The 63,222-nt window shown below is 37.1% G+C and overlaps 1 protein-coding gene across 7 annotated transcripts; it reads right to left on the bottom strand.

Annotated features, from left to right (window-relative positions):
- Positions 1–5,631: 5,631 nt before the first annotated feature.
- On the bottom strand, positions 5,632–55,322 carry LNPK (lunapark, ER junction formation factor). Of its 7 annotated transcripts, none has more exons than XR_011337737.1 (13): positions 50,954–51,107; positions 49,706–49,750; positions 48,321–48,508; positions 44,921–44,979; positions 41,736–41,776; positions 34,775–34,855; positions 34,635–34,686; positions 27,673–27,888; positions 22,441–22,546; positions 21,679–21,749; positions 20,243–20,413; positions 12,826–13,085; positions 5,632–5,875 (listed from the first exon to the last, which is right to left on the bottom strand). XR_011337737.1 is itself a non-coding variant. In XM_069861077.1 (13 exons), exons 2-13 carry the CDS (start codon positions 50,978–50,980, stop codon positions 12,889–12,891), a joined length of 1,254 nt encoding a protein of 417 aa, XP_069717178.1. In that variant the 5' UTR covers positions 50,981–51,034; positions 55,249–55,322; the 3' UTR covers positions 12,132–12,888. The 7 variants fall into 7 exon arrangements, 5 of the variants coding, with proteins under 5 accessions (XP_069717178.1, XP_069717181.1, XP_069717179.1 ...); XR_011337738.1 differs by lacking the exon at positions 5,632–5,875 and adding an exon at positions 12,132–12,366; XM_069861077.1 differs by lacking the exon at positions 5,632–5,875 and adding an exon at positions 55,249–55,322 and having other exon boundaries at positions 12,132–13,085; positions 50,954–51,034.
- Positions 55,323–63,222: the final 7,900 nt, after the last annotated feature.

Below are 63,222 nucleotides of genomic sequence, written 5' to 3'. Positions count from 1 at the left end.
TGACAAAAAACACCTTACCCAACACTTTCAGTCAATGAAGAGAGATACGCTCAAGTCCTATTAGTCCAGTAAAACCCTTTTTTTGTTCAGATATTAAAATAAAATATCAGGTAATGTTGCAGAGTTGTATAACCTCAGAGGGAAGAGTTTAATAAATCATTATTAGTGTAAAGGCTAGAAAATAAAAACAAATGGGAGGGTTTGCCACTATTAAACACACAAATATTTACAAAATACGTGCATCTTGTACTCAGTGGACATATCACAGAACTTAGCCTGAGATGGAGGCCATAGACTGAGAATCCTTACAAAAATATCACTAAAGTTGGTTTTAACCAACTCTGTGGAGAACAGAAGTCTGAAGCACAAGAAGAGACTCTTGAAGACATACATTGCTCCAACGCAGTTGAAAGCCTACACCCTCGACAAGCCATGTTTTGGGAGATGTACAGGCACTTCCTTAGCCAGCCTTGGGAAACAGGGCATTAGTATCTCTGTGACATCAGGTTTCTTAACCCTGCTGCCCAGGGAATTTTTTTTCCATCTCAGCTTTTACATCCATGAAAGAAATTAGTGGCATCAGTATCTTTTCAGTGTGTTCACTTCTGTAAGCCACAAGACTCAGAGAAACTTCCCTTCATGCTCAGTGTGCCAGCCTTTGGCAGAACCTGCAGAAACAGCCAGCCAACACATTTATTTCCTTTATACCACCTGAGCACAGGTGCGTCACCTGTGGAAGGCTCCTACAGCCCTTAAGCTTAGTTTTCAGCGGGGCACTAATGGCTCAGAGAGAATTCTCAAGGCTTTAAAAACAAGATACACGATTCCAAAATGGTAGCTGGATGCCCCACTATCATTGTGACTGTTCAGCTATTTAACACCTCATAAACACATCTGTGTTTAGCAACTGAGTTTTTTGATATTTGATAATTTTAACAAGCTACCTTCTGAGCTCAGCAAAGATAATGGAGAATCAGCATTAGTTTCTTTGAGGGAAGGCAAAGGAGAGCAAGCCATATTCTTGTACATTTGTTATGCATATATTTGGGAGTTATACAACTTTAGTTTTGCAAAGCAATTTTCTAACTTGCACTGACAAACAAATCTGATCTGAAAAATCTTACATCAGCAGGGTTGGTTTGCAGATGTTATTTGCACCATTTATTTATCAAAAATAACTAGAAAATGTTTTTAAAACATCATTCCAGAATGTACAAATAGGAATGTGACATGGGCTGTCTGTTTTACTTATACTGTTTTACTGCTTCATATTCTGAGCAAACAGAGAGGCTATTTTCCCCAGGGGTTCAGGAGGGCATACTATTTCATTTCTTCAGAAAATTGTTTCTCTGGATTTCAATCTTTTTCGCTAGATATGACAAAATATAATATCAAGAACACTTATGTTTTTTATCAGCTCTATTTTCAAAGCATAAATAATAGATCAGTATACATTTAAGTCAGGTGACCAAGTCTTATTTCAGAAATCAAATAAGCATTTTGCAGTTTTTAAATGATGCTGTACATTTTCACTACAGTATCATTATGCCTTTAAAATGCTTTCAAAAGACCAATTTATAAGCACGGAGCAATTTTGGAGATATTTCACTAGCGTTAATAATACCTCACTCAGGTGGCATTCAATTTTCTCAATCCTTGGGTTAATGAGGCAAATAAATCAAAATTAAATTGACCTCAGGAAAAAAAAAATCAAACAAAATTGCATCTATCACACTATACATCCTGAGACTCCTTTAGTAGTGTTCACAATGGCTGACAATATTCCAGCTCTCAGAATCATTACACTTACTCATAACACAATCTGAAATCTTAAAATCAAAAAAAATCAAATAGATCAGACTTCGTGACTGGATGAACATAACACCTTATTACAACATAACAGGAGCACTCACAATAAGTTGTACACAGTCTTAGTTGAGTACTTTTCATTAAGCATCCCTGAATTTCAACTGCGCACTGTTTGTTCAATAATTCAAACTCCTTCTGCAAGGATTTCTCCATTGCAAACCAGTAAGTTTTAAGATAAGCCTTAAAAAGAAAATACATTCTGCAACCAGGCTATCACTCACCATCTTTTTTTAAAAAGCCCCAGCAACACACAGACATCACCAAATAGCTGAAATAAACAAAAATCTTAGCATTTTTTAAAATTACTTCTAGTCATATTGCTCTGGAAGGAACAGTGAAAAAATCACCTTCACTCCCTTCTCCAAAATACGAAAGGAAATATTTTCCAGATATTATAAAAGAGATTCTACTGTTGGGGAACACCAGTGTCGACAGTTCTTTTAAAAAAATGGTTGATACAATACAGAGAATAATGGTTGTACAATACAGAGGAGAACTAAAAATGCTAAGTTGTTACCAGATGTAATAAATTCAGCATGAGCAAATAAAAAAAATCAACAAGTACTGACATGCAATGACACAGCAGTTGCCTTTTTTTTTTTTGCTGTTGTTACTTGTAGCCCAGCCCTTCTCTACCCATGGAGTCACCTACTGGCAGCGTTTCACCATAAAGAACTTGACCACAAACAGAGTCCAGCTGAAAAACAAACTTCCACAGAGAGCTGTTGTTAACCACCTTCACCAGCCAAGTCAGCAGCATAGACTTAACATTTCCATATACACGCTATTTACATTTTTTAATGGAAAACACTTCACAGAAGCAGGCTGGGTACTTTTTCCATACTAAGTTAGTAATATTAACATTTACTATTTAACAAAAGAACGCAAAAAAGCTTGAGGACTTTTTTTATTTGGAAGTAGTTAAGGGCCCAAGCGTCCCTACACAGCACAGGTTGAAAGCCACAAGGAACCACACAGGAGTATGTTTGCACAATTTCCTGAGGTAGTGCCTTCCGTGTAGCTTTGCTAAACAGTGTATGTAGCCAAGAGCTTGATTAGGAGTCATTTACATAATGATCTGATGGATTTATTTTGCTTTTCTTCACAGAGAACAAACAACACATATAGTCAAGAATTTTCTAACTGTTGGTAGAAAAGTAGTGAGAAAATCTGCTAGAAAGACTCTTCCATTTTGATGGATCTTTCACTACAAGAATTTTTAGGTTCATTATCAGTCTACAACTAGTGTGTATGCACAGCAAATGAGTCCACAGCCAGGAGTTCAAGAAAGCTGCTCTAGAGAAACCACTCATTCCTCTGTTCATAGCAGATTTGGGAGAGATGGGCTCCATTAAGTCCCCAGACCACACCAGCAACTTGGGACATCTGTCTCCTGCACCAAGGTCCCAGTACAGCCAAACATTATTGGGGTCTACGGGTTCAGATTTTTAAGAGCTTAAAGAAAACCACTTCAAAAGGTGTTTTCAACTCAATATAAAACAAAATAAGCATTTTCCCAGACCCCGAATTAAAGTTCAGTGCTTAACTCCAGCACACCGACACTACTCGGTGCCCAGCTGCTGAGGAAGCAGATATTTTAGAGGAACAAGTTCTACTTCAAGTTATTCCTCTGAGGTTTGGTCATGACAGACAGCATTGATAGAAAGTCACCATTCAGTGGTTACTCAATTGCTTGCTCAGAATGACACAGTAATTTTATTCTGATTTTTAGTCCACAGAACAGAAGCCACAGCTGATACCCGTTCTCTCGAGGCTTTATGCTCTTTGGCAAGAAGTATGGATTTGTGTTTTTGTAGTGCCTACCACTTAGTGGTTGTGCATTACCCAAATAATTTATAACAAGAGGTGAGGAAGAAGGCTTGGAAACTAAACCAAACCTAAAACAGCCCTTTAAATCAGTATGTGGCGCAGGTCTGAGACTCTCATATGTTCTGAAAGGCATTTGAAAGCATGTAAACTTGCATTATCATCATGCATGTAACCAACTCTTACAAGTATTATCATGGGAACAAGAAACAGCAATACATCAACTGCTTGCAGGATTAGGCTTCAGCTATAAATCAGGAAATGAAACTTAAGATTACAGAACACAACAAAAAGGGTTAAAGAAACTCTCCCAGAAAAAGGTGCCATAAAAGAAGCAAATGGCACAAGACTTTATTCTAACACTGAATCAATATTAATTTAAAAGCCAACATTCATTTGAAAACATTCACCTGTAAATCAAAAAGTCCCCAAACATTAATTTCTGCATTTACACTGTTTGCAAAATATATTTAACTTAGCAGCATCCTTTTTTTTCTGAAATAATTGCTTACAAGATGAGAACTAAAACACAATCTCAAGTGTAGTAAAGGTAATTGCTGCACTTACTGCTCATGTCATGTTGATGTATTACTATGTATCAAAGGTCACAGTTCTGTACTCATACATTATCAAATTTGAAAGAGCAATATTCGATTGCGACCAACCTTTAAACTGACCAGAATGTGTGTGAAAATGGATGTCGGGCTAACTTAGGTTTTAAAAAAAATATTTTGGAAGCTGAGGGGTCAATCAAGCCAGACTGACAGGGTTAGGTGTCACTTCTGTGCATCTAATACTCTCTTAGATTATCAATGAGGTGCAGGACACTGATCACAAGCTAAAGCAGCTGTACTAATGAAAATGAAACAGTCTGAAAAAATTAGGTAATACAGGCCTGTGACACAGGGCAGTACCTTGTGGACAATAATGCAGGCATAAGGACATAAATCACCATTTAGATACAATAAAACTTGTAATACCCACCCCAAGGTATGTGTCTATGGAATCGCAGGCCAAAATCAGCATCTTCACAACTCCACAGTCCTCTCTGAAGTTACCACACAAGATTTTTATACTGATTCAAGGCAGGTTTTCCATGCCTCTACTTCAGTGCACACACAAAATTTCAGTTGTATGCCAGCCTGACCTTTGAGGGTGGGTAGCTGGGCGTTCGTGCCATGGTTCTTACAATTGATTGCAGCACAGATAAATGGGTCTTATCAGAACTTACTCAACCTTGAACAACTTTCTTTTCCTACACATACCAGTCCAACGGCAGGGCAGAGGCTGCACTGAAGAAGGTGAGGAACCCTCATTCCTCTTCTGGGAACATATGAGGTCCTTTAAAAACAATTATCTATGAAATCCAGGTTGATTGAATACAGCCAGCACAGAATGAATTACTGAACAGAATGAACACCTTAAAACTGTAAAACACTACTATGCAAAGAGCAGCCTCGTATCTCAGCCATCATCATAATCCAGATCAGATGAATATTCACTAGCTTTCTCAGAACCAGATTTTTCCTCAAGAAGTCACATACACAGCAAAGGCAGCAGATATTCAAACAAGCTATACGATTTAATTTGGTACTCTTAAAAATTTGCTTCATTTGGTAAAATAGTAAATTTCAAAAAGTGAGCACAAGTTTAAATATTTTTCTCAATTACAAGCAGAAAAGCTAAGACAGACATTTCATCAAGTCCATTAGACCCTAAGAATTCAAACTAATTAATGTCTTTGTCATTGATTTTAATCAAGGTGACACAACTACCCGTCAGGGCAACAGCTAGGATAAAATTATACCACTTATTAAAGATACTGTAATTTTTATAGTACATAAATACACATATCTTTTACTAACACAAACAGGTTATCACAACAATAAATATACAGGTTCTCCTGTTTAAATAAAAGCTTGATAAAAAAAGTTAAGTTCAACCATTCCTTAAGAAATATCAACTTTCATATTTCTTCTAAAACATCATTTAAAATAGTTTTCTCAAAATAAATTTTCTTGGTGGTTTTATAAAGTGTTTTTGTGTGCTGAACAAGTAAAAAATGAGTTTTGTCAACTGAGTAGAACTCCTTGAAGTGATGCAACGAATTAAGAGGGCAGACCATTTCAGGAGAGCTGGAAGGTCTTTGTTGCTTGAGTTTTCTACAAATCCAGCATCTCTATTTTCATTTAGGCAGCAAAATGGAAAGAGAAAGAGAGAAAGAATTATTATTTCAATGAGTTACAAATTTAGAGATTAATTTGAATTTACAAATTGAACACAAATCTGCAGATCTCCAGCACCTACACCCCTTGTTTTCTCCTGTATCTGATTTTTCCACAATTTTACTGCATGTATCTCCCTGGCAGTTGCAATCTCCCTTCTGCAAATTATTTTTGTCACACATTAAAAAGGTGACTACATGACTTCACAGTGGCAAAGGCTTATGAAGCCCTCCTGAAAGCATTAGTAATTGTTACTAGCAATATACCACCAGGTAGGTACAGAGGCAGTCCTGAAGTAGGTTTGTTCCCACAGTGACTACAGTGAGAAGTAAGGAGCATTATGAGAATTGGACAAAACCCTCCCTTCTATGTAAAAATTAAATCATGATTGAATTGATTTTATGCAACTTTGAAAGGGTTATATTATGATTCAGTGCTTTAGATTTTGCACTGTTGCCAAGTTAGATAACCTACCAAGAATCTCAGAAGTATTTGCTTTAATCCGAAAACCCCATGGTTTGGGAGCAAATCAATAATCAGTATAATCAATAGATTTCATTTTAAAACCCTTTGCTCTGCCCTGCCCATCATACACCCTTCTAGGTCTTACTCTTGCAGAGAAAAGATTGAATGTGACCTGACAGGAGCCCAGAGAGGTTCACAAACAAAAAGCAGTGGTGAAGAGAAGTCATATTCCTTGAGACTTATGATCTTAAGGGAAAACCCTTTTTTTTCTTTTTTTTTTTTTTTTTAAATCATATAAACATAAAATGGTTTGAGTTGGAAGGGACCTTAAAGATCTTCTAGTTCCAACCTTCTGCCATGGACAGGGACACCTCCCACTACACTAGGCTGCTCAAGGCCCAAGCCAGCCTGGCCTTGAACGCTTCCAGGGAGGGGACATCTACAGCTTCCCTGGGAAACCTGTGCCAGTGACTCACCACCCTTATCATGAAGAACTTTTTCCTAATGTCTACTTCTAATTTTCCCCCCCTCCAATTTATACCCACCACCCCTCATCCTATGGCTATATGCCCTTGTAAAAAGTTCTTCCTCAGCTTTCTGGTAGCCCTCTTCAGGTACTAGAAGGCCACTATAAGGTCTCCTTGGAGCATTCTCTTCTCCAGGCTGAACAAGCCCAACTTGCTCATCCTGTCCTTGTACAGGAGGTGCTTCAACCCCTCTGATTATCCAGGTAGCCCTCCTCTGGACCTGTTCCTTCAGTTCCATATCCTTCTTATGTTGAGGATTCCAGAACTGAAAGGCAGAAGTTCTTATTGTTAAACACTATTATAACTTATTCTATTTGTTGTGTAAGCAAATCCCAGTAGAGATCAAGCGCTAAGCAATTCACATCTACTCAGGACACCATCATTTTGCTACAAAGAGTCAGAATTCAGAGCATGAAGCACCCCTAATTTCAAACTAGCAGATACAATTTCAAATACGCCACGCTTCTGACAAAAGTCTACAGTTTGTCCTCTGTCAGAAGCAATGATCAGTTACTGCACACCAAGACCTAGAAGCCAATCAGTTCTATGGGAATATTAGCATGAAAAGAGTTGGTTGTAATTCCTCACCTTCATCACCCTCCACAAACTTGAGACCTGTGAATTCTGCCTAAAGATCACAGGCTGGAAGAGATGAGCACTGACACAGATAAGTACTTAACAGTTTCACAAATACTTTCCTTCCACTTAACCAAAATTTTTGGGTAACTGCCAAAAAACACTTCCACAAACTATCACACAGATCCTCTCACTTAACAGATTCTTAAATAAACAGGGAAAACACACCATTAGAACGAATCCATTGTTCAACAAACAATCTCCTATTGCCTCTCATTCTCAAGCTTCCTTTTAAACCCAAAGCCTCCTGCAAGGCTGTTTGTCCAAATCATTAGCAACTTTCAAACCTCCAGTCTGAGTTTATTGATGGAAAACTTACTTTCTTCCCAGTGTTTCTGCACTTGATGTATTTGTAGTCTTCTTATAAATGATTTTAGTAGGGATGCATCTTCTCTAGTCTCATGCATTACAAACATGAAACTTCAGAGGCTCCCTACACCAGATGTCTCGACAGGTTTGCATTTGTCAACACAAGAAAGTAACTGAATCACAAGATGCTAAGATCCAAGACACTAACTTTTAACCATATAACTAGGTACAAACAAACATTTTATACTAGGCAAAAAAAAATTAAGAAAAAACCCAAACAATCCACAAGACATGTAATGAACTGAGGACATAAATATTTCACCAGGAACCCTCAGTGAACTGGTCAAACAATGATTTGCCAAAGATGCAAAATGAGTCTTAAAGACTACTGTTACAGCAAAACATTCACAGAGAGGCCATTCTTTATCCTGCAGATAGTCTTCCTCATTGTGGAAGATCAAACCAACTTCACTCCAGAAGCAGCTCATTTAGAAGAGTTTTACATCCACTACTCTTCTACTGAAGTTGTTCAGACCTTATGAAGATTTAGACCTTTGCAGGTTTTAATAGCAGACTTAACTACTGACTAATGAGGCTTCCTCTGGCCTATTCACTTGTCCCTCACTACAGATCCATAAGTGCAGAAATACTGCTAAGTTCAGAACCATACACTCCAGAAGTGTTTCTCCTAGTCTTTGAAAGTTAATGTTATAAAAACTAATTACTGCTACAGTTTCACTAATCAGAGGTAGAAAAAAACTTCTAATTTTTTATGTTTAGATTAAAAAAAAGGCAACTTTGCTACCATCACCTCTAGTAACAGTCAGCGTTATTCTACCAAGTTGTTGCCCAACTTTGTTTCTAAAAAGCAAACACTTTGATATGATTGTCAATTGCATCCTTATTATTTCTGAATTAAGAACGTGGTATTAACCTGGGTATATATGGTCATGTAGTAGTAACCAAACCCTGCTACATTTTCTGAAAAAGTTTTTATCTCTTGATCAAGACCTTGTTCTGAGAGAAAACTACTCTTCCTTCCTGCCTCTCCGATCTATTTCACTCTGTTATTCTTTTCTTTAAATCTGTCCATTGGCTTCTACTCATGCACCCACATGAGGTTCAACCTTTTTCTTCTTGACTTCAAGACAAGCACATGTGCCCCTAGTTATTTGCTTTTGACAATTTATAGACTGGTGTAGAGGTTAAGCCAGCTTCCACATCATCTTGGTTTGTCTTTCCTTGCAAGCTTCTGCTTTTCTGGCATGTAGGTTGAACAGCTTTCTTGAAAAAAAAAAGATCTTCATATCAAGATTACATTAAATGGTCTATTTCTGTCAATACATCCAAAGGCAATTGCCTTCTCCTTTAGAATAAGTATTAGTTTGAAGTAGCATTCCTTCATCTCCCTGTTCTGCAGACTGCTTAGTAAAACTTAAATTTGACCAATTGACTCATTTCAATTTATTTTGAACTAGAACATTCATTTGTCTTTCATGGCAGGTTTTACATAGCCCAGACAATTCCTCCCTAATACATAAACTATGTTTGGATAAAAGCAGATCTCTGCAATTACTCACAATATTTCAAAAGCAATAAAAACATGGCACCAACAAGCTTGCCAAGTGTTACTTTACTACCCCACTCCATTTTGCTTTTCATCCAGGCCACGGGAAGAAAGGGGACATCTCAGGAATGTTTCCCAGAAATGAGATTTTCACAGGATCAGGCTTTTAAGTACTTTTGAAAACATAAGATTCAAGTACATACTAGGAAGTCAGAAGACAACAAAACATGGAACTATATGCATTTGTTATATTTCGCCTCTCCTATTTTCTTTCACCTCCTTATCTTTTGACAGTCAGTCCAGTCTGCAATTGGATTAAACACCACTGATAATTGTTGTATCTTTTGCTCTACATACGCCCACTCCCAAGCTTTTTGGGGTTATAAAGACATGACCAAGTGTGGACACTGCTGTTCACTGACAGTGGTTTTGGATTTCAATCCAATTCCTGTTGGACGGGCATCTTTTACTACCGCCACACCTGCAGCAAACAGAAGCCAAGGAGCAACTGCTGCAGAAACAGAATCCTCTTCTCACATTCTTATTAGGACTGCTGCACATATACTTGGCAGCAGTAACAAACAAATACTTACTCTAAATAGAGGAAAGCCCAGAGTCTATTACTATCAGGTATATCTCCCTAAGCCTGAATTAATTTACATATTAATTAACCATTTAACCTCATTTACTGCTTTAAAATCCTGCAAAATGAAGATCTTTCTGTACCAAAATACCAGGACATTCTCAACATCTTTTTCAAACCTTCTGAAGCAGTTAATGGAAACAACTGCTGGGACATTAAGTATGGAAGTCTTTCATGTGCTTATTCTCACTCATTCTCCTCCTCCTGAAAAATTCTAGATAGTCTCAGGTCTCAAAGCTAGGTTTTCACATTTTAACAAGTATTTGTTTTCACATCAGGTTAACAGCGTCTCTACTTGATCCTTCAGTGACATATTAAAGAGAAAGTATCAGTCATTCCTGTGGCAAGTTGCTAATGTCACATTTAAGAACGTTAGGAGAAATGTTTCCCTATCACCATACCAGATACTGAGACTCCCTTTTCAAAAAGAAAAAAAAAAAAAGATTCCCCCAACAACCTAGGAAGTATCAGAACACTTGAGAACACACACCTTCCAGGCCAGTTAAAAAAATTAATATATAGCTCCAATATCAACAGATTATTTTCTTAGTAAATTCAATAGACATTACATGCATTACAGCTCAGTGTTGCTTGTCATGGGAAGGACAAAATTACCCTACAAAAAAGCCTGACACCTAAGATACAAGGTTTTATAAGGACATAACACATGGACCTAGAATAACCTTCACTTCTGAATCAGTGGTAATTCATGCATTCATGTCCCATATGACGGATCATAACATCACATTTTACTTGGGTTTAGTACTTACATTATAAGTACATCAACAGCTCACTGCGCTGCATTACTTAGGTATTCTGTGATGTCTTGGTTTTTAATTTAAAAAAAAAAAATCAGCCTTTGAACAGATATATTCTTAAGGTACAAAAAGCAATGTCAAAATTAACATCTGAAAGTCTTAAAAAATAATAAGTAAGCTTTTTCCCCTTTCAGGCAAACTTATTTCTATTCTAAAGAAGTTGTGGAATATAAAATACATTCTCTTAAAATATTAAAAAATGCATTCCCCTACCACTTGGAACCCTGTACTTTTCTCATACTCTAAAACATGTTTGGAAAAGGGACTGTTTTTCTTTGCATTCCCAAACAAGACAGTCAGGCACAAGATGGTTACCTGTTTTTACTAACTGGTTTTTATATAAATACAGCCAAACACCTACAAGTAATCCTTTAATCACCTGTCTACATTGTCTGTTAAGACAACTAATTAAAATATGGATTGCAATTCAGTTAGTGAACCACAAAAAAAAAAAATCCTCATTTATCTAAATGCAAACTAAACTTGATTGTGATGTAACAGTTCAGCTTTCAAGCTAACCCCAAAGAATCAGAAAATAAAGCGTATATTTGGAAAAGAAAATTAATCAATCATTCCCGTTCATGTAATAATTATGTCTCATAAAGACTTGGATACTAACGTCACATTTAGAAGTATGTTTTTATTGTAGACAGCTTTTGCTGCCTTTACGCTGTAAGACCAGTTCAATTTGGAACCAAGACAATGAATAAATGAATGTTTTTGAAGTTTCTCCTTCCCTCCATATACTGAGGTACGTAAAAGTATCATTGTGTGATGCTCTCTGTAACAACTACCACTAAATCAATCAAGTCACACATGGTCAGCATCTATATCTAAAAAAAAAAACCGGTTGATTTAGGTACCTCACTTCCAGTCACCAGAAAATTCTAGTCTAGGTTCCCAACTGTTACATATTTTCAGTTAAATATAACGTGTCCTTAGCTTGAAAAGCTATACAATAAAGTACAGTTTCAGCAATCCACCAGCAAATATTCAGTGTAATTTTAACAATAAACAGCATCAATGGACTTTAGGCACAGTTAGGGAAGTTTTTTGGCAAAGGCACACATACTTCCCCTATTGATCAGAGTTCTATTTCTATTCTACCAAAGTCACCTTAGCTACATATAGATGAGCTCTTTATATAGCATCATATTCCTTCTGAACTTCTACAAACTAAGCATGGAATAGCTACATACAGCAGAACTGAAATGCTCTTCAGTTTTAGGAATCACAAAGCAAGTATTGCTGCTAGATGTCTTTATTTTTCTTTAACAAAACACACAAAGGCACAAAATTCACTTATATGTCATCATTATTGTACAGGTATAAATAGTGCTTTGTATTCAAGTACAATCAAGTGCAGAAACTCTCTATTTTATGTAAACACAAAACAGTTCTGTATGTATGTGCCTCTGGTTCATCTGCAACGCAAATACCAAAGGAGATGCCATTTATCCAAGTGCCGTTTAACTGAATTCTGTCAAAAAGTTAGACAATGAATAACATTAACAACACTGTAATGACACTTGCTGTATGCTTAAGTCAAATGTTGGATAACACTTTAGCTTGTAAACATCTGTGTATTTAAGATGTACTCAATTCATTTTAACAAGGCAGCATTAAAAAGTATCTTAAGTTCACTAGAACAAACTTGCTAGGTCAGTTGCTGCCAGTAATTGTTCTTAATGTGTGACAGCTAAAAAGGTATCAAACTATAGGTCACCTCTAGCAAAGCTCAGAACTAAATTTTTAAATACACAAACTTAATAGCTACAACTGTTAGACTTCAACCAACTATACATTCTGTGAGTTAACTTTAAGACACATGCTTAACTTAACAATACCCACTTTTACACATAGCTTTGACACACTGTGGCAGTTGAGACAGTTTAAGCTCAAGCGAGATTTTTAAGTTGTACCATTAAAAAAAGCTCACCTGAATAGTAACAACAGGCATGAACAAAGCTAAAAGCTAGCTACAGAAGGCACTTGAAGTACATTATTCTGTTTTCATTAAAGAGTCTTCACTTTGTTCAGCTGAAATAGACTCTGGAATAGAGTCTTTCGTTGTTGAAACATTTTCTGTTTCTTCTTTTTCAACTTCTTCGGCTTGGTTATCATTTAGCTGCTCAGGACTTGGTGCTTTATCATCCAGCTCTTTTGTCTCAATGACACGTGCCTTTTCTTCTTCAGATTCTGTGAAGTGAAAAAATTATGAAATAACCATTTCCAGAAATGAAGGGGTAGCAAACAAAGCAACATTTTGCAATCGTACACAGGTTTTGACTAGTCACTGCACAAAGTTCTCAACTATTTTATTTTTCTAAAAAGAGTGGCATGGGTAGAACCTGTAAAATTTAAGAAAAAAAGAAAATACCAGGGAAAAGAGTTCAGAACCCTCTATGAAAATATTGTGTTATTTGTATATATTCACTCTCAACAATCTTTCTAAGATTGTTCACTAATGTGAGAGTGTCAGAAATAAGACATGATGGCAATTCAGCTTCTTTCTGCTTCATAATGAGGTTTTACAAGTTTACAAGTTAGCTTCTTCTGCAGGATTTCAATCTGTACATAGAATCTAAATATTTTATTTGACAGAAATTACTTCAAACATAAGGAGCCAAATAACTAGAAAAACACAAAAAAACCCCCACAGAATAATCTAGGTCTCAACTTCCCTAAACAGCTAATTAAATATACCGTGCATTCTCAACCTTTCCCCAGGAAATGCAGGAAGGATACATATGAGTATTTTTTACTCTTAATCTGTCTCTAAAGTAGTAAATTCTAGCTTCACAACAGGCTTTCAGTAGCATATGAGAAATAAGATAGTCACATTTTGAAGCAAGCATAAGCACTGAAAAACAGAACTTTAAGTATTGCACTAAATGATACAAAAGTACTGTAGAATGATACTATTGATGGAGGTTTATTTATTGACTAGTCAATACTAGCCAGCATTAAGGCACACTGTGAAGGAAGACTGTTTGCAAGGCTGATGCAAAGTTACAGCTCAAAAACGTTAACTTTTGATAAATATGAAGTTACAGACATTTCATAAACACACTGGGTGTCTGAAAGTAGTCAGACTGCTTCAAACTGATATTCACAGAATTCAGAAGCAGGGCTGAAAGTTTTAAAACTGTTGCTCTGGCTTCACGGGTCACAACTGACAAAAGTAACTGCCGCACATCCTGGTCCAACAGACCTGGCAGAACTGCCACCTGCCACTAAGAACTTAAGACCTCTCTTCCCACACACAGCAGCATGTTCAATACCTTTCTCCTCATCCAATTATTTCAAGGCTCCACTTCAATCTGCTCAGTGCAGCCCAGGTTCACTTTTTCCTCTGATTCAATCCTCCAACTTAACAAGTCTGCAGCCAACTTATCTCCTGATTCAACTTCCTTCCCTGCTTTCTCAATCACAAGCTGCTCCACACCTGTCCTGGCTCCTTGTTTCACAATTTTGCTAGAGCCATCTATCAGATGCTCAACCCTCCTATTTCTGCCCAGGCAAATTAACGTCATAACCATTTCCGATTATTTCACTCTTCCTGCTCTTCAGTTTCCTTCTTGATCCCACTCCAGCCTGTGTTCAATCTTTATCTCCCAACTGTCAGTTTTCTTTCTATCTCATCTTTGCACTTTTTCTTCAGCCTGAAATTCTATGAATAAGTTTGTGCCTTTACTTGCTACAATCACTCCACTCTTGAGTTACATTCCTTCTTCATTGCTACTGTTCGGGCTCAAGTCAAAGAAAGCACAAGATGTGCGGAAGAGACAACCCTATGCCCTCTCAACTAACCTGTAGCACAGCCCAACCACTACTTGTTTACAGAGTTATGGTCTTGCAGTTCTAAACAAAATGATGCTTAGCACTCTACAGAGTAAAGAGACTACTCAGTCTGATCAGAGGGATACCCTTCATCTACATGTTTGAAGACAGATCCAGCAACAATCAGCTGCTACAAGAAGCAAGTAGAAGCTTCTAATGAAAAGAAGAAAACCTGAGTGAGTGCATATTCCAACTATCTATATTCAGAGAAAAAAGACACTGCTTTCATTTTTATATTCTACTGAAAAGTATGGAGAGCTTGCTTCTGTAAGAAAAGAATTTGGGGTATTACATCTTTTCTTTTCACCTTGCTCTCAATTAAACTCAGCAAAACTCTTGAAACTCTCCAGAATGTAAAGTTAAAACAAACGAACTCACATGTAAAATTTTGGTCTAATAATTAAGTCTGACAAAGTTATAAGGATCTATAGGTCATCTAAATGAGAAGCCAGAGTAGTAACAGTAAGTGATGCTACTACTCCAACTATAAACATGACCAACCTTCATTAAACATACCCAGTGATTCTATTTTAAATAAACCAATTAATGGGAAGCTTGCCTGAAGTCAACTTGATCTCAATATTACATGATTTAAGTTATTGTAAGAGCAGTAGCTAAGAAAAAGCTCTGACTGTAAACTTAATGACAAAAAAAAATCAGTATCCTTGATGATTAATACTTAATCAATGATTTAACTGAAGAATGTAGCTACACAAATACGATCTCAACACTAAGCAACCCTATGCTGGCCTGTAGCAAATTTAAGAGCCGTATTAACGTAACTTGAAAATTCTACTCCTGCCTACAAAAGTTCTTTCTCCTCAACATTTCTACTTAGTACTTAGAAAACACATGTACTTCAGACTGGAAATAGTCAGCCATACCTCCCCTCCTCTTGTTGCAGAGAATATTTCACTGCATAACCACTACAGTCACAACACTGCATCACTATTAAATTAAGTAGAAGACGCATGTCTGTTATGCAAGAACTCACAAAACCAATCAAAATAGAGCTACTTTACTTGAACTTAGTGTAGGAAAAACACAACCTTAGCACAACTAATGTCTGGAGGACATTAGACTTCCACACCATTTTCAAGACCTTTGGGACAAGCTTTCTCCCCACTAGGGTAGACTTGCAGAGTGCCATGCATCTGAAATATCTTTAAGGGAGATGTGTTTCACAGTAGTCTGCATTCATGGCTTTGAGATCACAGAAAGCTATCATGAAGCCTTTGAAAAAGAAGCCAAATAATGGCACAGCATTTGATTCCTGTGCTTTTGTCCCCTGCCAAAAAAAGGTAAGCTATGTTGTTCAGCAAAATGGAACTCTGGTAGACTGGAAACATACTAATTTTTAAACCAAAATAACTTTTTTACAAGTCACTAAAGTCAAGGTGAGCTGACCTATATCTGCTTGAGAAATCATTGAATTGTACACATATTAGCTGAACAAAAGGAAAGAGCACAGCAGGCAGAAACTCACATCTCTGAAAAGGAACAGTGGTTCATAAAAACTACAGCAGACTCATGCTATCCATGGAAACTGAGCATATGTGGTAAAAAGGCAAGCCAAACCTCTGAAACTGAAAATACCCCTGGTCCAGTTTGGCTTTAAAAATACAACAAACAACAACAAAAAAACCCCACTAAATTCAGACCATTCTGACCATAACAAATACTCAAACTTATTTTAGTCCTTTGTCCTCAACCACTTTTTTTTTTCCCAGATAAAGTTTCTGCTCCATCTATAGAACTCATCCAAAGCCAAGCTCTGCTTTTGGTAGAGCTCAAGTATGCACTTGAAGCAGCATTATTTCTGGAAAACAGCATTACTGTGAACCCCTCTGCTGAACAAAAAAAACCAAACTTTCAGCATTTGCCTTTTAAATGGAAGCGCTTATAAACATGTTAGCATTCACTATATTCCAAGAATCCTTAGAAGTAACAGAGCATTAAATAACCAAAAATATTCTGTCAAGATGATCAAGGAATTCCATAACAAACCAGAGAGAACACAGGAAGCTGTCTTAACAAAACGCTGATCGCTGTGGTGAAATCTGATGTTCAAAGGCATCTAATGAAGACCTCTGAACATCAGCAGTAGATACTCACCACAAAACACTGAAGCAGTCAAATTTTGCTTCAACCTTCAGAACACTGCTAAATGCTAAACCTGAATCAAGAATCCAGTGTAACAGCACCAAATATAGGCAAAGCAAAATTAATCAAGAGGATAAAAGTGCTGCTGGCACATTACATACTTCTAAGAGAAGTACATAAGAGAAAAGACTAGCCTTTGATGAAAAAAAAAAATAATCAAGACTAAGCCATTAAAGAGAAAGGTAAGAAAAGAACTGAAGTACATAACTTCATTTTAGTACTAAAATTTAGCAAGTTACTCTGCTGAACAGGGAAAGCATGATGCTTTTGCCAGTCATCTGCATTAGACCAATATGTCATGACTCCATACTTCCAGAGGTTTAAAAAAATCCAAGGTTTGGTGCCAACAGCACCCCCTATAACCATTCTTCAGATCTCTTATCCCCAGGAATTGCATGTAACATGCTTGTCACTGCATGAGCACACAGCTGAAGAGATTCAGCTTCATGCTCTGCTCATTAGTAAAAGTAGCCGACTGGTAAAAAAATATTTATAGCACTTCTGTATCACATTAGTTTGCAGTTTCTTCAAGCTACAGAGCTGTGGTTTAAATGAGTTACAGAGAAGAGCTGGATCTCCCTTTGTTGTCAACATTGTGGTGAAGCTGATCTACTGACGTTAATGCTCACTTATATCTAAGTGAAGACATTCTCTACTCTGGCTATAGCAGCAGTTCTATTACCTAAGCGAACAAAAGCCTTCCCCAGAGCTATACCTCAATGATAACTTCACACCTGAAACTTACAATCAAGGAATATGTTGATTTATTAATAAAGCCCAACTGCTTGTAAGCATTGTGTTGCAAATTAGAGTTCTGATTAAAAAAGTCACTTACTGAAAATGGTATTTTCTCATTCATAAGAGATGACTTTGTGGCAAGCTGTAGACAGTGAATGCACAATGAAAACCTGATAGGGTAGCACTGGCCTTTTTTATATCAAGAAGACAATTCTCAGACAGTTATGTGAAATACTAACACATGCTCTTTCTGGCTGCTTGCTAATTGTCAAAACAGAACAGTTTCTATCATCTTGGAGATGAAACATTCAGAAAATACCAGCAGATATTTAAGCTTGATTTTAAAAAGTCATTATATCAGTTACTTATTTCTTATGCCTCCTATGAAAAATGTTACCATACACTATCTAGCAGGAAAAGAGAACTGGGAAACAAAACCCACAGTGTTTTTTTCTGTTGTTGAAAGCAGCACACCATTACAAGACCACACCAACAAAAAACAAGTAATTTTCAATGTTAAAGTAAATTCATAAAATCACATTTACTTAATAAAATTATCTTATATTTTATCCTGAAATACTTTATAAAATTCTAGTTTTGCAAAAGCAAAAGTTATTTTGCAGAATTTTCACTCCTACATCTCAGGCACCTAATGAAAAACCTCACACTAATTCTTAAGGTTTTACATTTTTTACAACATCTATAAACTGACTCAGCAGCTCAGACCCATTAAAAGCAGAGTTTGACAAACATTTCCTTCAATGATAATTACCAGCCTAATCGGCACCACCCTCTCCCAGAACCTCAAAACCTGCAGTTATGGATAATACTCAGAAGCCCCCAAAGCACTAACCTCAACGAGCTGAATATTCATCTTTAAGGGCTTCCCCATTTGATTTACACATAGGAAAATAAACAGAGCTCTGAAGACCCCAGTAACAAAAAATATCTTTTCTGTAAAAGGCTTCTAAGTACCCAGGTAGCTACAAACCTACCCTGCACTCACTTAAACGTTGATTAGATCGTTTGAGGGCAAGGATGACATTTGCATCATTTTAACTTCATACACTTGATTTCAGTCTTACCTTCATGCTCCTAACAGTACTTTGAATGAAGTAAAAGCCCAGTATGGCACTAAAGAAGAAACCAAGTTTCCCCTATAAGGCACCCTTATCTGACCATACCCCGAGATGGCTACAGTTAATTTTGATTTCCCTACTAGTCTCACCCTGCCTTCTCATGCCAGAAACCAAAGGCCAATGCCATTTTGTACTCCCTCTTAAAAGATAATCAAGCAGAAACATTCTTTCTGTTATACTAACAGTTACTCCACAGTTACTGTGTTTCCAGTCTGAATCTCAGGGCTGTACACTATTCAACAGCTTCCATCCATGATCCTTGTTTAAACTAATGTAAAGTCCCATCAAGTACTCAATAGCATATCTCACTGGAGATTCTCTGCTCTGAAATTACAATTTCTAGAGTCTTTTAAAACACTGCTTCTTCCTGTTGGCTGTACACCAGATGTCTACTGTATCTGCAGACTGTAAAACTTCTCAAAAGGACCTATGTTAAATTAAAATTGACAATTTGTCTTTGAACTCCCTGATTTTAAACAAGGCAGTTTTACTAGATTTTCCTGCCCTGAGGAAAACAGCAAAAGGAACAAAGGCAGAAATTCCAACACACCTCAATCAAATGACCCGCTGAACACAGTGAAAGTTAACCACTTCAGGATGTATTCCCTGCTTAGCTATTTCTATAATTTACAGTGCTAATTTCTGTTTATCAGTAACATTAGAGTGAAAAATTGCTATGCTGCCATTTGTATGAGACACGTTGCCCAATAAAAGGAAATTTTAGGGTACAGGAGAGAAGACAATAGTATCAACAAGCTAGGCTAAAAATAGGGATAAGAAGAATTAAAAAAAATATAACCTGCATCCACTGAAGTTAGAATAGAAGAGACTATTTCAGTTGGAAGCGACCAACAACAGTCATCTAGTCCAATAGTGTTTAGTCTGGAGAAAACAGGCTGAGGGGAGGCCGTATTGCTCTTTACAACTATCTGAAAGGAGGTTGTAGCAAGGTGAGTGTTGATCTCCCAAGTAAGAAGTGATATGACAAGACAGAATGGACTCAAGCTGCACTGTGGGAGGTTTAGACTGAATATTGGGAACTACTACTTCACTGAAAGAATAGTCAAGCATTGGAACAGGCTGCCCAGGGAAGTGGTTGAGTCACCATCCCTGGAGATATTTAACAGATGTTTAAATGTTGCACTTACGGACATGGTTTAGTGGTTGACTTCACAGTGTTAGTTTAACAGTTGGACTCAAATTTTAAAGGTCTTTTCCAACCTAAATGATTCAGCAATTCTGTGATACTGTGACCAAAAGTTAAAGCACATCAAGGGCATTATCCAAATGGCTCTTAAACACTGTCAGGCTTGGGGCATTGACAACCTCTCTAGGAAGACCGTCACAGCGCTCAAACTCTTCAGTTGGTCTTATTCTTACAAAAAAATAACCTAGACAGAGCACTAGATGGTGGAGGTGGAAGATTTAATTAGACATTAAAAAAAGAGCAGAATTCATAAGATTAGCACATACCTTCTGCCTGCTGAGTCTCCTGGAGCTTTCTTTCTCTAGGTTCTAGAGCCTCAGTTTCAGACCCTGATTCTGTAGATGGCTTCTTTTCAAAACTGAACTCTGGAAGTCTTGGAGCCTGAGGTCTAGTTTTTCTTGCAGGATTCAGGAAAAAGCAGTAGGCACACCTAAATGCTGCACAAGAGCACATAAAAATAAATAGCTTCATTAATTAATTTCACCTTTATTCCAAAACTATATTCTGACTGTCCAAAATACTAAAACCAGAATTATATAAGTGACTATGAGTACTTGAAACTACCTCCATCAAGTTTTCATCAGCTGTTCCATTAACATCAGCCTGGGTTTGCGTCTTAAAAACTTGTTTGCTTTCAGTTATGCTGCACTTACAAGTACTGCCCACCGCCACAGAAGATTTTAACACAATGAACAATATAATGCAATTCAGTATGACAATATGTTGCCATGTGGTGGTGTTCTACTCTTTCTCACAGAAAAACTAAGTCGGCAGATGACTTTTCCCCCTCCTTAAGATGCTACTTCCCTCACCCTTTGAATAAGGTTATGCTATGGATTCTGCGAGGTATGCCTCTGCTTTTGGAAAAGCATTCTGCTGCAGTGGTGCTTAATTAAGAAAAAGCAGGTTTTTTCCGAAGAAGTAGTGGATATCACTTGATAGTTAAATGCACTCCCCCCATCCACCCAAGACAAGGGAGGAAGTGGCAATTTCTTGCACAGTTAAACTGTGAACTCACTAGAGCTAGGATGACTTATAGACTACACGATCTTTGGTTCCACAGGAAGCGTTCAGATTATTTGAACAATGTTGTACATTTACTCATAAAATTAAGAAAAATGAAATTAAACAGAAGATTTAGATAAGATTCCTTCATTTCCTTAAGCATCAGGCTTATGCTTGGAGTAGAAAGAAGGCAAAATAAAACATCTGTGTTCAATAAAGAGTTGCGTCTGACTTCAGTTACTGTCAGCCACAAATTCACATATAGCCCCCTAGAGCTTGTTCCCACTCCTTTTCCGATACGTCCCCAAGATTTTCTTGCCAAAGCAATATTTTGTTTAAATTCTGATAAGAGGCACATTTTAATGTCAGATAGTTTCTCGACATAAAATCCTCCTGAGAACCATTCAGCCAGTAGCAACTCTTAAGGATGTGTTGGAGGAGACTTATTTCTACTGAACTGCTTTCTACACATAAAATATTTGGCTTGAAGGTTGCAATAAAGTACTTCTCTAAGTCTTAATGCGAATCCTAAGGTACAGAGTAGTACAGAGTAGTAAGCTACCATAAAACTATTCCTGTATGAAGTCGCATTTCAGTGTCAGTTAAGTATTTAACTGCAACCAAAATAAAGTACAATGCATGTTAGTTATGAAACATAAGCCAGCTACTAGACAGTCCACCATAGATTAGCTCTTACCTATGTATTCAAACTCCTCCTTCAAAGCCATACCATTATGAGAAAAGCATTGCTGACATATAAGGGCGTATCTAGAAAACATTAATAAAAAATAATTACCCATCTTTGAGTAATAACACACTGAAATGAGATGCATTTTACCTTAGATATTGATTAATAGCTTAGATATTTACTCTTAAGATGTAATTTCCATGGTGAAATTATGATCCTTTAAAGCAAACTAAACCCGTATATTAGTTTTTAAAGTTGATTTAAACACAGTGGAATATTCTTCACTACAATTCAAACCTCATGGTTAAATATATTTTTAATATCATCACTGTAAGAAAAACAAATTACGTTTATATTTCGTTAGAATACAGTCAATATGAAACTTGACCATGGTTAACATGGAAACTCCAGTAAGTTTGGACAGTTCTGAAGGCAATCTGAAAGTATAATTCTAATAAAGCTGAAGTGCTAAGATAATCGATTTTTTGTTTTAGTTCAAGATATAATTAATTCACTCACTTGAGCATAGATTTTTCTCTTTGAATCACATGGCTAATATCACCCAAAAGGGAGATAAGTTTTGTCAAAATGTTACCATTTTTACTATAGAAAGACTTCAGGTGAAACACAGAGAAAAGGTCATTTCATTATGAGAATTTGGCTAATTCACAATTCTTTTAACTTAGAGTCTTGCCTAAAAAAAAAAAAAAAAAAGGTTAAGAAGGTTCCTGACCCTTGAGTGCGTAGGCATTCCCTTTAGCAATATTTTACCTGTTCTGAGGACCATCACCAACCAAATATTCAATAACTCTATCCAGAACTCCTCTTTCTCGAGGAAGAATAGGTCTTGCTAAAGGAGGTCCTGGAGGATGAAGACCTAGGAAGACATGAACTATGTCAAAATTACTTTCAACTATTACTATATGTAATCTAATAGTTCACTGTATGCGCTAGTGTAATAAAATAATTGCACCTAATTAATGGGCATGGCTATATTTCTTAGTCCACTAGGAAAGCTGTAAGATTTTTTAAAGCCACAACAGTTCCTCTTCTGATTCTTTAGCTTTAGTCTTATTAAATCACTCTACTTTTACACCTTGGATATGTAAGTAGTTTTATAATTTTTAAAGAACTGAAGATATCAATGGTACTTCATGTTTACTCACAAATAGAGGCTTTGTAAGAAAAACTCATTTGAGTTTTCTCTGTATACTTTCAACTCCACACATTCAACACAAGCTTGCACCAATAAATCTAGTAAAATCAATTACAACAGCAGAACTAAAGGTGTTACCAAAGAGGCACTCACTGGTTTCTATATAATTACTGAACTGCATGCCCTCAGTGTCTACACATTAAACCTGTTTAGCCATTTGGTATTTTGGTAATCCCATGTTTAAAGGAAAGTTAGATAATTTCAGATTTACATTTAGCCAAAAAAGAGAGCAGGCCACTATCAAGATATAATTTTTCTTATCCCATGTGTTTAACAAACTACTGTCAAAATAACACTCCATTATAAACAGGTAACAGCAATAGCTGGCACCACCTGTTTCACCTCTGTTTACATATGGCAGTTAAAGTAGACCAGTGGCATATACTTGCCCTTCCACTAAGTTTTGAAACACCTAGTCTATTGTACAAGACAACTGCAAGCTGTCAGCTTCCATTTATGTGGTTTTGAGTTAAATCTATCTTCCTCTCCAGTCTTAAAACAGAAGGTGCTAGGCATAACAAGCAAAACATGATTGGGTAAGAAACTAAGACAGAATCATTCAGATCTGACCATTCAAATATCTAAGTATCTGAAACTTCTTCCCAAGGCCATGCTCCTGGCCAAGAGACATTTTACATAAGCACACAAGGTATGAAATTACAGTACTTTCCAGACAGAGATCAGACAGATAGTCTTGAATGCAAGATAAGTGAGCACTTGGACAGTAGGGGGACATGACAGACTGAAAACGTTCCCGTAGTATCTTTATCAATTACATTCAAAGGCCACAAAAGAGGATGCTTGAGTAGGACAACAAATCAGTTCTTTCAGAGCTCTGAAACTGGGACAAAATAGTCAGCTTCAAGCCACCTGAAGACAAAATTATGAAACCTGACTGACACGACTCAGTTTCCAACAACAACAAAAATTCAACCTCAAGATACTTAAGAAGGTTAACAAAAATTTATCTAATATTAGCAGGTTTCATACTGAAATACTCATATGGTAATCTGAAGCCATGAAAGAACTACGTATATTTAATTTATATAATTAAAGACACAAAGAATGACGAGTGTTTTCTCAAGAAAGAGTTCTGGCTATTACTATATCCAGTAAAAAGACAAAAAAAAAAAATCAATCACTGAAAAGAAAGATTTTTTTTTTTAGTGACTAGAGATTCAGCCTTCAATTCTCTTTTCAATTCACTGCATGCTTCCAGTGTTTTTCTTCAGGAGATGTTTCCCCGCATTCCTCATAATGCCAAATAAATAAAGAGGAAGAGCAAAAGAAACTAACCCACTGTCTGAAGATAAAAAAAAAGATTTTTTAAAAAATCCGAATAAAGGACTAACAAAATTTTTCACAGAAAGGGTCACTGGGCACTGGAACAAGCTGCCCAGGGAGGTGGTTGAGTCACCATCCCTGGAGGTGTTTAAAAGGCAGGTGGATAAGGTGCTCATGGACATAGGAATGGTTGGACTCGATGATCCTAGAGGCCTTTTCCAACCCATGGGTTCTATCATTCTAAGAGAGGAGAGTTTGTCAGCAAGTTGAACTAATTCAGAAGGACATTTAATTGAAAGATAATAATGGGAAAAAATAGCTTCTCAGAAGAGAGATTTAACTTTCTTGTAGCACCTTAGCTGCGGACAGCAGCAGAACACGCACACCCATAGTTTCCAACACAACTAATACTCTTTCATAACAAAAAAAACATATGCACAGAAGTAACACGTTCCTCTAAAAGTACACACAGGCAAAGACAACACACCAAGTCTTACTATTTGATAAGCCAATTCAAGATGGGCTTTAAGTTTAAACACAGCATTAAATGTAACTACCAGCAATTACCATCTCAAACCTTCTACCTTTTAATCTTCACAGACAGCAGCAACAATGGAAAAGGAGTAGCTCATGACAGAATATGCTTCATTGTGGCAAATCTCAAGCTGAATAGCATGTACAGCTAACCTCCACCCTCCAGGGCAAACCTCAGAAACATTGTAGGAATCGACCATTTTCAGCAGCACCCTCTCAAAGTGTTACACACAGACTCATCTTGCTATTAAGGCTGCAATACTTCTAACAGCATAGCTTTTCCAAACACCTCTTATCAATACTGGATAACTGACCTAAATGGACTGTCCTCATCTTTACAAATACAATAAAATTTGATCAGAAAATACTGCAATTTACAAGACTTCAATAAGCATAAAAAAGTATTATGCCCAATACAAATGTTTTAAAGTTACCCTCAGTTTCACAAACAAGAGAAATGAACTCAGGAAATACCGATCAGTGAATGCAATCCCAAGGCATTCCTGTATTTTGTCAACAAGCACTTAACTTTCAGAGAGCCTGAAAAAGCTGTCCAGAGAAGAGTTCAGGCAAAATGCACTCCCTAAAGGTTCACATAAATCTGAAAGACCCAATATTTCCATTAAAAAGGTGAATGAACACCTGACATAGGTATAAAGATCTGTAACACTGATATAATCCACAATAAAAACTCTAGTCTAATTTTGTGAATACCTGGCTAACACACCAATGTGTATTTAGCCCTATATTTAAAAGGCAAAATTTCATATGACCTGTGTATCACAAATACACAAAAAGTTTCTAGAAGTTAATAAATAAGGTAAAAATTAGTTACCTAGAATGAAACGTGACAACATGCTCCAAGAACAACTTCAATTACCCACCTGCTAATAACTCAAACCAACCATCTTAGTTCTCATGCTGTTATGGACACCAGTAATTAATATAAACATCAAAAGCAATCATTGTAGAAAGACCGGTCATTTCTGCAAAGCTTGGCAAACTCTCAACTACCTGCTGGTTATTAATTTTCAAACATATGGGAGCTCCGTGGTAATACATGCTAAATTGATTCTCCTCTACAAAATACAGTATAATGAAAATGAATTATTAATCTTCTCTAAAGTAGAGATAATTAAGGTTATTCATATTTGTTGCAAGCTACGCACAAACATACACGCAATGATTTTACTCTTATAGATACTGAATTTACATACTTTTCAATACAGTTGCACGACAGAGATTTTATGTGCCTGGAAGGTTTGGGGAAATTCAAGAGAAAACACAGCTTTCGACATTAACTGACAATTGCAGTGGTTTCCATTGCTTTATACAAATAAAAAAAAAAAAAACCCAAACACACACACATTTGGTAAAAGCACCAGTTATTAGTAAAAACCAAAATATTTGTCTATCAAGTATTATCACAAAAACTACATTAAATATTTTCATTAAAGGTTGAATTTCATCCAGCTTATTCAGTATGTCTGAATCTTCCTTTAAAAAATAAAACTATTATATAGCTGATATTATTTTATTATATAGCCAGCTTCTTTAAAAAGGAGCACATGATTTTAAACTCAATAAGGAATCTTCAGTAAGTAGCTTTCAATAAATGTGGTTTGCAACTGAATGACCAATTTTGTGGAGCAAGGAGCTTATTTCTGGTGCTTAAAGATAATCAAGATTTTCTAATAATTTGCCCTTACAGTTCACTTCAGGGATAAAAACAAATTTAGCAGTTTCATAATACAGGTAAACTATCACTAACAAAAAATAAGGCTTAATGGACTCTACAGAGAAGTGAGAGACCACAACTCTTCCTGAGAGGTTTATTCCACTACATTAACAATATGAACAGACATTTTAGCATTCAGCTGCCCCAGGTCTTCCATTAAGGGACTGACTGTCAATATATTATGTACAGTCCTACTTTTACATTGTATCATGGAAGTTAGTAAGAAAGTCTTACAACCTGCATGTTCTTAATTAACTTAAAAATAAGGAACACAAGGCAGAGAAAAATATTCCTAATCACTATATGAAGAGCAAAGAACTACTCCACATGACAGTGGTGCTCAGAACATCCTTGGCAAGTTATACCCCCTCTATTCTCAAAATAGCATTTCATCTCCTTTCCTGCCTTATGATCCAACTTGCCAGACATCCTCCAACAAATGAAAGGCCTAGCACTAACCCATATGCAGCTTTACTATCCACGAGGAGAGCAAGAACAACGCTTTGCCCCCAAAACTCAAATTGTGCTGTCCCTCCTACAAAATTTAGTTCATGTTCTATTTAATAAAGTCCACGCTATATAACTATCAAGTCAGAAATCAAGGGGAAAGCATTTTCAGTATATGAAACCAAGTTTTAAGGTGCACTCATTTCTACTACATTTCAACCTGTTGCTAAGCTTTTGATTCTTGTACCAAAATAACACTGCGATTTTAGAAGAATTCAGCTACAACACAGACAAGTTTTCAGGTGTATTTGGTATTTTACACTTAAATCTATGCATATAGATTGCACAACTATACCTCCTAGAGTAAAAGTTTAAATAAATGTCAAGATGCACGTTAAAAATACGCGGAAGGTTTAGTGAGAAACATGAATGTATTCTGAAAGTGTTGTCCTTTGTGCCTGATTTATATAAGCATAGAGTTCTGCTAAACCAAGAACGTAAAAAGGTATGCTATATTGTTGACTACAGAATACTGCAAAGTTTTATTGCCATTTAAACAAAGAAGCCATAACAGTTAAATGAGCTCAGGCAATAGGTTTCAGCATCAAAAGGTGCCAGCTGTAAAGAGTTATAGCTAATTGAATATGGAACTCCTGCTTAATCAGATAACTGCTCTGCTATTTCCAAATGAAATGCCATTTCCATACAGTCTGAAAATGGCCTGTTTTATTGGTAACCAGAGAAAACAATATAAACTGTAAATAACATTAAGTGCTCTGTTTACCCATTCCAGGCACTGAAGTAGCAGGGGATCCAGGGCGTCTTGGCAAAACATTTGACTGCAAGGATGGCACAACAGTTCTTTCTGTGGGTCCACTTGGAGTTGATGAGTCTCTTTGCACATTAGGAGATGCTGGAATCGATTTTGGAGAGCCTTGTTTAGGAGTAGCAGGCAGGGGTGTAGAAGCATTTCTTTGAGCTGTGGTCCTCTGACGAATTTCTGACAAGAAATGTACATACGGAATTTAACATCTAGCATTATAAACAAGAGATTAGTAAGAGTACATTGATGTCACTACTCCAATCAGCAAATTGTATAGTCAAACAGAACCGGAAAGTTATAACTAAAGATCACCATCTGCCTGGCTGAGTACGCCATAAAAATAAACACCATGCAGAATATTATTTATTAATAGTAATAATCATTAACTTAAATACTTGGGGGAAAATTCTTCCAGAAGAAAATTAACAGATACCTACCTTATGATTCTGTTCTCTAAGGCAGAATGTCAGAGACACAGCTAGATTCAAACCATAACGTACAGACAGAACTGACCACTGTCTTCACTCTACGGTTTAAACATGCTTTCAAGTACTTGGCATTCCATGGGACCAAAAATTATTCCATGTCTAAAACACTCAGGCTAAGCCCCTAGAGTTATTAAAGATCTTTCAGATCAGATAAATGAAACCATTCTAATGCCAGAAAAAAACAGAGTGCTTCATTCAGATCAGTTTCATTCACCTTTTTTAACAACCCTACCAAGAAGCCACACGCTTGGATTGTCATGAAGCAAGAATAGGCTCTGCTGGAACATGCCCTCTTACCTCTTCTCACTCCACTATCAGAGTTATTATTAAATCACTATTATGAAAAACTTAATAGGTTTCCTCAATTCTTCTTACCTGAAGCCACATTTCTCGTTAATGCCAATGGGAGTATAATCTCAGTAAATATATTGAGGCTTGTATATTATATTATTCTGCAAACCTAAAATCCCATTATATTTGTTCCCCAAAATAAGCCAGGAACAGTTTTCATGAACAGCAGTCACTACAATTGATTTCTCATCATCTATAAACTAATCATCTCTAGAGAGCCTTTGAAATACATTATTGCAAAAAATCTAATTGATATGTAACCCTCGCTTTAGGGCTGCAGGTATTAACAAATGACAAGATTAGCCTCTAAAAGTACACTCCAAGAAAGGCAATACTTAAGGCTATAGTACCCTACACAGGTAGTCACTAGCACCGATGTTGCTCTGAACAGGTTTGCTTGTCTTCCTTCACAGGTGAATGGAATTCAACATTAGAACTGGGCTTTAAATTCATCTCCCTGAGTTTCAAGACTAGAGATTTTACCTGCTGACTTTGTGTCAGGCAAGAAGAGTTTATAAGGTTCAATGGCGATCAGCCACAGGGAGATGGGTGTGCTGAAGTCTGAAGGAATGATCGCTGTCCCCAGAAGTACAGTATTACCACTCTAAGCTGCCGTATGGGCTGGAGGAGGTAGGGACTGTGACATCAGCTTACACTAGCTAAGAAAGAGTTGCTGTCACTGGAGTATTAGGCAAAACATAAGAGTTCTGTTGGAAACTAGCATCTAGCACTATGAAATTGCAGCAAACATAGCCTATGTTCCTACCCACTTCTCTGTACACATAAAGTGTACATATGATTAACATACATCAAAAGAAAGAATAAGACTCTGGTATCACCAGTTAGAAGACTACAACTGCACAAAGTCTTACTAAAAATCCACCTAGTTCAGTTTCCTACAGAGCAGAACAAATTACCAGTTTTCCCCTGCCACATGTGCATGACTGCATTACTTCACATAACTCGATCATCCAAGTTAGATCACCCAATGAGCATGAAGATCCTGTATTTTAACTGATTTTAGCAAGTGAAGTTTGTCCTCTCACTATTTAAATTCTTCAGAATCTGGAAATCAGACTAAATTGCTAAGGCAGCTGCAGAAACGCCTTTAAGGTTTCCTTGGTGACTTGTTTCCATTTTGATAACTGCTCCTGTATGGAAGTTCTACTTTAATAAAGAATTCATTTATGATGAACCTCACCACTGACATATCTTTGAAAGCTTTTTGTGAGAGATCTTAGCAGTAACCTATGAAGTCTAACTACATCAGAATAACTGCATCATCCTCTCCATGCCATCTGGTCCACTGGCATAATTCATCTACAAGTATACTGATTCTGCCCCATGATTTATTTATCTATATATTCAAGAGTGTTAGTTTCCCCTCATGTACTAGTTTCAAAAAATCAAGTGCTTCTCAGCTCTACAGATCTTTTTTAAAAAATGGTAAATATGAAGCCTAACTCCACATGTTCCAAGACTATTTTAAACATCTATAAAAAGATATTTTAATTGACTTCTAAAATTTCCTTCATTCTTTTCCATTACAAAGCCTGCTTTATTATGGTTTTACATATAAAAATGACAAAGATCATAACTATCATTTCTACACAGAGGTTACTTCTACATTTTGACGGCCATCTTCCTGTATCATGTGGTTTGAGCAAGTCGACTTTGGTTCCTTGACAGCTCTGAGTGGGTTTTGATAGGTAACCAATATATCCACTTTTATTCTGAGCCCAAATATCCTATTTCTAAGCAATTTCCATGCTACCTGCAAGAGCTTTGAACCTTTTGCCTCTTATTTTTTGCAAGTCTTCTTTAAAAATGCTTTCCATTTTTAAAAAGTTACTGCTACTTTAACAACTCTTTTCCTATATTTTTGCTCCTACAAAGTCACTGAGCCCAAGTACTTTACAGTCAATATTAGACAGACATGCTTCAGTAGGCTTAGTCTCAATGCAGAGGGAAGAACGCAAGAGTCATTGCTCCATTTCCACAAAATTATATTAGGTTATTCACAAGGCTTCCCCCTCACTCCACTTTGAGTTCATTTCGCTTACACCCTATTCTTGTTTCATAGTTAAGAGAGCCCGCTAACACTGCTGCTCCCCGGGTTAGAGAAGTTACCAGCAGAACTTACATTATGAGAAAATAAGAAATGTTCTCCTTGTCAAGACCAACAGCCTTTCTACCCCAGTATTTCACCTTTTAGAGTAGTTGTAGATGTTTTTTAATAACATACAAATCTGAATGCTTTCTGTGGCCTACAATTCTAATACCACCTCCAGGATCCATAAATGCATTGTCAGGGATGTTGAAGCACACAGCACTGTCTAATCTTTATAGATAAATGGACATATGGACGCTGTTGCCTGTGAACTCTAATTCATTTTAAACTTGCTGCCCATTTCCATGATAACAGCCCTAAAACTCTTCTGCAGTTACTACGTATGACCTATATACTTCTCAAACTACCTTATGTTAAGACACAATGTGTTAATTATAAGCCTCTTGCAAAGTTCCAGATTTCCATAACTCAGGTTCCACAAGTTAGCTGAGTAACATATCCGTGGGGTCTCAACGCCAACACATCATACAGCTACTGCTGTAGATTTAGAAGTTTGGCAACTTACCAAGACTTTTTTTCCTAAATTATTTTTGTACACCTGCAATCGACTGTACGAAGACAGACAAATAACTTTAAAATAGAACTTTCAATCTTCACTGGCACTGAACAATACATACACATAAGGAGATACATTACGTAACAGGGCTACTACTCACAACTGATAATTCAGTATGATCTCTTAAAGAATATTAAGATATTGCAACAGTGAGACAGCTGTATCTTTCATGTTTACAAGCATAACTCTTATTTCTCCCTCACCTCTAAACTCCTTGACTTTTGCAAAGAAGAATACATCATTTTTAAAGAGCACAGTGCAGGTCAATATACAGCTCGCATAACTTGTTGGCTTTAGTGGCAAAAAAACAACCAAGATTTTTTTCTTTCTTTTCATGCCTGTACCCTTCCCACAGCTTGCAGCTCTCTTATTGCATTATTTTTAATTCGGGTCATGGAGTGATCACACTTACGATACAGTCCTGCTAATAGTTGTATTAGCACAACGAAGTGAGCAGGTATCAACAGGATATTGCTGATAAATATTTATTCCACTGCCAATATATACTTACCCTGGTTTTCTCACATGCCTTAAATACTGAACAACTATATGCTCATTAATTCTACCCCTCAAAACATTTCGGGATAGATAAAATTGCACTTAAGTCTTCAAATTCCTTTTTGTACTAATTAGCATGACATGTAAGTTTCCATTTCAACTGGTCTGTCAAAAACATACCAACTAACCAACCTTTCATCTGCTGCCTCATGCATAACATTGTCCAATCTGATTGGGGGCCACACCTCAAACAGCATCTTCAGTTTTGGGCCCTTCACTAAAAAGACATTGAGCCGCTGGAGTGTGTCCAGAGAAGGACAACAAAGCTGGTGAAAGGTCTGGAGAACAAGAGTGATAAGGAGCAGATGAGGGAAGCGATGTTGTTTGGAGAAAAGAGACTGAGGGGCAACATTATTGCCCTCTACAACTACCTGTATGGAGGTTGCGGCAAGGTGGCTGTTGATCTCTTCTGCTGAGTAAGAGGTGATAGGACAAGAGGAAATGGCTTCAAGCTGCACCATGGGAGGTTTAGAGTGGATATTGGGAACTACTGTTTCATTGAGAGGGTTGTCAAGAATTGGAACAGGCTGCCCAGTGAATTGATTGAGTCACCATCCCTGGAGGCACTCAAAAGAAGTGTGGATGTTGTGCTTAGGGACATGGTTTAGTGGTGAACCTGGCAGGGTTAGGTTTACCATTGGACTTGACGATTTTAAAGGTCTTTTCCATTCTTATTTCACATTGGTCATTATTTACACCCTCTTTTCAAAAAGATTCGGATACAGAACTCAAGATAACAAGTTCTGTTGCCTGGATACTTTGTGTCCAAAGGAAGTAAAGAGAAAATCAAGGTAGCTTTAATGTCAACTCCTTAACAGGTATTTTATTATTCCAAATCGCTACAGTTCTGCCACATTTTGCATACCCTAAATTACAACATAACTACATTAAGGTGTCATCTGTTTACAGTAAGCTATATACTGCACAGAACAGAAGTTAGTACGTGTTTTGGGCAGGTATTATTTACTGTGCACAGCAATAAGCTACTTGGTTTTTGACAGTTAAAAACTGAAGTAATTTCTGCTTTTGACTAACTCAGAATGCTGGATCAAAAGCATGTGCTTTCTAAATCAAAACACACACAAGACTAGTAGTTAGAGACTGAATAAATTTGTCACCACTGCTACTAACACAGCCTGGACAGAGGGGAAAAGAATAACTGCGTAACACCTTAGTAGTTTCAAAAATGCTCTTAATAAAGCCAAGGTGACTAAAGATTTTTCTATTGTCTATTTAATTTACAGCTAGTTATCTCTAGATTTCTACACAGAAATACACATTTCCAGGTAGCTTCATCCCCTAGTCAGCATTGTTTCCATTCTACAAACACATCTGTCACTCTACTTCTGGAGTGATTTCTAAAACATCTCAAGTACGATTAATATAAAGAGTTAAAAATTTTAGGAAAAAAAAAAAAGACAACCTCAGCATCACAGGTATGACAGAAAATTTTGGCAACCACCCACAAGCTGTATTAAGACAGAACAGCGTGTCAGAATGGCCCTTCAACCTTAAAAAAAAAAAACTATGAATGCTGCAGAAATAGAATGATGGGAGAGACAGGTAAGGAGCAAACATGAGGAAAAGTTGTTCTGTCTAGGGCATTAGAAAAGCTTAACTGCTGATGTACTGCAATGCAACTACTCAGTGCCAATGTCAACAAGTAAGGATGGGCTAAAAATGTTTTCATGACAATTAAGATAATCAAAAAGAACAAAGCAGTGCATTTGACCATGCAAGCCTATAAACATCTTTATTGTTAAATCCAGGCTACCTGAACCCATCAAAACCATCACTCCAAGAGGAAGAAGAGAGACAAATAAAATTTTGGTTACTCACAAGAATTAGACACAAAGTTGACAATTCTAATATAAACTCTAAAGCAACCTGTTTCTTTTATGGGAAGTTATGCACATCAGATTCTGCAGTTCATTTTGAGCACAGGTTTGGAGATCCATGTTCTTAGAGACTCTAAAGACAGTCAATTGAGACTCTACAGGTGTAAGTTGGTTATAACAGCAAATTAGTATCACAGAAACGCACTTTGAGACAGATCTTTGTAGAGCTCTTCAGTACTATAACACAACTTGGCCTTCATACTGTGTTAATACTAGCATTTTCATTTTAATCACCGAATATTACACTCAACTGTAAGAAAAACTTAACAGTAGCTTGTTTGCAAAATTTTTTTTTAACTTGCAGTCCACATTTTTAATTAAAATATTCTATTGAGACAACATGGGAGAGATATTTGCAGTCTTGAAATGTGTTTGTGCAACCTAGAAACAGAGCTTCCTTGAAAAGTGTGCAAGTTTTTTCTACTTCTTTTATTATTTTATTCAATAACATCTTTACATGGAGCATGATAAACTAGTAAAGAACAGTCCATTCTTTGCATTGAGAAAACAACCACTTTCTGCACTTAACTTGGTGGAATCTCTCCACCATATAAAAGTAGCTTAAGCACTTCATTAGGAAAGGTCTAACTACCCAGAAACAGAATTGAAAAGCTATGTCAGTGAACCTTACATAAGATTTGAAAGCAGCACCTTAGTACTCTAGAAAAATAACAACTACACAACAAGAAGTTAATTTTCTCTGCTTTAGCATCAAGCAGCATTAAATATCCTGCTGTCTAGAAGAGCATCAGCCTTTAGTAATGGATCCCTTGTTTAAGAAACACCCAACAGTAACAGGCATAGTCTAATAAACAGTCTATTAACCCTAAGTAAAGGTCAATTGATCTACAAATTTTTATCAGAGACACACTTCTAGAGTGGAAACTGCTATGAAAGATGAGGATCTATGCTAAAGAACAGCCGTTTTACAGGGCTATTACCTTGTCCAGGTCTTGAGGTTGCAGATGTTCCAGCAGATGGCAGTTCAGCCTCCTGTCAATTAATTATAAATAACATTACTGGAATGTTTGGCTCCATAGTACCTTTCATACTAGATCAGTATCAATACCAAGATTCTTACCTTTGCACTTGATTCTGGATCAAACCTTTCAAGGATTAATTTAGCAGTCTTGTATGTTTCCTTCTCCATTACTTCTTCAAGCTGGAAACAAAAGGTTTCACACATTAACACAGAACTCTTCAAAGTATTTTCTCCCACATCTTCCCATTTACAAGCAACTTAATGTTACCAAAAGGTGAAGCTCAGTCCAGTGAGTAAGCAGTATGTGCAATACCTGTGAATCTGCTATGTACAATGGAAATTAATTTTGCTTTCAAAAATAGTTTCTAAACTCTAATGGGCTAGTTGTATTTAACAGCTTTATTGCAAGGAAACACCAAATATTGCTAATTGTTTATATATAATGAGGAGAATAATTACATGCACCAACTTCAATAATGGAATGTGCAAAAATCTATCAGCCATCATTATTGGAAGTTATTAGACATGACAAGCAAATGACAGGCAATTCCTTAGATTTATTTCCTCATAGCACTTAATGCTATTAATTTAAGGAAGGTCATTAGCCAAGTACTTTACAGAATAAAGTCTCTGTGCCAATTAACTGCTGTCAGCATCGATTTTAGATTATTTATTAGCAGAAGCAATTAGCTTGCTGCAAATGCCATGAAAACTCACTAACTAGAGAACAGCCATGGAATTTGCTCAAATGACTTTAAAGGCTAGAGCTCCATCTTTACAGCACTTCAAACTGCTTTTCAGAAAAAAGGGAACATGTTAAGAATTTAAATAAAAAAAATACTGAGAACTATGCATACTTTAGGGAATGTAATTAAAGCACTTCATTATTACAGCATTTTATTTACAATGCACTCAAGTGGCTTTATAGCTAATACATGGGCTTAATTAAAAAAGTAATCACTAGTAAAGTATCATTTCAGTGGTTAACAGCCAACATCAGAAGCAGCTTAACTTTAAAGCAGAGATAGTTGAAGTTATGACAAATAGCTAATATGTATAGAAATTATAATGCATTTTACAGCATCTTAAGCAGACCTTTTCTCCTAGATATGCTGACTAATGGCCACATTCAGCCAAAAGTAGAGGGTTTGTTTTTTCTAAAGCTTGCTGTTGGCATAAACTGCAAAACTGAAAAGGTCAGTGGTCAAAAAATTAAGTTCTCCCAAACCTATTTATCACTGCTAAAATAACAAATGGTGCACGTTAGCATGACTTTTACACTATTATTTAGCTAGTGAGAAACTAAAGTTTCACCCATTCTGCATACACATACCTTGTAGGGGATTTACCTTTAGACAGACCTCAGAATTACAAATAGACCTCAGAAGCTAAATAAAATTCACTCAATTTAATGGATACACAATATCCATTTAACAGCTCCCTCCTACACACACTACCAGAATTTTAAGGCAAGGCATACTACCCAGGCTATTAATTAAGGACTGCTGAAACAAAAGGAAGTGAAGAGGGAAGTAAAAATCAATTTCCTAAACTTGTATTTCAGCAGGACTTTGGAGTTAACCCACTAACTTCATAAAACAAGTGCCACACAGTGTAGTAAGATCAAAACTAAGGGTCTACTAGGAAAAATAAATTATTTATTGCTTATAAAAGTGAAAAACATAAGGCAGACCTTTATACGAAGGGGGAAAGTTAGCGAAGTGAAGCTGCAAAGTGGGGAAGTACTAACAGTCAGTGTCAATATCTGGCCTCCAAATCAAAACAAAATATCCCAAGACACTTTACATCAATTAACATTTAATGCATGCAGTTGTCTTTATAGCCACACAGGAAAATGAGAAATAATCTTTAGAAGAAAGTGACCTATAGGAAGACAAAAACCAGAATGCTCCGTCACTTGACACTTTCCTTACCTAACACACTTCTTGCTGTTACCAGTATTAGATAGGATGGTAGCTATATATATATAAGTTTAGCAAAAACAGTAACATTATTTTGAAACGGAACAACTTTGCACTCATCACAAGAATCAGATGTGGAAGTTTTCTTCACACAATAGATTCATTGGATAATTCAACAAGTTACTCTTCACATTTTGGAATTCATAAATAGCTTTGATTCTAGTAAAGCTAAATCTGAACAAGAATTCAGTTTCACAACTGACTACAAATTTCTTGAAAACGTATAGAAATTGTCAAGATTCTATATGCACACCCATAAGTTCTCATGACTCCACTTCTAGAATACATTTTTCTGAAATCAATAGTAATTTGCCTGGAAAAAATAAATAAGGAATAAAACAGGTCAAAGTTTACTTAGTCTTTGAGAAAATTAATAGAATGGCTAGAAACCAAAAAGGGCCTGTGTAAAATTTAAATATTATCTCAACATTTGTATAGCAGAAGAAACTGGCTTGTGCACTGCCACAATTTATAAGCAATGAGCAAGCTCATTTCTAAATGCAAATTAACATACTGACTTATGGATTATTCACCATCCTGAAGCATAACCTTGGAAAGGTTAACCCAGAGCTGCGCCCCAGCTCACTAACAGAGCAAATTGCTCAACACCTCCTGCTCTTTTTTTATAACACATTCTTCTCCAAGATCCAAAACTTTTCCCCAACAAACATTTCCAACTTTCTGCCAAGAGCTAAATCATAGACCATTACTATTAAGCTTAAATACCAAGTATCCAGAATCACAAGTGAAGTCTATGGAAGTTAATACCAGCATCATAGACTTCTCAAATTTATTTCATGGCATTAACCACACCTTGTTAAAGAAGCATGGTCATGTACCACATTCTCTCCTATGAATAATTGCATGGATGGCCTCCTTTCCAACTGGCAACCAAACAGAATTCCTGTGTCAACAACATTAGTTACCCATATTGAAAAGTAATATGAGTAATGTATGTTAAGCTTCTTGCAAATGTGGTTTAGCAACTGGAAGTCTGAAGTACTGGCACAGCGCAGACTATTTATTTGACATCCTACCACAAGTTCTTAAATTGAATTACTTGGTATATCAAATGCAACTACAGCGAGGCATTTCTTCATGTTCACACCAAGTCACAGAAGATTAATTTCAGTCTACCATGTAAGATATGCCAGTACATATGACAAAAGTTTCCTTAAAATAGGAAATAAATCATTTAAGCCACAACATTCAAGTGTACTCTCAACAGATCCACGCAAACACTATAGCAACCTAAGTAACTACTTTGTGTGAGCACTACCTGAAAGAAATGCCTCATTTGATCATTCATCAGTAAATATGATTTTTAACTGTATTTTGAGCTTCCAATTGCATGTTTGCAGTATTCTAGCATATACTGGGTAGAAGAGACTGGGCTTTTACAACAACCAAATCTAGCAGAGTTTGTCACATACTATGGGTTATCAAAATATCTACAGTTTTCTAAGCCTAAAAGGGTAAAGGTATAAAGTTAAACAGTAGCTATTTAACAGAATTCATACGCTGCATTTTTTCCATTATTAACATAACTCCAAGGCAGCCTTGAAATCACTTTTTTTTTTCCACTGGAAAATGAACAGATGCAATTTTCTCCTTTCTTACCCGAAATGGCTAGGAAGTCTGCCCAAATCTAATATTACAACTCAGTCTATTGTAACAGAATAGCTGAGCAAACTTCAGCAAAGTTTAATTATAGTATAGTAATTACTTTTCTAATACTATCTTCAAAAATCTGTCCTCAGGCAAAGAATTATCCTATCTTTAAGACTGCTGCTCCAGGTAACATCTCTACTAATTCCCACTTGTAGCAGCTTAATACATGTCCTGTGCCCTTGCTTTAATATGCTTAACCCTCTGAACTTGCTCATCTATACATATTCAGGCTTAAGGGCTGACATCCTCATTAACTGGTAACTCTTAAGGCCAAAATTACAGCTACACAATCATGAATGCAACTAGAGTTATCTCTTACAATCAAGGGGGAGGAAAAGTTGTACCTTGAAGTAGTGCCTTATTTATGGCTATGAACTTCATCCCTGCCCCCAATCCATAAAGAAACATTCAACATGTTTTAAAGCACTGACTAGCAAAAGAGCAGTGTAGAGAGTCAGCCCTGTGAAAAAGAAGTATTACACAAACTTTGAGCAAAAGTACAAGATAGACAATATTAATGGGCATTTACAGATAAGTAGCTATATTTGTATTTGTCAGATATTTTACCCATATGAATCCATGTGATCATACCACTAAAGACTGAAGCCTTTTGAACACAACCAAAGTTCTACTGAGCAGTTCATCGCACAGTCACCAATGCATTATACAGAATCATAGAATAGTTTGGGTCATAAAGAACCTTAAAGATCATTCAGTTCCACCTTCCACTAAATCAGGATGCTTAAAACCTCATCTAGTAGATAAGGAGCTTAATCAATTATAGGCACCCTTTAGTACACAAGTAATGTCACCACGGAAAAGGTGGACCACATGCCTGTAAAGCACAGGCACTGTAACATTTTTCAAAAGGACAATTGTCTTCAATATAAGATTTCTCCAGCAATCACATAGCTGATCTACAATGAAGTGAAAACTACAGCTGTTGTGGCAGGTTGACAGTTCCTAGACAACCATTTGCATTATAAATAACAGGAAACACATAATTTCCTTATCCCAGATACTTTGAGGGTCACAATGTAAATATCCTAGTAACTAATCCTAATTTGCACTCAGTAGCAAATAAGAAACCAACAAGGAAAAAAATCCTCACTCTTCCCTAAATTTTACTTGGTAAAGGTTCTGTTTTACTAAAGAACAGATCTTGCCAGTTATTTATAGCCATAGATAGTCCTAATGAAGTTAATACAACACAAAATCAAACCCGAATTATTACAGAATGCAATTTTATGAGTATTTTTATGTAAACTACAAATTATATATCATCTCATTACCTGCATCTCCTTTCAGCTCATTTCAACAGGCTAGGTTTCATGTATGACAATCTAATTTTAATGCTTAGCATCTTTAAATTACAATGAAACTCCTGAGTCAATCTTCTGAGCAAGGAACATCAACACCGCATTGATTCAAGAGGTTGCAATAAGTTTTGTTTTTCTGGTTCCTTGCTAGGAACCAGGCACCTACAAGATCAGGAGGTAGTTATGGACTTTTTATTCCCGTCAGACTGAAAAACAGCTGAATCACTGGTTACTAGACTTCCCAGAACTCTATTTTATTAATCCTACTTCGAAGTTTCTCGTTAAAGATTAAAGCTTAACATGCATATATACTAACGGCAATGTATATTTCCAGGTTTACACTCTCCATAGTTACACTGTAATTTCTAAGTTGTTCACAAAGAATTTACGCAGTCATTTAATTTTTCACTACCACCTGCTCGTCTACAATGTTGCTTTTCTTGCATATGCAAAATACATATTTATATCTTGTTTCAACAGTATCACTTCCCAAAGTAAAAAACTCTCCCCCTTATAAACCAGATTTTTTTCTTACTAATCTTTTATTCAATGCCTTTTCACTAAAGTGCTTCTCACAGAAATTCAGCATTACTAGTTCTTCCAGAATAAATACAAAGATTTTCATGACTCAGAAAAACAAACTTATTTAACTGAAGGCTTTCACTCCAAAGCTACTCAATGACTATGTAAATTAGAAAGTAACTAATTTCATTTAAGCAATTTTCATAAAATTAAATTTAAAAGATAGTTTTCATACTCATTTATTTCATTCTTAGAAAGTGTAATTCTCCCCAATCCCTTTTTATCCCCCCTCCAACCAAAGGACACTTCCATTTAACAGATTCCTTAATATAAAGATTAGCAGTTATAAATATTAGCAGATCCTCTTTATCAAAGGACTATGTCATAAGTAGGCCGCAGGTTATAATTTTTGCATCTACATTTTTAAAAGTGATAAAAAACCTGAGTGGAAGATGGGTGAAATCTGTTTGCCCTGTAAAGACCACACAATACCAGACTCTTACTTATTCCCATCTGGTAGCTTTATTGTGGGTTTTCTATTAATTTAGCTACCATGGCAAAATCCAGAAGGCAAGAGGCAAACACTTTGGGAAACTCATTAACAATAAAGCCTCATAAGCCTTTCGAGCTTTTGTGGGGTGAGGAGCTCTTGCGTTGTGGGGGGTTTTGTTTGGGTAAGGGTTTTTTGTGTTTTTATGGTGGAGGTTTTCAAGTTTTGCCTTACAAGGCAGGAGATGAAGCCAACGACAAAGTAAGCAGAGAACTTCCTTACGGAATCAAGTAGAGAGGAAATGGCTTTCAGTGTTACAAACTTCACAAAGAGTGCTAGCTATCCAAGACTTGGAATCTTTTCCATCCTAAATTTGTCTTACTAAGATTGTGTTGACCCAGCTGAAGCAAACAGCTGGCATACACCAGTTTTATACTGTTAACTCTTCCACACAGCTCAAAAAACAGATGACCTTAAGGCAACTGATAGGGCTGATATTTGACAAGATACATTTTTTAGAGGACAGAATGTGATGGAAGAAACGTGTAGTACAAAAACAAGATGGACAAGAATGGGAAATAAGTGCTGACGCATTAAAGATATAAGCAATAATTTTACTTGATGAAAAAGTGAACCCAGACAAGATTTTTTTTGCTATATATGAACAACACATTAAGTGACAGAGTAACTATTGAAGATAGTCGCATTCCATGTTCTTAAATCAGTGCAATATCTACCACTTATAATCCTAAGGCAAAAGCGGTAGTCAACAATGAGTAGGTTTAAGTATACATTTAATTTCTGACAACACAATCGCTTTACATAGATCTAGCAACACTAAAACACTAGGTTTAAGTTAAATTAGAAGTATACAATTTATTCTTATATGCAAGCAGTCCTTTAATTTTGGTGTAAGGAAAACCTTGTGTGGTACTAGAAAATGTATGAAAACAGAGAAATGGCAATAGTTTCACCTCCCTCCACTCTTCATCTATACGTTACAATCAAAGTCAACTTGTAAAGATGCAAACACACTTCAGTGAGCCACAACTAGCTTTTCTTGTAGTTTTACTTACTATTTTTTTCTTTTGAGATTTTAAATCTTCCAACGCATCATCTAAAAGAAGGACATCATACATTAGTTTTCAAATATGAACAAGAGATACTTTCAGCACACTCTAAACATTGACTTCTCCCTGTGAGATCAGTAAGTTATGCCCTGACCACTACCAACCCTATATTAGTAAACTTCGCATGAAATAAAGTTTTTATGGAAAAATAAATCATTTTAAATCCTAAAACTGCTTATAAATTATAGCTCACTTATCACTTCACAGATATAACTATTAAGAAGTTTTACGTACCATTTCCTCATTAAGCAAACCAATTCTAGCCAGTGCCCTGCTCTGACCTACATTAAAACTGGTACAACAATGGACCAAATACACTTAATCTCACAAGTCAAACTACAGAAAAGAAATCTTGAGGTCTAAGTATCAATATATCTGAGTACCAGATTTACTGGCTTCGGTATTTCACCTAAGCCTCTTAACACATGCTAGTTTTAAATGCCAGGTCAGTTCTGAGCTTCAAATTTCAATCTATTTCACCCTTTCAACATTTTCAGACTACAGCAAAACCCCTGGCTCTGTAAGAAAAGCTGTCAGAAGGTCATTTTACTACTACATGTTAAGATATTCTGTTACAACCAGTAGTCATAGCATCTAACCTCTCTAAAAGGAAGGGAAAAAAGAAAAGTCAAATGCACATGGGATTTTCCTCTAAGTCAATGCTTGCAGCTTGGCACACATGGAAAACCCATTAATAAAATATCACCTAATATAGAAAACATCCTCTTGATAAACCCATTTTCTACCACCTCCTTCACAGCAAGGAGGGTTTAATAAAAACCTGACTTTTTACCCCTTTCTCAGCTCTACTGGACACCAGCAGCTCACTTCCTGTAAGATATAGCCATTTTTTCCATTTTTAGTTTTTTTAAAAAAAAGAAAGTTTCATAGAACTACAAGAAACAAAAACAAAGCCCACTAAACTAAATACATACATTTTTGTATTTTAAATGCAACACCTTTTAAACACTACTTCAGGAATGCTACTGTTACTTGCAAAGATGGGAACACAATTACTTTAACTGTTTCAGAACGTAGACACTCATTTTGATAGAATAAACCACTTAATTAAATATACAAAATACTAAAATTGGGCATGTACATATTTGAAAGTTTATGCAATGCAAAAGGTAAACACAATGAACCTTCATTAGTTAAGACAAACACAACACAGAACAAGATACTATTTAGCCCTGGGCTGGACCACAGCATATATACAATTCCGGGAATTGTGCATCTTCAAATTAGCAATTTACGTCCCCCCACCAAGTTTATATCAGAACACAACCTTACATAGAACTTGAAACCCACGGCCACAGTATAGGACAGTAAACAACACATTACCATCAGTTAGTTGTTAACAGTTACTCAAGAAACAAACTGCTTTTGGTATAGAAATGCCTAGAACATCTTCAAGCATATCCTCCCACAAAGCAATACAATCACTTTAAAGCCTGGGCATTTGTTTCTGATCACTCTACCTCCTGTGTTCAACAAGAACCCCATGAAACACCTGCCCCTTCAAACCTGGCCAAATGGCAATTACTGCAAAGTACTCTCAAGAAACCAATATATCTCATCTTAATTAAGCCCACAGAAAAAAGGAATTCATACTGAAGAAGTCAATACCTGAAAGATACCTCATTTATTCTCCCTACACTTTGGGACAAATCAGCCTAAATCTTCCTCAACAGCTGTTCGCCTGACAAGTCTTAAAAACTGAAATTCCGTAATCTCTCTACATCACCTTTCCTAGTGTCTCACTAGGAATTTTCCTCATTCAGAGCATGGTCCCCAGAACTGGTGTATGCTGGTTATTTAGTATTATAAAGCTTTATGCTGGATAATCATCTCAAATTACTGAGAGTGTTACATCAATTTATCCCAGAATAAAAGGCTCGCTTTGAGCCACTCAGTTGCCAGTTTAATCTCAGCTATGTTTTCTCCTGCTTTACTGCAGTAACTTTTGCACCACGTTTGGTTTCTCTTTTCCAAATACAGGACTTCATCTTTGAGATAAACCACTTCATTTTACCTGATCTCTGGAATAATGCAGAAATAATCCCTTTTGGCTTGTTCTAACATCTACTAAAACCCTTAATACACAGGCCCAATAAAAGCACTAGACTTGCCTGCATGCTAAAAAAAAAGCAATAAAGACATTTAAGCAAACTAGAAAAACATACATACTTTTGTTTTCTTATCTACCCATGAAATGCAAATATATACTCACCTTAGAAATGAATTGCATAGCACCACATAATATATGGACAATTTTATTTCTACATAAAAATGCATGGCCTATGCTTGCATACCAAATGCAAACATTAAGTTTAAGAAAAATTCCAAAAGTGATGTTTAACTCGTAAGCTGTCACAAATTAAATACATCATGTTGTTCTGTAAGTCATAAAATACAGAGCAACATTGAGGTTTTCCCATGTTATTGCTCACATCACCATGAGATATTGTTACAGGCTGGACTGCTTTCAAAGAAAGTCTCAAATTAAATCTAACCACTGCAGATAAGTGCCAGAGATGCAGGTTTTTAAATTTTGCATTAGAATAAATCTGCATGATTTTTAACAACTTCTTATATATTTTTGAACACACACATCACTTTGTTTCTGTTACATGACTCACATTTTCCTTAGCTCTCAAAACAGCACAAAAAACCTGCTTATGCCTTGGAGTACTTGGGAGAAAAGCTATCTTGACAAATAAATTAAACGGATCTGCAATATATCTCTTCTCTTATGCATAAGGATAACAGGTTAAGACCGCTGGAATACAAGATGCAAGTATTAAGGGAACTGCTACCATTTTTTGTATTTCTTTCCCTCACTCCTACTTCTACACTACATTTTATTCCACTACACTTTGAAGCATGCAAATAGGAAAAAGTTGCCACAATCTTGTAAGTGAAGTGAAAGATTAAGCACTTTCCTTACTGTTCTTTCATGAACTGTGTGGTAGAAACAACAGGTTAGCTACTGCTACCCATTCCAGCATCAACCAAAAGTCTACTCGTCTTTTCTTAGAAGCCAAGTTATCCAAAATATCTACATTTTCACAGCAAGCATCATTCACAACTAGATCCGTATTCTAGAAAAAGACAGAAAAAATACTTACTATTCCTTTCTGTCCTTTTGGAAAAGAAAAAAATGAGCAGTGTTCTTACGAACCAGATTCTATAAAACAGAAAGAAGAATTATACCAATTAAAATATATTACAGTAAGCATTTCTGAAGTCATTTAGCTAACAGAACACTTAACACGAGATTTAATTTTGCAAATACAAAGAACAGAAATCAAACAGTATTTATACAGAACACTAAAAATTAAATTAGTATCTAATCAACAAGACAAACATTGAGCTAAACAAAATCCTCCTTATCTTAAAATTTAATCAAGTATTACTATAGGTAGAAATACTAAGGAAGCAGCAGCAGGTCACATCATGATCTGCTAAAATGCTCAGTGGGAAATTTTTAAAATCAAGGTACATGCAGCTAGCTGAAAATTACTTAGTCATCACTTCTTATTTGGTAGATTTATGATGCGTGCTATCGGAAAACCAAGCTTACCAGCTAAGGCCCAAAATTAAGACCCAGGAGATTTGTGGGGAGAATTCAATACCAATGAAAACCATAAGATACAGCTATTGTACTCTGCTTTCCTGACTCCTGGCAATTTTACAGAGCTCTGAATCCACTTGGTTTCCGTGGGGTTTCAGCTGACTTAGCTCAAACAATAGCATAGTATCTGCGCTCAGGATAAAGTTAAACTGATCTATGACCATTTTACATTTGAGAGGTCTCTCTGCAACCATCAGGACTTCATTTGTTTTAAAGCTTAGAATTGCTTATAATCATTAAGTTGACTGGCAAGTAATTCGGCCTAAGCCAAGTGGTAAGCCTCATATTCCAAACCCTTCCAAGTTCTTTATCCAAAACCCTCCTAGTGCCAAGCACTATATAATAAAGTTTAAAGTACCAATGTTTCATGTAAGGAAAAAAAAAATCTTAAAGGCTAGGAAGGCTCTCTGAACAACAGTTAGTGTAAGAAACCAGGCAAAAGGCTATAAGATTTCAAATAGTTTCAACTCAAATCGTAAGAACATCTTTTGCATTTATGTAATAGCTGCCCAGTTCAAAATGCTTTCAAGTACTAACAACAACCTGAGTTAGGCAAGTTAGACAACTGGAATGTGAGAGTAACATATCCAAGGTTACTCTCCAAACGGAGAAAGAAGTTTAACTCTATTCCACGTTCAAAAGTGTGCTGTAAGAACTACTCTAAGAATACAGCTGGCTTTGGTCACTTGCGCAATGCCAAGATGTGTCTCTTCAAGTATCAAAAGAAATAAGTGTTTTACGGGGTTTGAATCACCTTAAAGACTATATTACACAGGCAAAACCATTATTTCTTTTTTTACTGTATGCTTAATAAAAGTCTTCCACCTAAAGCTTTATTCTAAGCTGCTAGATATATAGTAGTATTTCAACAAATAAAAAAAACTTTGCCTCTTCAAGATCTCCAAGGTCAAAGCTTCCTAGCAGACCATTTTAGACCAATGTTACAAAACAAAAATATACTTAAATGAAAATCAGAAAATGCAAGATACAGCAGAATCTGGTTCAAATTAAAATCATTTCAAGAGCAGCACCCTTCTAATATGCTAATACATTTCTTTATCATTTCAGCTATTTCAATATACACTTTACATTAATGATGCTATATATTCATAGAACTTAACTCTCTCTACCAGCATCCATAACTTGCAGAGACCCTGAGGGAATGACCTAAGGCAGAAATAAGTTGGTGAGTGACTGCAAGCTAGAAAAGGCAGACATATTCCAGTCTGATTAGGGCTGAAAAATCTCTAGAGCTATTACTGGGTGGCAACAGGCATTCAGCATGGAGTCACCTCTTGACCGAAAACAAAGACAAGCTGGCAGTTGCTTGCCATTCATATCTGCCAAAAAAAGCTGAAGGGGAATATACTTAAAGAGACAAATCAGATAAACAGTTGCAATTCATAAGAGAATAACAGTCTAATTCTAAACATTAGTAAGCAGATATCCAAATCAGAATTTTATAGAAACCCACTGTTCAAAAAAAGAAACAAGAATTAGAGGACAAATTAGAGATAAAAATCCAATGTGAAAATCCATATTACAGTGCTAGAAGCCATCACCTTCAGTAATAACTTTTCATTTCTATACTAATCCTGACGCACCTAAGTGAAGGGAGGCTGGTAATACTTCCTCTTCACAAGCCTTCCCTAAGGCATAAAAAGAAGCCCTGCACACTAACAGACTCCCAATTCCTTGTCCTTAAAAACAAAATCAATTCATATCGACGCCAAAGATTAATTTGAGCTTTAATTTCTATATTCATCCTTTCCAGTTAAGATACTGCTACCCATGCATCTTCTCCATAGGATTCCATAATAGCAGCATACTAGTTCATTATGCGTAACACAGTATGACATGCAAAAAGCATTTTGAAGGGATTTTTTTTCACGTTATGTTACCCTGACCCAAACTAATCAAACTTGCAAAGCGTTAAATATTTACATTTAACTTTGTCTTTCAAGTCTAAAGCTAGGGCACTGACAAGCCATGCTTTCATATAAAGACACTGTAAAAATATGGACAGTATTAATGATGTTAATTTCAGCAAATTAGTAAATATACTGTCTCCCCATCCGTGGGAAAGATACTTAGTAGGTTGCTCCTCCTTCTTGATTGTCTGGGGGAAAGGGAGGCAGAGAAGTAGCTGTTCAGCGAGGCAAAAGCCCTTTTTTTCTTTTCAGAAAAGTAGTTTTCATAGAAAACAAAAGCCACTCGTGAGGATGAGGAGCCAGTCAGCTGAGTGGAGCAAAGTAATAGACAATATTTTCTCCTATTCACAACTAACAATGTTAGGATATTTTCTGGCTGAAGAAAACAGTCAATGATTTTCCAGAAAAATAGCTGATTATGTAAAATTAGTCCTCGAAATATTCAGGTTGATGATCTTGCAAATCACTTCTGTGCTGACAGTCACGTAATATGTAAAATTAAGTTTTTCCATTCTTATATTTTTTTCCCCAATTTTAACCACCACATTTTACATACAGATTACATAACTTAAGTGACTTTCATACAGCAGCATTATTTTTCCAAATAGCAGTAGAAATAAAAGCCAAGATAATACTCTTTTGCTTATATTAAGTTATCTTGCAGCTGTTCAATTGCAGGTCTCCCTCCAGCCCTAGTATAACTTTGATAAGCCATGTAATTTTATGTGCTAACATCTTTTGATGTTAAGACCTAGTACTGCACTAAAACCCACATTCACGAGAGACATTCTCAAAGTCTGCCTAACTATCTGGATTTATTTTAAAAGAAAAAATGCAGCAAGTTACAACAACTCAAGGATTGTCAAGAGCAAACCCAAACTCCTCCCGAGATGTATTTTCCATTTCCTTTTAGAAAACGGACAGCAGCTAGGAGGCAAAAAAATAAAAGGCACATTTACTTACATCAATGGAAATGAAAAAAATGGAAGCGTCATCATCAGCCTTGCTGACCACTCATCAGGAAGACACCAGAAATACACAATCATGCAGGTGGTAAGGTAAAGAAGTGAAGAGTAAAGAAGCAGCCTTCCAACCCAGAGTTTCTGTAGTCTCTGATTTTTTTCTCTAAATTCTTCTAATGTCTGTATTTCCTGTAAATAAGTAGGGTTCAACCTTATCAGTGAAATTAGTCAGTGGTTTTACTAAGCTGCTTTTAAGTGCCTGCTAAAATTAGCCATATCAATTTGATACTTGATTAGAAAAGTCAAGCAGCTTTTTGATAAATGACAATATTTGCCCAAAGATAACTTTCATAACAAATACATCACTATTAAAGTTATGATATGAACCACTTGCATGTATTAGCAGTAACACATCACTACTGGGAAGATATACTACAAATCACCATTTTTTCCTATTAGTAATGTGTTAGTATATTTGCAACAAGTAGAAAATACTAATATCTTATGAATGGCAGTCTTTATGATCACATAAATCACTACCAACCACACTCCACATCCTAAAACTCTATTCATGCATCTGCAGAATTTCAAATGCTTCTAATACTTTTCAACTAACATGGAAAGTTCCTGAAACCTCTCTGTCATTTCACATGTTTTCAATTCAGGAATTCAGGATTTTGCTCACATTAAGAATGAAATCCTGAACATCCAAATCATGCTTTTGGCATATTAACAAGTAATCAAGCAATGCTCTCTATTTCACCATTTTAACTGCATTTCAAGTGACAACAGGAGTACTCACACTTTCATTAAATGGAAAACAATAAAATGTCAATAGCATATTTCAAAACAGTAACATCACTGGATTACAGATATCTGTCACAAATTGTAGCTAAAAATCACAATTGATTACTGAACTGTCTATTCAGTTATCCTGCCCCGACCTTACTTACTACCACTAGTTATAACTCTTGCACGTAAAACCATATATTGAAGCTTTTCTAATGAGCCTGATGAATGGAACTTTGCATTAGTGACAGTCTCCATTACATGGGAGTTTAAACATTAGTTATAATTAAATTGTGTAATCAAGCCAACTTCAAATTCATTCTCATTTCAGGCTCTCTAAGTATGTATTTAAACTGTAGTTCCCTACTATCTATTATAGAGTAGGGATTGTTTTTAAATTATTAATAGTAAGCAGAAAGAAAGGTAGCTGTCCATCTGAAACTCAGAATCTCTAACACATCTGACTGGAATAATTATAAAAATAATTTAGAATTCCATGACAGTATTTTACCTAATATGAAAGAAATACCTGGCCAGTAGAAAGGATATCAATTTCTAAACCAAAATCAAACAGAACACCAAAAAGCAAATACATACCTTATCAATTTTTTCTAGTACCTCTACAGTGGAAGGCTTTGCCTGCTTACAAATGAAAGAACAAAGATGTTAACCTCTCTTTTAAAAAGTCAGTATTTTGAGGATTACTGTGCATTAACAATTAACTAATGAAAAGACATTCATAATAGATTAATATTACCTATTTTACATAAAGGTAAGGAGTTTCCCCACTTTAATAGCGACTAATAGAAGGGATTGTAATGAATCACTATTTTACAGTCAGTATAACTATTAACTGAACACACCCCTCCTACATCACAAACAACGAAAACCTATAATGCATGTACAGCAATAATGGATGTGGGTGGGAAGCAAAACAGGGAGAGAATTGATGAGTACAGGGAATAGACAAAACAAAAGAATACAGAACTTCAGCTTTTTATTACTATTCATTCCACACAGACACATTCTAAATAAATTATAATCAACTACAAATAACTTATCTCGAGTAAAATTCTCCTTAGTAGTAACTTGGAATCTACCTTCTAGGAATCTTTCCCAATTTCTGAGAAGTATAAAACCATTATATTCCCCAACCTTTCAAGACACACTCTAAAAACACACAGCCCACACTACATCACCATGAAAGTGAGTTTCCTTCTATTACACAAAAATAACATTTCACCTAAACTTTTGCCTTAAAAGGAGTTTGGGGGGGGAGGCTCTGAAATCAATTGATAATATGCAAAGGCAAACCTAGATTCAAAGTCACACCTGCCAAGTAAGTAGTCAAAAATCTCATGCCTCTCCCTCAAACTCAGTACAACATTCATATACAAGCCAATAAAAAGTAAGACAGACTTGTATAGGTATAAGTAGCTATCAAAATATTAGTTAAAACACACACAGAATGGTATTCTGAATGTATCCATTTTGACCTAAAATAGCTACCGATCTTTCAAGTTAGATGCTGCTGTATCTATCTTGACGAAGCACCACAAAACTATTTAGATTTACAGGAAGAATTAATACTGTATTTTTAAAAGTTAACGAAAGTAGTGCCAGGCCTGGTACTACCAAGAAAATAAAGGAGGGTTGCACAGTTTCACAGCTGACAGATTTGGAGGAGAATATTTTTGGTCCGACTACTGGAATTTCAAGTGGGGAAAACTTTAGCACTAACATTCAACCACCATTAACAGTCAACCAACAGGCATTAAGAAACACCTCCTGCATACTCCCATCTTTAAACTAAAGATTATTACATTGTTATGCAACTTTACTCACCCTCCATCTTGAAATTAAAGCACCCATCTTCTACTCTAGTCAATGTTGGCAGAGCTATCAATCTTCCACAAGAATTCGCAGCTAGAAGTGAAGCATTAAGCATTTAGGAGCAATCTAACAGCACGGTCCAAGATTCATTAATTTACTCCAATATCTAAAGAAATCAAATATTGCATAAAGTCATTACCTAGTTATCTACCTACTTCTTATTTTACAATCCAGTCTTCTGTTTAGGCCACCTTGTAATTCACCTGATCACACCTGATGTGGCCAAACTTATTCTTAACTTGGAAGTATTTAACCAGAGGGGAGTCACAAAACTGCTGAAAAAGCCACTAAAATCCCCAAGCTTTTAAAATTATTTTTCTGCTGATTATTAAACAGAATTATTTAAGAAACTGATTTCCAATTATTTCCTGTGCTGCTCATAAGCATAACTGTCAATGTTCCTTTTCAGCTGTCACTCCAGGCATCCAGCACTAATATCCCACTACTCGTGAGAAAATGCATCTCCGATAAATCTACTTCCTTTTCATGCTCTCATCAACAAGGTACTGGACACCACTATGGTTCTTCTTTCATATCATCAGTTTTAAGTTCAAATAATCAGTTTCTAAAAAAGATTTCACTTGCTCTAGGGAAGGACTACATTGGCAGGTCTTCCCTGTACACAATGCATAGTGTAGTCACCAGTACGTCAAATGGCCCTAAAGCAATTCCAAAAGTGCAGAAGCAGCTCACCTCACCCTAAACAAACCTGGATCCCACAAACAGCACTAAACTGATGATCTGGCTTGAGGTTCCTTAAAGAAAAGTGCAGCAACTTTCCATCAGCACATAGCTGGAATCAACTGACTTTGGAACCTTAGGATAGCAGAATTTCTCTCCACTCAATTTCTGAGTTTCTGCTTAGTGAATGAAAAAATGACCAGTTCATAGTAAGCCCAACAGTAAAATAATGCTCAATCCCAACTAGGGCTCAAACCTTTTTAACTCTGGAATGAAACAGCAGATCTTATTAAAACAAAGCACTGATCTAGTTAGGCAGAAATATGTGATTATCATCTTGCTTATTAAGTTACCTTTGTTCCAAAAAGGAAAGAAACCTGATCTCAATTCAAATTTGTTTACAAGTTGTCTGGGGCTAGCAGAACAAATTAACATAAAATAGGACACACATTGCTCACTAGCATTAACACTACCATTGTATCAGAACATCTTCGCCTTTTAAAAACGCCAAGGGTTTCAGAATCCAGAACCATAGGCCCTGTGATTTTAAAAACTAATAATTAAAGATAAGGATATCAGTATCTGAAGCAAGAACAGATGGACAAATTAGCTCTGCTGCTGCCAAATCACTTGCACAAAGGGTTGAGCCACAGAAAAGCACAATTACACCTTGGATTTTTGCGCAAAATCTCAAAATAATCACTACCACAGCAACTCGCCTCAGTAAAGCATCAGCAATTTATTTTTCAAACAGATAATCCAACACTGAGAATTTTATATAATTGTCACTTTGCAGTTACAGGGGAGTTTTTGCATGATATGTATTGCAGTAGATCTGAGCAGCCACTTTCTTCACAAATATTTCTACAGACACAGATATTATCTTTATGGTAAAACAATACAAAAGGTATTGCAGATAGCCCATAAAGAAGTTTGTAAACTTAGCATAAGGCTCCCCAGACAAGTTTGCTTCCCTAGCATTGCCACTGCTGTTAGGAGCAATAGTAACTCTCAGTCGTGGGCATCCAGATGCTCACTCCACCTTTGTGTGTGCCATTTTCCTTCAGCCCATAGTTTGAGAATCTCTACAGCAGAACAGTCAGAGAATCTTTTGGGCATAGGTTATCCCTGTCAGCGACACCGACCTTTCTCAATAATACAATCACAGTGCTATATCTACATGTGCTTTTTTAAAATATCTGGCCTGGAAGATAAATAGGTTTCACAAGTGTCACCGTGCGCATAATTTTACATTAACTACGATGCTGACAGGCTTTGTGTATGTTGCTCTCCAAGTCATTAATACTACCAAAACCCTTCCCGAAAGGGGTATTAAGGGATTAGAGCCATGTCCCAGTTTAGCTCCCCCCAGCTCGTTCAGCTGCTGAACTTGAGGCAGCTGCAGTAGTGCCAGTTTTCCCCCATCACAGGGAAAGGGAAACGAAAGAGAGGGGCTTGTGGGTCAGAAGCTAAAACAGCTTTAATGAAACAATAATAAGAAAAGGTAGTAATATTAATAAGAAAACAATAAAATACATACAAAATCAAAATTGCACGCTTCCCTGATAGCTACAGTTCACCACTGACACTGCAGGGCAGGCACATGGAAAGTCTCAGACCAGACTCAGTAGCAGATGGGAGCTGGATTCAGAAACCGGAGTCAGGAATGCAGGAACTGGGATTGGGATCAGGATCAGGCAGACGAGGTCCTCACAGCTATCAAAGAAGAGGGCTTGACCCTTGTGATCTCTTAGCTTTATATTGACTGGAATACCCTCTTGGTCAGTTTTGGGTCACCTGTCCTGTCTGCTCCCTCCTGGAGCTGCAACCTTTTTTCACTCTTTGCTTTACAGCATTCCACCAGCTCTAGGATGGGCTTGGTTTCTATAGGAATAAGTATAAACAGTGGTCCTTCTGCATACCAGTAGTCCTGTTACTTACTGATAACTATAAATACTAAATGTTATCACTTCTAGAAGCAGACACTGCCCAAAAAAAGCCTTTTCAACTTCAGGAAATGAAGTTACTTAGAAGAGGCTTAACTGGAAAGCTGGAGAATTGGTTCTGCTTAAGCTCAAAAATGAAAAGGTCACTAGATTCACAGTTTAGACACTAAAAACTTAGATACGAGGCGGAGAAATATCTACAGTTTCTATAGAGTGCCTCAGAAGTTTGCCTGCCCTTCTTTTGGGCATGACAACACAAATTGTCTTCAACTGCTTCAAACTCTCCTCATTCCTTCTCATCTGCCACTCAACATACCTACTACTGCTATCCTTCTGTTCATAGTACGTCTTTCTTCTGCAAATCCCCTTCCTTCCCATGCTCTAATCAAATTATTGCACTGTACTTCTTCCTCCTGAAGACTGCATTTCTTTAGCACAGAGCTGCCTTTTCCACTCACTGAACATTGTTGCAACTGGACTTACTTCCACAAACATTATCACAATTTAATATGCAAAATAAGATAACTGCAACATTTGCTAGCCCTAGGCTTAAAATGGACAACAGAGGTGTTAAGAAACACTTAACATAAAATCTTGAGAAAATACTTTTACCAATTTTGTTACCCAGCTCTCAAAAAGAAAACAGTAATTTCCTGATAGCATCTCCCCCACCCCAAAAACATGTAATTTAATTAGCAAAATGCAAAGCAGAAGTGCCACAGTAGGAGTATAAGAGCAGAAGTTGTTCCTCTTTTGAAAGAGGCATGAATCACGCACAATTACAGAAGTCATCTGCCAACCTATTCATCCTGATGGAATAAATTGTTTGATGACCTCACTGCACTTTCATTAAGTCAGTCTCAAATCCTGTTGTTGATGTTTTAAGATTAAAAGCTCTCAAAAAAAACAGCCTCCAACATAAACATTATTAACTGACATGCTGAAATTCATGTCAAGTCATACTAAAAGAAAAAAAAAGTTCAAAACTTGAAATCAAGGTTTTGCATAGACATATGGGTCTTTCCCTTGAAGAAAGGGGGAATGCTCTTTAAATCAGATACTTCGTAAGCTCAGTGACTTCCTTTTACGGAAATATTTTAAGATGTTTACCATTACAGAAAACAGAAGTTCTGCCTTTCAAACTGAAGCTCCGGTTCTACTCACTAAGTTTGCACCTAAAATTCACCTTCTTTACTAAGCTCAAAAACTTCCACAGTGACCATGAAAAGTTTCCCCGGCTGTGAACGCCCCGGACAAAATAACAAGCAAGGCAAAAGCAGGCACATCACCCCGCACCTGCTGCTAGTCTGCCCTAGCACCTCTCCCTGAAAACAGGACAGCGAGCTCTGCTCGTTTCAAACCTCCTTTCCAGCTGTTTGTTCGGAAACGCCCTACGGCGGCGCCTTAATTGAAAAGACGCGTTAGTTCCAACGCGGAGGCTCCAAAGCGAGGGGCGGGCCGGGGAGCCGCAAGGAGGGCGGCGGCAGCGGGCAGCTGCGGCACCCACCCCCCCTACCCCGCGCCTGCCTACCCGGCCGGCCGGGAGCGCCCCGCGCGGGTGCGGAGAGCCACCCGCCCTGCCCCGCCGCGGCCCCGTCGCTCCCGCCCCCCGGCGCGTACCTGCCGCGGGCCGGGCCGCTCCCCGCCGCCGCCCGCCCGAGGAGGGGGGGAGCCCCGGCCGCCGCGATCCCATCGGCCCCCGCGCCGCGCCGCAGCCAATCAGCGCCTGGCTGCCGCGGCGCGCGACGGGGCGGGGCCGGGAGCCCCGCCCCTCCCCTCCCTGCCCCGTCGCGCGCGGCGCTTTCCCGCCGTGGCCGCGCGCGCCCCGGGGGTCTGTGCCGAGCCCCGCGGGAGCGGGTGGGCGGGTGTCGGAGGCCCCGGGCAGCCCGAGCCCTTCCGCCCTTCTCCCCCGTGCTCAGCGTACAGGAAAAAGCGAATTTTAACACCAAAGCTGCGGCGGCCTCGCGGCGCTCGTTGAGCTCGGCCCAGGCAGCGGGGGCCGGCGGGCGCGGTGCTGGGGGGGCTCGCTCCGCTGCAGGCGCTGGGGCCGCCGCGGGGTCACGGGAAAGGGCTGCGCTCCTTGTCCTGTGTTTGGACTGAAGCAGCGCTCGTAGCAACAGTGCCTTCTCCCTTGGGGCTCTATCGCATCTTTTGTGGCGTCCGTTCTTGGGGTTGTTCAGCCTGGAGCAGAGAAGGCTCCGAGGAGACCTTATAGCGACCTTCCAGCACCTGATGGGGCTACAGGAAAGCTGGGGAGGGACTGTTCACAGGAGCTTGTGGTGATAGGATGACGGGAATGGGTAAAAACTGCAGAGGGGCAGATTTAGACTAGACATTCTTCACTCTGAGGGTGGTGAGGCACCCGCACAGGTTGCCCAGGGAAGCTGTGGCTTCCCCATCCCTGGAGGTGTTCAAGGCCAGGCTGGATGGGGCTTTCAGCAGCCTGATCTAGTGGGATGTCCCTGCCCATGGCAGGGGGGTTAGAACTGGATGATCTTTAATATCCCTTCAAACCCAAACTATTCTATGATTCTGTGATTGCTTGTCCCACACTGAGAGGACTGAGGAGCAGAGAATACTGGCTCCGTTAGCGCTGCCTTTCTCACAAGGTATCCAAAAGTTTAGCGCTACAGCTACACAAGTGGGAGCATGTGCACAGAGGTAAAGGAAAGTAGTTCAGAGTGTCCTGAAGTAGAAATTCCTATGCAGAAACTATGCCTTCAGCTGATCATGTATTCTTGGACTTGCCCTATGTAACAATTCATCATAACACAGCCTATGAATGTTGCAGGGTTTTCCGTCACGGTGTCTTGGCCCTGGCCAGCACATAAACACCCATATCACCTCCTGCTCACTCCCTGTCAGCTGGATGGGGAAGAGACTAGGAAGAAGAAAAGTAAGAAAACTTATGGGTTGGGTTAAAAGGTAGTTTAGTAGATGAAGGAAAGACTAAAAGTGATGCAAGGGAAATAACTCACCACCTCCCGCAAGTAGACAGATGCCCAGACAATCTTCAAGCAGTTGTCGGCCCTGGAAGACAAAAACCCCACCTTATTATTCTGCTACCCCAGCTTTATTGCTGATGTTATATGGTATGCAACATCCCTTTGGCAAGTTTGGATCTCCTGTCCTGGCTGTTTCCCCTCCCAACTTCATGCCACCCCCAGCCTACTCACTAAGGAAGCAGAGTGTCAAAAAGAGAAAGAGGAGTTTGCACTGTGCAAGTACTGTTCAGCCATGGCAAAACCTTTGTTGTGTTATCAGTGCTGTTTAAGCCAAGAGAATCCAGACCCCAGCAGTGTATGGGCTGCTATGGAGAAAATTAACTCCATCCCAAACAGACCCAGTGCATCAATTTTAAAAATAATTCAAATCCAAACAGAATAGGCTTTTAGGCCATGGGAGGGCAAACAAGATATCCCACCACCTTTCTAGGCAATACAATCAGCTTCAAGCTTTAAGCAGCTTTCTGCTGAGATGAATCATCTGCCAGGCATTTATTCTTAGTTTTGACATCAGGAAATTAATCCTTTTAGCTTTTGCCAGTGTTCGAAGTGAATCTTGCTGCTCTACAGTATCAGCTAATTAACAACTTCAGTTGTGAATCATGGTCTAGAATGGGCTTTAAATAAGTTCTCTCAAAGGAAAATAAAGGCAGTCAATGCAAAGCCACTGACTGTACTAGAAATGCTCTATCAATTACAGAGGCTGCCTACATCTACAGCTTGATTTTTATCATTGAGACCTACATTGTTCCTTCCTTTCCAAATGGGAAAGGACTCAGTGTCTGGGCTTCTCTTTCTCTTCAGCTGGCACTCTAGAGCCACTTTTACTTAAGTCCTTATGGCAATGACTACCCTGTGCCTGAGAGTATGTCTTCCTTTTTGCTTTCAGATGAAATACAGCTATAGGCCACTCCTGATTTTGATAATTCAAAGTGGTGCATAGCTGGGGAGGAGCTGATTTAAATCTTTAAGCTAACATATTTAACTGTGCTAACATCTTTTTCCATCATCTAGCATAGTATCCACTTAAAATTAACCCAAATCATGGCAATATCATATTTAAAGGCTTTTTTAAATACTGCAGCCAATACTGGTATCTCCAAGAGGCTTTTTCCTCTTTTTTTAATCCAGAATTGTCATAAACATTTTCCAGTCACCATAAAATGCAGCCTGATTCAGGGCTGAACAAGAATCATGAGGCAGATCCCAGACTACCTCTGTTCTTGGGACCTGTTGTGGAACAGGTGTTTATGCGGGCCTCCTCTGTGAAGTTTTAATTAATACTATACATCTTTGAATCTATTGAACTGGTACTTTTTAAAAAGTATTGTTAGCTACCGTTGTTGAACTTTGTGTGCTGATAAGTTTCTCAGCTACTTGGTGTTATACAATAGGATGTAGCTACCTGTTTGCTTCAGAGACAAGATCTACCTAAAAGATGGAATGATGCCCATGTAGCTGGTAAGGATACTAAAACTGAGTATAAAACCATAACTTTGAATCAGTCAGCTTAGATATTTTGTTAATCTAATTCAAACCTGCCCCCTACAGAGTATTTAAAATTCTAGATAAATTCTCTTTGAAAATCTTCATTATCAGTGGGATTAGTGTTTAACCTGATTCTGCATAACCACTCTAACAGCAGAGTACATCTCCAGAATTTTCCCAAGCATCATAGATAACAGTTAGCACTTTTGGTCCCTCTATGTGCAGAACACTGGACAATCAGTAATAAAGTTCTTTTAAAATGTTTTGTTCTCACACCCTAAGGCTTTTTTTGCCTTCAAGAAGAGTTTGCCCATCCTAATGTTAATAGCACATCTATGTTAGCGATATGTGTAGCCTAGTAGTCAGATTTATTTTTCTAAATATATATATGGGTCTTTAGGAAAATGCTGTCTGGTTAAGAGTAGCTTAGTGTTGCTAATTTGTGCTTCCTTGAAGTTTTTAATCCAAGCTTCCAAAACGCGTTCAGCATTATCTTAAAGCAGACCCTTTTAATTTCTCTGACTACTACTAGACAGAGAAGTTCATCAGGTAGTTTAACTCACTGAAGTGCTGGGAAGTTTTATGTGTTGAAGCAGAAACATTATGTACGTTGCAAATGGAGATGTGATTGCAGCAAATGAGGATATGTAGATAGCTTTAAGATCACAAACTCCACTGCCCATACCGCTATTGACTATAGTTTGTGCATACTGCAATCTCGCCATTTTTTCACCACTCTATTAGTCGATACAGTTTGGGGATTAGGTGCTGCTGCGTGCTGCATTGCTCAGACCAGAGCTGGAGTACTGTACCCCAGTTACTTTGTTTTGGTTAGCCCTTCAGTGCTGGTTGCTGTACACCACAGGGGATTCCTCAAGAGCACAGCTTGGCTTCAGGCCACTTCCTCGCACTCAGTGGGTAGCTCAGTGATTAAAGCAATCCCAAGGTGTTAGGGATGCATTCCAGGCACTCCTCACTGCAGTGCTGCTCTCCACCTGCTAAGCCAGTCCACCACCTCTGGGGTGTTGGTGTCTGAATTGCTGTAGCATCCTTACACCCCATCCTCAGCTGAACACCCTGCAGCCAGTGGTGTTAGCATAGGGCAAAACTGAATTGAGGTTGCAATGGATCAAGTTTCTCAAGGCCTAGGCTCTGTTATCTCTTTATCTTGACCAGAAGAAGTGCATGCTGGCTTTTATTAAATGGCAAATACATAGTAATCAACACACAATAGTGAATGTCCTGCATAATTCGGCTTTGATCAAAAAAAAAGTTTATATTATATTTGATAAAGTAATATAGAAACACTTCAATTTTTATTAATGCAAGAAAATACATCTGTAATCAAGAATTGCATGTGTGGGCATATCTGTAGTAAAAGTTACATCAGACCTGCATTTTAGTCTTAACTGACATGACTGATTGAGATGACCCCAGACTATTTTCTTGACGTATTTTGTTGCAAGTTTCAGTTAGGACAAGAAAAAGAGCAAAAAATTCTCAGATTACAAAGGACTGGCAGAGCCCTCTTAGAGGGAACTGGTGACCTAGAAACAGTTGAGGCCTGAAGCCTTGAGGCAGGTGTAGATTGGAAGCTGCAAGAAAGGCTTGAAAGTGGATTAATCTAATAAATTGTATTTGATTCATGGCATTTGGATCATTTCATAGTATGCAAAGCGGGTGGTGCTTCAGAGGTAGGGTGACTTCAGTGCCATATTTTGCAAGATGTGCTTTAGAAATACACAGTGCAATAGTGGCGCTGATGAGGATATTATAGCTTTGATTCACTTTTCTACATATAATAGTTACTATATGTTTCTTTTGATATTCTATGATCCAACTGTGATGCTTGGTGTGTCAGATGCCTTTATTCTTATAGTTGCCTCTAATTCCCTGAGCTTTTTGGTATTTTATCATGTAGGGCATTTGAATGCTCCAGCACTTCCATGAAGTGTTTTGCATCTGACTCTTCCTGATAAATCATTACCTCAAAAAAGGATGTATAATCCATCAGGTCAAAAGATATCATTTCAAGTGAACAGCTTATGTAAAAATCATTTAACAGTTGCGCACAATCACCCCAAAAAGCCAAGATCAACATTTCCATTTCATAAAGTATTCTTGTTCTGATGTAGACCTGTACTTTTGACTAATAATAGTCGTTATTATCGCTGGTACTATTGTTACGATTGCTGGCTATTGCTGTTGCCATTGCTATCACTGGCTGTTGTCATTACTGTTACTACTACTGTTTCTAGATTACTATTGCTGTTACCTATTATTTCAATTGTTACTATTATTATTGCTATTATTGATTTGCAGATTATTGTTCTGCAGCAAATGTGAACATTTTAAAGCTTGAAATAAAAAAAAAAATTCTTACTGTCTTAGATGCCCTGGAGTGTGAACTTTTACAAACTCGAAAAACCATCAAGTGTAAAGCAGGAATGGCATCTTCATTTGAATGCTATAAATCTCTAACAGTATGTTCAGGAACATGATTAAGCTTTGGATTATTTTTGTGGCACAATGAATCGGGAAAGTGATTTCTCGTAAAACACTGAAAGGCTTGTGTTTATCCTATCGTTAAGATCTCATGAGCAAACAGAAGAAGCCTAGTGTGAAATTGTCACATGAGAAGCAGAAAGATGGTTTTGCCTCTATTTGAGATGTTATGCTTCAAATTGTGTATGAAGTTTTAGAAGCAGTTATTATACACATGTAAGTACATTCCCTGATGGGCACAACTTCAAGCTTCTGACTCTTTAATGGTTGTAATGAGTAATATATGTTTATAGTTAGAAAAATGGCTGTATAAACAATAACTAAATGTTCTGTAAAAAAACATACTAAATCAATTTTTCCTAGTCTCCAATGAAAGCATGATTATTCTCACTGAAAGTATTTGAGCTGTACTAATATCTAAGTCAGCTGTATTATTTTTGCTTCCTGGAGCAGTTTACTCTTTAAACAAATTAGGCTTCTGATTCAACAGGATTCCTCCTCTTTAATAAACACATAAGTATATCCTTAAATTTTATTAACATGTATTTCCTCAAAGCTAAATAAAATAAAGAATGCTTTCTAATAGCCTTTTTAATATGATTGTGCCTACTGGGCAAAGTGGGAACTAACCCAACAAAATGAGGGCCAAATTATGAAGTAATTTGAATGAAACTCCTGTTGACCTTAAGAGGATTTTTACTTGATTAAGAATAATGGAATTTGGAACCAAGTTCATGTGATTCAAGGGGCAAATGAGAATACACTGTTCTTACTGCAGCGAGCCTCCCTTCCAGGGCACTGCATGTGTGTGCAGAGCACAGACAAGTGCGGGAATAGTATCCCATTTCTATTCAACCTGATTGCGTTTTAGTGGTTTCTTATTAGTCAGGCTGGAGGAGACAGGCAATGAGAAGGAAAGTTCTAATTAGTACATATATTTTGCATTTGATAAGTGCTCAGAATGGTAGATAGTACATTACTTACATTGAATGCATTTTGTACATACTCCTGATCGTTACAAGAGCTTACTTTAATGAAGTATTAAATTTACATTTTAAATTGTTTTCAGCAAAGTACCAAGAAGTGGATCTGCTAATAAGCTTTGTTCTGGTTGGAAACCAAACGGAACCACGGAGTCCCAGAATGCCAGAAATAGGACAATAAATATTTCTGGCACAATTTCAAAGGTGCATAATGCCAGACATAGACATGTAAAAATAATGGCAAGCTCTACAAAGATTATAAAAGAAATAAAATCGCAGTTCGTAATTCATTTAATCATGTTAAATAGCAGGCTTATAAAACAATTCATATAATAAAATCCATATGTAAAAGAATCTGTGATTTCATTCAGTTAAAGATGACAAATATTAGAACTCCCCTTGAAAGCAAATATATATCTTGCAAGCTGAAGGACAATGAACAGTTGCTTTGTGTTCATGTTTCACATTAAAACCTCTGTTAGTCTTTTTGCACGTGATTTTCAAATAACTTTTCAAAGAATGTGAAATTTGAAAGTGTTCAGAACTTTAAAACATAGTTCAGCTACTGAGTGTCCTTTACTATGACTACTGATTCAAGTTTAGATAATTTAAGTTAGGTATTTACAGTCCCTTCAAACATAAAACTCCCAGGGAACATGATCATATGTATGTCATAATAATAAATGTCTGATAGAGCTGGAATGAATTATATTAGAAAGACGTAAAAAAAATATTCCTTTTCTTAAAATAAAGCTATTTCATTAAATACATGCAGAAGATGGACAAAAAGCAGACCTTCTACTGTAATTACTCCAATGACTTCAAATGAGAAGATTCAAAGTTATTCCAAGCCTGCTTTGGCTACATAGAGGTGCTTAGATTAAATTAATGTGTCTTGAATTTTAAAAACACATTTGAGAACTGGCATTTCAGGGCAGTGAACCAGGGGTTTATTGCACATTTTGGGGGTACTCTCCACATTCCAGCCGTAAACTGAGCCACAATCAAAGAGTGGACCCAAAATCAACCAGTGAAAACTGAGGCCAATGATAAAGCTGTACTGAGGCAAAGGTAAAGTACAGATGAGATGTGAGGGAAAAGAAGTCTGAAATAAAATTTCAGCTCTTTAGGCAAAATAAGCCAGAATAAAATGTATTAGAAAAGGTTCATTTTCCTGCACAAGCAGCACATAAACTTAAGTCCTGTTGAAAATAAAGGAGGTTACCAGGAAATAGAAATAGCATGTTCTGAAGTCTAGGAGTTTTGCTTTAGGGCAAAATATATATTTTTTGTTAGGTCTGGGTTATTTTATTAAGTGATATATGTTTATCAATACTAGATCAGCTCTTTTATGCCAGAAAAACAGAAAGACTACTACAATATATTTTATTAGTGTCGGTGACTTTAATTCCTTATAAAGGATAGTTATTTTACACATTCATTTAATTATCTGCACTTTAAGACAGGTAGATGCTAATCCCAAGCATCTTAACCTCATGTACAATGGAAACTTACTTATTCTTATTTTGCTAGGTGCCCGTCTTCACAATTTGTTCTTCAAAACATCACAGACTCTCTTCATTTTCACAAAAGATCAAACTCCATAGTGCACT

The sequence above is a fragment of the Phaenicophaeus curvirostris genome, chromosome 7 (assembly GCF_032191515.1).
Source record: "Phaenicophaeus curvirostris isolate KB17595 chromosome 7, BPBGC_Pcur_1.0, whole genome shotgun sequence".
NCBI classification, from domain to species: domain Eukaryota; kingdom Metazoa; phylum Chordata; class Aves; order Cuculiformes; family Cuculidae; genus Phaenicophaeus; species Phaenicophaeus curvirostris.
The sequence above is the reverse complement of the archived record's forward strand: the minus strand, read 5'-3'. Positions and strand labels throughout refer to the sequence as shown.

Excerpts from the sequence above, each read along its gene's own strand:
- LNPK (XM_069861077.1), bottom strand. The coding sequence starts at position 50,980 with ATGGGTGCTTTAATTTCAAGATGGAGG. Across the intron at positions 41,777-44,920 it reads CAAAAGGACAGAAAGGAATA|ATGATGCGTTGGAAGATTTA; the intron begins GTAAGTATTTTT and ends TCCTTCTTTTAG. Across the intron at positions 22,547-27,672 it reads TACTTCAGTGCCTGGAATGG|GTCTTCATCCTCCAGGACCT; the intron begins GTAAACAGAGCA and ends ATGTCTTCCTAG.